Here is a 72,089-nt window from a genome sequence, read left to right on the forward strand (position 1 = left end):
TGGATAAAAAAGTTGTGGTATTTCTATACAATGGAGTATTATTCAGCTATAAAGAAGGATCACATTGAGATATTTATCAATAAATGGGCACAGCTTGAGACCATACTCATAAGTGAAATAAATCAATCTCGCATGTGTGAATACCGAATAGTTTCCCTAATGTAAGTAATGATTCAAATATATAAAAATATGTGGTAATCATGATTCCCCATTAGGTGGCCTTGAAGCCTTATAAAGTTTTCACTCATTAATTAGAAAGGCTTTATTCTGGGCTTCTTGATATGAAAATATTTGAAGCTAGAGTATATGAAGTTTTACCCAAATATTTCAAGGAAAAAGACACTATGGTAACTACTATTAAGTCAGGTTATAAGGTGGTGAAGTACTAGGTTATTGAAACAGTCATGCTGTGACCTCTATTGTTATATTGTTATGTCCTGTTTTATCTCAATCTCCCCCTTATTGTTCCAAAAAAAAATTATTTAGTCATTTCTTATGTTTGTCTTAATTAAAGAAAAAATTCAAAAAAATTAGGATATATAAATAGTAACTCTTTTCGATTTCCTATTAACTTGTTTTGAAGTCCTGTAGTACTCCCACGATCTTGTTTTGACTGATTAGACTCTGTTCCATTCTATATGATAGTATCAAGTTTGAAGACATAGGCAACTACTTTGAAGACAATAAGATTCACTAAGATACCCATTCTGGTTTGACTATTGTCTTCTTTGGAAGTCCTGTAATGTTTACAACGCCTAAGTTTTATTGGTCTTGTTCTCTACTGTTTTGTCCAACTTTATAATATCTAATAAGATAGACAATTCTTTTTAAGGAAACAAGGGACAACGTTGATAACCATTGTTGATAAACTTGTACTCTGTTCTACACCATGTGCTACGTCTATCCTTGATATTGACTGACAGCTTTGTTTTGCCATATTTGACTGTATTCTTCCCCCCCCCCCAAAGAAAGTAATAAGCACTAAGGAGTAATAAAATCCAAGATGTGTAAATTTTGTTGTAAAAAAGAGAGGGAAAAAAAAAAAAGAAAAGGAGCTCTAACGGATATAACAGCAAGTGTGTTTGGGGGTGTTAAATAGCTGACTTTATCAATGTTTTTGGAACATTGAACACAGCTGTTTGCAGTCTCCCTGTTCGAATGTCCACCTTGTGTTCTTTGATACTGTGATTTGAGGAACTATTTTCAAGAAAATAGTGTGTAATCTACTAGCAGGTAATTTCTTACTGTTATGGTTTTTTGTTTTGTTTTGTTTTGTTTTGTTTTGTAGTTCTGTATTGCGTGTACCCTTACGCCGCTTTGGTTTGTTTTGTGTTTTTCTCTTTTTCCTCTTAAATTAAAAAAAAAAAAAAAAAAAAAGACCTGTCTAGCTACATAATGAGTTCAAGGACAGCTTGAACTCCACAGCGAGACCCTCTTTCAACCCTCCAAAGCATTAAATCAATCAATAAATAAGTATCATAAAACTTAGAAGAGATGTCTGCATGATTCGAGCGTTGTGGTAATTTTGTTTCTGAATATGATGACTCAGTGGTATGCTGGGAAGCTGGTGGTGAGGAAACTTAGGTTTTTAACTTACAGACTTCCGTGAGTAAATTCTCCTCAACTGCTTACTTTCAAGATTTCCCTGAGAATCACTAAAGCAGCAGGGAGGAAATGTGCACCTGAGGCTCTCACAGGACCAGGGAAGTATTTGTGTCACATCAGCCACATGTGAGAGTGCACAAATGGCACTTGTGTGTGATCTGAGAACCTTGTCTACACTTACACGCAGTTCATGCAAAAGTCATTTTGTGATATGTAAACATAAAGTATTTGCATACACTGCGTAATATAAAACTAATACATATCATGGTATAAATATGTATGTATAACATTGAGAGAATAAAGAAACACGCTAAAACAGCATACAACATACAAGCACACTTTCCTATGTCTTTTCAACATTTCTGCATGTTTGAATTACTTCGAAACAATGCTAAAAATAGATAACACAAGAGAGTAGTTAAACTATATATGATGGAAGAGTTCACTATTTTATATAACAAAGAAGTTAAAACAACACAATTCTGTGCACTAGTTGTAATATAAAAAAACTTTCAACAAATACCTCCCTTAGCATTATAACTTCTGAGCAATATAAAAGCAAGTAAGTTATTTGATACTTCATGCTAACAGCTGGAGGAGATACTCCTAGTTTGAAATCTTTTACTACTGCTGTATTCTTGAAAGCATCAAAACAATAAAAATGAGTAATCAGTCATCAAGATATTTCTAAATTATGTACTAAATGCACAAATTTAAGTCAGATATTTGGTAATACCAGAAACAGTGTTGGATAAAATGACTATTTTGTGCATGAGAAAGGGAGTGTTTGATTTATTGACACTCTGTGGATTCATTTGAGCCCACAATGAGCAGTAAATGTGAAAGAATTCCCTGAAGAGAAGTTTAAAAATTGATTCTCCTTATAATACTTTGGTGGAACTTCAGAAGAATATAGAAAAATGAGATTAATAGTTTTCCAAATTTTCTTAAGTAATAACATTTTTAAATGATCTAAAAAACAAATATTCCATGCTGCATATTAAAATTTCATTATTATAATTTTATATCTACATAAGTAAAGGAAAATGTTAAAATGAATTTTTTAATGTGGTAGATTTTTACAATTTTTATTAAGACTTCAGTATTAAGTTCACCATCTCCTGAAAAACTTGGTCCACGTTAACCCATATCACTATTTTGTGAGTCTTTGGAGGCTAAGCAGTTCATGAAAGAAGCAGATGAGGGAGATACAGAACTTCAGTGGAAAATACTTTTTGTATTCAAATGTCAAGATTTCACATTACTTTCTCCAATGAATGAATAAGAAAGACTTTTAAACCTTGCTTTATATTTTTCTCTGTTTGCTATGCAGAAATTTATTACTCTTCCTAGTTTTTCCTTCTATTATAACAAGGTGATACTGTCAAGATGCCCCCCTATATCACCTAGAAAATTATCCAGCTTTCATTTATAGTAAGATTCAACACCATCATTCATTATTCATTTTTTCTTTTTTGTAATATCTTTTGTTTAAAAAGTTGCCATTTTAAGAAAATACAAGTACAGTTCCCTAAACGAAAGCATATAAGAATCATTAATTAACCATTTTTCCTATGTTTAGTTTTAGTGGTAGGAGTTCAGACATGAGACCCACATGCAAATACATTCCTAGGTTTTGCCCTGTACTTAGGAGAGATCCAAAGTTTCATTCCTTCCTATAAAATACTTCCCAGAGTTCATTGAAATGCAGAACGATGACTCTGAGACTGGGCAGGTCCCTTAATCATCAAGAAAAGATTTAATTAAGATAAGTACAGTACATTTTCTGCAAAATATAATCCAATTTCCTGACTAACAACTATTTTTAAAGTTTTATTGACAATTCTAAATAAACCAGAGCACCCATTTATAATATAGCTTACTTTGCCATAAAATGTAACAATAGCAGGGTGCTCTTTGCATTCAGTTGATAAAAGAAATGAATCAACTTAAAGACTAAGTTTTAACTCTAAAAACTTCAGATTTTTAGCATTACAGTAACAACAGCAGATGAAAATTTTCAAAGAAACACATAACAAGTGAAATATTAATTGTTAAGCTCTTTAGTAGATAAAAACATGAATATAAAAAAGAAGTAATCAAAGAAAAGTGATGTAGGTTATAAATTACATTTGTTTTCTAATTACAGGTGCTGTGATTTTTACATTAGCAGTGCTACAAAAACACTAAAATGAAAATTAGTGGATTTTTATGACAAAATAAAATCCTCCTTTATCAGAGTATTTCATTCCTTGGCTAACCTTTCTAATTGTATTAGTATAATTGTGTTATTGACCAAAGTTTGAAAAGCATTTTGCAAAAGGCACAATTGACAAGACGAAATGTGTAAGGCAGTCTTTAATCCTTGGGCATTTTGGTTGAAAAGAGATTTCTAGGGTAATTCTAAAATGCTATCACTTTAAGTCTTTATAGGGATATGCTAAGACAATTCTTTAGGAAACAGTATCTTTGTGACTTTTAAAGGTATTTGCTAAGGATATATTTTCCAAAATACATTGCTAACGGTGTTTAGACAATAAATATGTTTGGAAATTACTGAATATCAGATTCTCTTTTAGGAAATTATACATGTCAGGTTCTGAGATAGTTGAAGTATGAAAACATTCTTATCTAAAGACTATTTTGATAATACTTAGCATTTTCTTGAATATTGCTTACAAATTCGAAGCAAAAGTAGATTAAAGAGGTTGAGAATTAGAAACCCGGGTAGCTTGTACAAATGTGCAAAGAGTGACGAGAAATACCTCATTTTTCTGATAAATTTGAATTGAGTAGAATAACATATGGGTAGTCACATACTGATGATCTGATGTGTAATCTCTAAATATTTGCTTAGTTTTAAAGATTTTTCAGTGCTACTTCTAACTCCACACCGTGAAGGATCATATAATGTATTTTCTATTATAATTAACAAGGAGATGAGAAAAAACGATGCAATGTTTTAAGAAGGAAAGGAATTCGGTAGAAAATGCAAACTTAAGATGACTCAGTCAAAATTTTTGAAATAAATGAAAGTAGTACTGAACTTTCACCCCAGACAAAGTAATCAAGACCCCATTCATACACCTGTCTGAAAAGTCAAAAAGAAGTAACAGGAGCAAAATAAGACACAATACATGAACAATGTTTCACAACCTTTATCAGAACGCAGTGAAGAGCCCTGGTGATTGCTGCGCTCTCCAGCTGACTGTCTGGACAGAGTTTCCAGGCAACATGTGAGCAGGGAGCACTGCAGAGGGCAGATCTTGATGGTCTCCCAGAGTTAAGGCAGCTGAGATGCGCACTCCGACCAGACCCACTCTCCTGAGCTGAGGAAGAAAAGAAAAAGGCTTAGGGACAGCTCTGGACATCCTATCCTCACCTAAGTACACAGCCAGAAGTCAGCACCAGAGAAGGAACCTGGACACATTAGGAGAAGTGAGCCCTGAAGGTCACAGCTGTGCCCTGACTGTTTAAGGACTCTCCCCACAGACCAGGGTGGGATGGCTTCATAATTCAGGAAGAGTGGAACAGTACTTAGAATTGAGCCTTTCAGGGGGAGGTGCTGAATTCTTGAGTAGGGCCTGCTTCTGACCTGCCAAACAAGTAGTCCAGCATTAAAGTCTATGGTATTTAGGATCTAATTTAAAATTACCGGATTTTCAGAAGAGAGCAGAAAAAACTCACTATCAAAATTAACACAGTAGAAAGTTAATGACAAAAAATCAAATCAAATCGTATCAGAAATGATATACGTGCATGTTACATTTATTACAAAATTACATTAAAACAATTATAATGTGCTCAAATATTCCACATATTCAAGAAGATGTAAGATTTTTGAATGATTTAAAGAGACATGGAAGATACTAAATTCTAAATTGTACCTCTAGAGATAAAAAAAACTACAAAACTTCAAATGAAAAACACACACTAAATATAATAATCCTCTCTGACCAAAAATACTATAACTAGATGTTATTGCTGATGACACAGAATGAAAACCATCAAAAGTGAAGCAGAGAGAGAAAAGAGAAAAAAAATTAAAGATAAAAAAAGACAAATGGAATAGAGTACCAGTTTATTGGTAAGTATCTTTCAGAGGCCCAAGTTATGTATAACTGAAATATTAGAAGTTAAAAAACAAAAGGGACACAAAAAATGTATAAAGAATTAATGGCTGGAATTTTCAAAATTTGAGAAAAGTAGGATATGTACAAATCTGAGATACTCCTCAAAGTTTGAACCCCCCCCTTAAAGAAAACTCTTTGCAAGTGAATCACAATCAAATTATGTAACTAGTAATAGAGACAGGGAAAAAGGAGACGTAAGATATACAGAGGAGTAAACACAATAGATATCTTTGCCAATTTCAAAACTAAAATTTAAGTTCTAAGGCAGTATTTATAAAGCATGAAAAATAATAATCATAATGATTCCATCAAACTAAATTCTTTATCCAAGCAATATGTTCACTTTCTGTTTCAAAACAGATGATGAATGACTTTAAAAGGGGTTGGAAAAGTCAGGTGTGGTGGTGCATGCCTATAATCCCAGCACTATCGAAGCTGGGGCAGGAGGATCACTGTGAGTCTGAGGCCAACTTTAAGTACAGAGTGACACTCTGTCTCAATAAGTAAATAAATATATAAATAAATAACAGAGAAGGAAAGATTTTTTAAGTCATGTGAAAAATTTAACATTATCATTATAGACCTAAAACTAAGCAATATCTAAAGAAAATCTTCAAAGTGAAGGAAAATAATAAAATAGGAATATAAATTTCAAAAAAGGAATAAAGTGAAAATAGATTATGTGTATAAATCCCATCAAAAGATAACCAAATGTTTAAACAAAAACAATAAAGAACTTGAGTTTGGTAACATTTGAAAAATATGTGGCAACAATAACATAAAGCCCAGAAAAAATAAACTATTGCAACTATTACAGCTTGTAAACTATTACAAGATTCTTCAGTCATGCACAAATGGTTTACTATTACTTTAAAATAAGCAGCAGTAAATTGAAAGATATTAAAACAAATTTAGTAAAACAATGTGATATCTAATGAGTCAGCAAGAACAAAAAAGAAATCATAAAATACTATCCAGTAAATAAAAAACAGCAAAAGAAGGGACAAATAAAAGATAGAAGAAAGGAAAACAACAGTTATGTGGTAATCTAAAACTCAAACACCCCCAAAACACCTTAAGTATGAATGTTTAAACATTCCAATAAAAAGACAAGGTTTTCAGACTGGTTAAGTTAACAATATGTAATAAACAATATGCATCTAAGAAATCTACGTTAGCCATGCATCGTGGCTGAGGCAGGAGGATTGCAAGTTTGAGGCCAGGCGGAGCAATGGAGGATAGACAATGGAAAGCAGGAAGAACATATTCAGATGGGAAGAGGAATAAGCAAGAGAAGGAGACGGAAAAGAAGGAAAGTGGGAAAAAAAAGAGAGAATGAGAGGGAAAACTGGAAACAAAGTTCTCGTAAATGGGAAGGGAAAGAATGATTGAAAGAAAGGGAGAAGAGTGGAAAAAGGAGAAGTATTGAGACATATTATATACAGGTACAAATTCCCTAGGGTGAATGTGATCAACATGTATGACAAACATGTAATAATAAAAAATAAAGTTAAAAGTAGAATAAAATAGCCTGGGGATGTAGCCAAGTGACAGTGCATTAGTGCCTTTTGTTACTGGGACCCAGTACCCAACACTCACAGTTTAAAGAAGATGGTGTTGCTTCTGGCTCACAGTTTACAGAGCTTTTCTAGAGTCAACTCTCTCTGGCTGGCAGGGCAGCATGGCAGAGAAGCACGGCACAGGAGGCTTGCTACTGCATAATGGGCAGAGAGAAATCGAGGGAGCAGGACACACATCTTATTCCAGGCCACGTCCACAGTGACCCACCTCCTCTCACCAGACTTTGCCTCTAACATCAATCCAGGGGTGAACCCATCAGTGGACTAATCAGTATCACACACCTGTGGCCCAGTATCCCTCACTCATGGTCCAGCCACTCCCCAAATACTCACCATGAGCACATGAGGTTTGGGGGAACATCTCAATACAAACTATGCAGCCTTGAGTTCAACCTCAACTACCACTTAAAAAAAAAAAAAAAGAAAAAAGGCAAAAGAAACTTTGAATATAACAACTCAACAACTTTAGAATAAAAATATAGACTAAAACACAAGCTGATTTACACTAACCAAAAGGAAGCTGGTATGTCTAGACTGAAATTAAAAAAATAGGTTCTAGAAAAAAGAACTTTACCTGGGATAAAAATGATAATTTTAAATGATAAAGAGATCAGTTTATCAAGAAAAAACTCTAACTTTACACGTTTACTTATGTCTCTACTAAAAGTGTTTCATGTTGATGAAGCAACAACTGAGAGATTATTAATAGAAGATAAATCCACAGTTGTATACTTGAATATTTCAAAATACCTACTGTACTAATTGGTAGAACAAGTACAAAAAATATGAAATAATCACTATACTTTTCTAAATACAGAGTTGAAATTTAAGAATGCAATAAAAATATATAAAAATGTTTTTCTTACAGAAGCAAAGATGTTTCACGGCACAAAGCCTGAGTAGAGGAGGGGAAATAATATTATTTTTTCATAGAAATACAACTGTAACTTTGGTGCTATACATATTAATGCAGTTTGTTTATAATCTGTAGCATAACATACCAGCAGTCTGTTTATAATCTATAGCATAACATAGTTTACCATTAGAGAGATTCAATAATATCTTTGATAAGATGCTTCCATAAAATTATATTTATATGCCTGACATAAAGAAATTAAAATATAATGAGTATTATATATCTTATATATAGAAAATAGGCATAATAAAGTAATTTCATGCAGTTTTATGATTATAATCATAAATGAGGTATGGTCTAATGGAATAATTACTTATTAACAGATACTAACATGTTTTATTGCAAATTTACTTCCATAGGAGTACTACGCTTTCTAGTACTCATAATTTCCCCCAAATATATTTTTAATTAGAAAATGCATGATTACTCATTAGTTTCATGTAAAATTTCAGTTAATCACTAATAATTTGTTTACAGTATAAATTCAGAGTATAAATTCAGATTTTAATTAGATCCTTTTGCATACAGAAATAAGGCATAAAAACAAATACGAGCTGGCCTGCTGGTTCACACCTGTAATTCCACTTCTTGGGAGGTGAAGGCAGGAGAATTTCAAGAAGAAGGCCAGCGTAGACTGCATAGTAAGATTTTGTCTCAAAAAACAAAAACAATAAATATGAAAAAACTCTTCTTGTGGACCCATTGTTAATTCTTTATGAGAATTTGAACTTTTTCTTAGCAATTTCAAAGGGAAAAACTATGAATGTAAATTTGCAGTAAAACGTGTTAGTATCTGATAATAAGTAATTATTCCATTAGACCATATCTCATTTATGCTTGCAATCGTAAAATTGCATAAAATTACTTTATTATTTTTATTTCAGAAAACCCACTCACTTTGTACATCTATACGCTTTCAAGGTACTGAAGATGAGCAAATTCTAATTGAAACAGAACAGTAAAGAGGGTATGTTTGTGTTTCATAGTTCATAACTCCCTGAATATGAGACCCAATATGCATATCATTATTCTGGAGTAATTTGGAGGCAATGTGCTTATGACTTACTTCCTACACAACTTCTATACTTTGCAATTTTATTAAACTGTGAGAAATAGTTATTATGTATTAGTTTATCTAAAGCTAAAGTTATTTAGCTTCTTAGTGTTCATTTGAACCCACTCTCTCTGGAAATCTGAAGGCTGCCAGTGTTTCCTAAGAGTACTTTGGAAAAGCTGTTATGGTCTGGACATGGTTTGGCGACCGCAGAGGGTCATGTGCTGGAAGGTAGGTCTAGTGAGTATTTAACAAGCAGGCCTGGTAGAAGTTGATTGATTAGGTCCCGAGGTTCCATTTGCATGAGCGGATGGAATGAGTTGGGTCTGGAAAAAGTGGAATAGCTCCCCAAAGAACAACTTGCTGTAGAGAGTGAGTCTGAGCCTTCCTGGACCTCTCACTTCCCTAGCTTGATGTATGCTGGTTCTTCATATTTTTCTGTCATGACGCAACCAGAGTTCTCATCAGGATGCTCCTGCCATGCTATTTAAACTCTCCCACCACCAGAAGGAGAAGTCAAATACACCTTTTATTCTATACATTGCTCAGCTACAGGTATTCTGTTATTAAAACACAAATGGACTAAGACAAAAGGGAAACTGGGCATGTGGTTGGAGGTTTATATGGAACAACGCATCCAGCCTCCGTACCATACAGCAGCAGTCCCTAGACATTTTAGCAATGGGGATTGACTTTGTGGAAGAAGACTTTTCCATGAAGGGGGTGGTGGTATGAGTGGGAATTCAGGGTGATTTAACCCTCACTTGTGCAGTTCTCAGTAGGGTTTATGTTCCCATGAGAACCTCACAGGAAACAGAACTCAGGCAATAATGGGAGCTAAGGGAGTGACAGGAAAGACAGAGGGACCCCTGCTTGCTCATCTGCTACTCCCCCCTGCTGTGTGACCTAGCACCACCAAAACACAACTGTGAGAGCTTGAAGACTAAGGACCCACGATAGGGTGTAGGAGCTTGGCATAACTGATGCCATCTTGTGCCCTGTATTTGACTAGTGCCCTGTATTTGACCCAGAAGAGTGAAAAATTACCTAGAGTACAATCCCATGAGCAAAGCAAAATGAGCTGCACCCACAAGAGAAAAATTAACCTGCTCAACAAAGAAGAGGGATACAGGTGTCAACCTAAATTAATGTAACAGTCTAACTAAATTGTTTCCAACAAGATATCTTGTTTTGTGGTTTTCTATTTTAAAAGATGTATAACTTTCCAGTTCAGAGTCACTCAGTGGAACTCTGAAACAGGGGTCTACATGTGAGTGGTCCTGAACTCAGCTAATAAAATTATAAATTTATCAATTTGGCTACTTGGGTTCCTATACTATCCACTTCATAGGACATAAACTATCTGCTTATTACACAAATGGTTCAATGCCATAAAATGAAATAGTACAGCAATTATAAATGAAATAATAAAATTAGTTTCACGCTTTTATGTTAAGAAAATGGCTGAGTAAATGCAGAATGACTCTAATATATAATAGGACACATATCAAGAGGTGTTACATGCAGTAATTGATGTTTTAAGGTAATTTAAAATGTGTATTTATATAGAATTTTAAAGCTCATATAAACTATAATTATCATGTTGGGAAATCAGAAGGCCCATAAAGTTGAGAGAAAGCTCTTTTCTACACTAGGGCAACAATACAGAAACTGTACTGAAAAATCCAGTTAAAAGGTGCTACTACATTACTGTACAAAACAAGATAGCTGCAATCAAAACTTAAAAGCTAGAAAGAAAGTACAGCATTCTGAATAGGAAAGAAGTTGTAGAATGCCTGTACACTAGCCTGGAAGAAGTGGGGAGAGGGTGTCAGGGAATTGTATTCTTTGGAATGCACCAAACTCAAAATGATGAAGAGCCAAGTGTTGCTCTTAGAAACAAATGTTAAAGTTTCTTTTAGTGATACAATACTTAAGCCATAATCAGCAAATCACCATAGGAAACTTCAGGAAATTCTGTCCATAATGTACACTAAGGAGTCTCAGGGAAAATCATTGCATGGTGAGATTTAAAAGAAACCTGAAATTTTAAAACTACTGAAAGGAAAAATTAAGAAGAGAAGGATGATAAGTCTAGCACAACGTAAACATAACAACCAAATAACCCTCCTTCAAAGTCAAGTTGCCAGTGCACAACAAAAATTCTAGAGCAATGAAAACATTTAATGCCAGTGTGTTACTAAAGCTTATAAGTCAACCACAAATTTATTACACATATAGTTAATTAGATAAAAATGGTTTGGAAATAATTTTAGAATGCATATGTTTATGTTGCTCACATATGTATATCTACATGTTTTGAATTTATAACATTACTCTTAAAACATATGATGGTTCATTTTAACTATTAAATAAATAAAAAATAGTGGCAATCTCATGATGATAGTACATACATATATACATGTATTTGTGACCATCAATTGTGATATGTTGAACGGACTTCAGTAAAATCATCTGGCAAGAAAAGCATTAATGACCTTGATTCAGCAATATGGAATACAGAAATTACAACTCAGAAATAAAATTACCCCCAAAAAAGCATCTAAAGAAAAGGAAGAGGAAAAAAAAGGAAAGAAGGGAAAAAATGGGGTGGGTTGAGAGGGAGAGGAACAAGAATAAGAAAAAGATGAATAGGAATAAAAAAATAAGAATAATGAAATGAACAAAGAGAAAAAAAGATAGAGACAGAACGGGAGGACAGAACTCAACAGCAAGCAGCACAATATTAAAATTCTATGACAAGAAAGAGAAAGAACAAGGCAAGAATGAATATTTCAACAAATTGTGGTGGAGTTTTTGAAAATGATGATATTACAAAATTATAGATCAAAGATATTCATTGAAATCTCAGTGGAATAGACACATCAAACCACATTAGGCACATTAGGTTGTTACAATTTAAAGATTAGATAGATAAATAGATAGATAGATAGATAGATAGATAGATATAAATAAGTATGTACATGTTATATTGTATATAAACTGAAGGAGACCAGAAACTTAGCTGCTGTACTGGCATGTTGTTAGTTCTAGGGAAAAGTCAACACAGCTGTCATTTACCTGGGCATGAACTACAGATAAAAGCAGGCAAAGGAATCTTGTGCTATTCTAATTGCTTTCTCTTGTGACTAAGTGAATAAAAACAAGGTGAACCCAATGCTTAGGGCTCATTGCCCACTGTTGGAAAGATTTCCCAGCCCCTGCATTCTAAACTAACTCTGTGTCTTTGTGTCTTTCATCCTCATTTGCTGAGGAACTGAATCAGCTGCTGAGAACTTCTTTAGTCAGGGACTGTGTGTGGAAAACTTCCTCAGTCACAAGGACCTTGATCTGTGCAGTTTTTGTCCATCAACTGTGGGGAAAAAAATCTCACGCCTTGGGTACCTTTGAGAGAAGATAAAAATGAGGGTGAAGAGCCCTAGTTCCCTTCTCTTCCTCTCCTCTTCCTTGCTTCCCACCTGTGGTTAATATAGAAGCATCTCTTTATCAAAGATTAGTTGGACAGACTGTGCTTAATGAAGAGCCCTTTAGGACCTGTGCATCTCCAGTTACTATTCGTCCCAACCTAATGATCCACAATGAAATGCTCACGAGCATAGTCCTTTGGAGTAGAAGTTTCTTAAAGAATTAAAACCCAGTGTTAGGAACAATAAGTCTCAAGGACCTTGCATGTTGGGCTTGTTGGAATCTGTCTGAGGAGCTCTGCACTTGGCTCATTTAGACAATAAGCACTTGGATAGGTCCTACCCTCTGCAGGGAAATATTTAAATTTATGTGTTAATCTTTAAGAGTTAGAAACTAAGCAATCATGATAGAATCAACTGGCAGAACATTCTGAGATTACAGAAGAAATGCTGTTGAGAGCAGGTCTGTACTCAGATGTTATTCCACAGTTAACCTATCTGGACCAGTCTTATCAGCAAATAGCTCTCATGATAAAATAAAAAAAAAAAAACCCTGGGAAATCATTTCTGATTCAGTCCTTTTTACGCTTTCCTCAGGGCTTGTGGGAGCCTTGTGCCAATTCATAGGTCAGTTACAAGAAGCTTTCCAATGTCAGATACTGCATGCCCAGGCAGCAGAGATTATTGTGTTGCAATTTGCTTTAAGAAAGCTAGTCAGGACTGTCAACAAGTGTTAGGGGGGCATCTGAGCAACTAAAAATCTTGGCAACTACTTGGAAATATGTTAAGATGTGGTTACTATAAGTCCAAGTCCTTTATGTTTGCTCAAGCCATGTTTGGTTTAATTAGACCTAATCAAGCTTCTTCAAAAATGTCTTTGAATTGTGGCAAAACAAGACATATCCATAAATGATGCACTCCTCTCCTGGCAAGAAAGTGTGCAACTGTCCATCTTCTGGAGGGGAAATCACTGAGCCCTTGTCCTAGATGTCAAAAAGAAAATTATTGGGCTAACTGATGCTGCTCTAAGTATTGTACAGATTGTACCCCTGGCAGGAAACAGGATGCAGTTCCAGCCACAGTGAGTCTCTGGGGACAGTGGAGTCTTGTCATCAGAACTCAAGGAAGCATAGGATTGGACCTTCCTGTGGCAAAACTGGTGACTTTCACTGCCAGAAATAAACCTATTACAATCCTCATGGGAATTTGGGGACCTTTTCCCTTATGTCTTATAGGTCTAGCTTTAGGGAAAAGTAGATTAATCCTACTGGGTGTTGAAGTATTCCCTGGGATTACTAATTCAAACTATTAGGGGAAACTCATTGTGGTTTAGTCACATGATGCTTGGCTTTTGAACCAGGAGATTACATTGCTCAGCTAATTATTTTGCCAGCTGTCAGAACCACAGCTAATATCTAAAGGATTAACAATACATCCCATTAGGAGGTATTCTTCACTCAAGATATCACAGGCCACCAGCCCATGTTTACTCTTATGACAAAAGGAAAATACTTTTGAGGTATTATGGGCACAGGTGCAGATGTTTCAGTGATAGCTTTGTTTGGCCACTAGCTGCCCCACTGGAGCAGCAGCCTCTTCCTCAGTGAGGTTTGTGTCACCCAGACAGCATATTACATCTCTGCTCTTTATAGAATCTGATATATTTGGGAAGTCTTTCAGCCATTTATTGCAGGGATCCAAGTCAATTTATGGAATGTGGATCTGCTGAAAGAAGGGTGGATTTAGATGACTAATAAGGCAATCTCACCTATTGATAGTAAAATGAAAATACACTGCTATGTTGCAGGAAAAGGACTGGGAAAAATTCAGCAAGGCAACCCCAAACCCATAGAAGTCTATCTCTGTAGCCGCTTCCAAGAAGAAACTCATTTACTTACAGGTGGTAATAGAAAAGCAATTGAATTCTAGACATATTGCACCTTCTGCCAGTCCCTTGGAACTCTCTTGCTTAGTTATAACAACAAAAAAAAATCAGGAAAATGGAAGCTGCTTCAGAATTTAAGCACTATTAATGAGGACAGGAGCTTGCTTGTGTCATGCAGGAAATCAGCAGAACGAGTGGGTGGCCTCGAGTTTGTGACCATGAAGAAGTCCTCCTCATGACATGCCCATGGAGGAACTGGACTCCATTCTCCCTACCAGTGAAAATCTTCTCCAAGATGAAAACTAAAGAAAACTACACAGGAGGTAGAAAAACTTTTTTATCATTGAGGCGACCTGGAGTCTATTGAGGGCCTTTAGATAACCCCTCTGGCTGCTGATCACAACTACAGCTCTCTTCAGTCCAAAGCAGCCAGAACAGTCTTTGCTCCTTGCCTCATCACACAAGTTGGGGTATTTCAGAGGAGGAACTGTTAAGTTAGAAATAGGATAGGCATCCAGAGAGGGCTAGGCCCTCCAAAGGAGCCTTTACAGGTACGTTACAACTGTGGGTGGAGGCACAGTCAGTAAAGGGTCGACCTCAAGATAAATGATAGAATGGTCACACCTACATATTTCTTCCCCTAGGGATGAACACCAGTTATTCAGCTGCTGTTATTACAGAAACAAAAAAGGAGAGCTGTGGGAGCCCACATGATGACCCGGCATGCTGGTACATCACAAGTTCCAGGGAAAAGGTAAACACAGTGGAGACTCTGCTGTTTACCCAGCATACATTATGATAATAGGAATAAAATGAATCTTGTGTTACTCTAGTTGCTTGCTGACGTGCCTAAGTGAATAAAAGTGAGGTGAGCCAGATGCTCACGGCTCCTTGTTCAGTAGAGGCAAGAGCCCCCTGTCCTTGCATTCTAAACTAAGTCTGTCTCTTTTTGTTTTTCATCGTCAGTTGCTGTCCTGTTAGTACAAATTCACAAGCTTTTTTCCTGAGATAAAAATTAAAATTACAAAATTGGAATGCATACCTAGTAAGCCAATAGTTAACATAATACAGAATTAACAAAATTGTCAAATAGAAAGAAGATAGGGCTAAAAGGAACAAAGAAGAATTAGAGTAAAATATATGCAAAAATTGGGTAGATTTAAACTCTAAATATAATTAAAAATTCTAATCATGGGAAATGATTTAAATAGCAGGCAAAAATTATCAAAGTAAAAAGAAGTATGCTACAAAATTTTATGTTGGCAGCAATAAAATATAAGAGATGCAAGATATGATTTTAAATATAAAAAGATGAAATAAGAGTAAAATTTAGGTCAAAGATACATTATACTTTGTTTTAGTGATCATAATAATAAAGTGAGTATATTAATATCATACAAAATAGATTTCAAGACAAAGAATGGCATTAAGTATAAAGAAAAGTATCAATCAACATTAACGTAATAATACTGTGTTTAATTTCAATAACCAATCTTCAAATACAAAACAAAAAGTTTTTAGAACTTAAAAAAAATAGACAATAACATTTCTGTGCCATTAAAGGACAGAAGAATATTTAAAATGAAAGACTAATACAAAGCTTCAATCAAATTTACCCTTATAATTAAGGTAAATTTATCAAAATTAATTGTATTTATCAATAGTCAAACAGAAAATAAATTCTTTTAAAGTGGTATTTATAATATAATCTGGGAATATGAAATACTTCAAGTGTGGGCAAGATCCTAAAAAATTGCAAATTATAGCTGAGAGAAAACAATGACAACTTCAATTAATGACAACATATATCAGGTTCCAGGCTATTTGGTGAAACTCAATATTAAGGTAACAATGCATGTTTACATATCCAGTACAATGTTATTAACATGTAGCAATTGACAATTCTAAAATTAATAGGAAAATCCAATGGAGTTATAGTAGATAAAATAATTTAAAAGGGAAAAATGAAGTTAGCTTACTGATACTTGATTTCTAGAATTTCAAAAAGACTAGAAGTAGGCCTTCATACATTTAAAATGGAGACATGGAGAAAGACTTGTCCTTTTAAACATATGAAGGTAATATATACCCACTCAGGAAAATGTTGATTGTTATAACATGAAGAAAAAATTCAAAATAATCAATAAGTAAAGATGACAGCTAAAATTTTACACTTTTTAGAAAATACAAGTAAAAATGTATAATTTAAAAAATGATTAGGTAAGTAATTTGTGTTATATCTGTATAATGAAACACAACTCAGCAGAAGAAAGATACTTTCTGATACATGTATTACAATATATGAATTTTAATTTGCCAGAATGAATCTCACCATTCTGTGTTATAATGATGCACAAAGAAATGGTCAAAGAATACTCCAAGTTGATGACCCCAATTTTATTTTCATAACTTTGATATGCAGTAGAATAAAGGATACCAGAGCAGAAAAATACAGCACTATGCTATAGAGTACAATCAGCAAAGATTACAGTACCATGTAATGGTGTGCTGGTCCGAAAACAGACACTGAGGCTATATAAACAAGATGTACAACACTGTACAGATAACACGACAGTTCATAAGTCCAGCAGCCTTTAAACAGGTAGACCATTAAACAAGGAATATCTGCATTGAGTACGAAGATCACCCTGAAACAGGAACTATGTAAGAGGAAAACATAATAAATGTGTATACATTTAAACACTTCCATTGAGTGACAATATAATCCAAAATAAAAGCTAATCCACACATTTTATATACCTAGTTAAAATGTTCAAGCAACCAAAAAATAATATCTAGCTATCATAAAGGCTTGTTATATACCAATATATTAAAAAGTAAATTATTGAATAAAAATGACATTGGTTATATACAGACAATGTCTGTAAGCTAAATGAAAATTAACATAAATATATTATTCTAACACACAACCAGCAAAATTAAAATATCATTGAAATTGTTCTCTTTCTCAAGACAGGAAATCTCTAAAAAGTCATACAGTATCAGCTATTGGTGATATAAAGGTAAAATAAAACACTCACACACTTCTTGGGTGAATGTAAATTAGTACATTTTGGAAAGCATTTGCAATGCATCAGTTTAAAGCTGTTCACAATACATGCTATGTCATTTGTGTCCTCAGAAGGTGACAGAACCCTAACCTGTAGGAGATTTCACTCTATGCCCAAAAACATACCTCTAAGAAATGTTATCGTGATATAAGCTGTAATTGTGAAGGCTAAGATAGAGGTGGTATGTACTAGCAAAATTATTTTTAATGATAAATGGGTTAGTGATCTGTCTTAGCTGGAGTGTTTGCTACACTCATTTTTATTACTAAGGGATCCAAATGTCAAGTCTCAGATACAGAAGATAAAATGGCATGCACAGCACTTTTCCCCCCCTACTGTATTCAGGCAATGTACTGGCTAAATACATCAGTGTTAGATTCCTTGGTTACAATCAAATATGCTACATTCTGTGGTATCTGTTCCATTTTGTCAACTGAAACGTTCATCTAGCAAACAATTCCTGTTAATGTGTTTCTCCTCAAGGCTGCGTAGTACACCTAACCTTCACAGCAGCACTGATGTGGGACGCCTAGCCATCATATCAGGCAAAGTGCAGTAGGCGTAGAGGGAAAGGGAGATAATTTGACTGAAGAAGCCTTCAGAAGGACACATTCAGAAGCTGGGATGTACATCATGCTTGCCTGTAGCAAATAGTTGGTGTGGGAGTCTTTCCTTCTTTCTAACGGGAAACAGGAACTCAGTAATAAGACTATGGTGTCCAAATATTCCACACATTGTTCTTGACCTAGCTGGTGTCAGATTATATAGCTTGTACTTCTTAATTCATTTTATGTATTTTCTCTTCAGGAGTATCTATACTCAAATTGTTGATTTATTCATTTAAAATTAATAACAATTCTTTACACTTTCCCACTGTGTGTGAGTTTCAAAGCATATTTGAAGTCAAGACAAGATTAAGACCTGATCCATCTTAATTTATTTTCCAATGAAAAAAGAAAAAAATTCTATCTCCTTGACATTCTGTGAGTGGCTACTTATGTTAAAATATCAAGCCTAAAAGTAATTTTTTTTTCTTTGCTTAATGTTTCATTTGTAAGAGATAACTTTATGGATAGCAGCCCCCAGTGTTATGATACAATTTTAATTTAGAAACATATGATCATTATTTCACTGTAAGGCATTTTTCTGATTTATGGAGTCATAAACCTGATGGCATTTTAGGGACATTCACAATGCAGAGCAATATGGAACAGCAGGATAATTGTAACAAATAGAACTGTTATCTTGCCAGGCAATTGTTTTATGTTTTAACCATTTTAAGCGTTTCTTTTCCTCTTAGTGAATTCACTGAAAGGCAAAGTTAAAAGGAATATTTTTGCATCTAAATACTAAATAGCCCTTAATGATAAGATGAATTCAAAAATTTTGAATCAAGTAATTTTCAAACTAAAATAGCCATTTCATCCTACTCTTGGAGAACTCTTAAAGTCCTACGTTGGGTTAGTTAATTTTATTTGACTAGAAAGGAGAACTAGGGATACTTTTCAGGTTCAAACACCTTTCCTCTCTTTCCTGCTTAAATATTGAACCCTAAATTCAATAAGTAATCTCTCATCTGCCATTGATTATTGTGGATAAATTTTGTATATGCATCCAAACCTAGATGAAAAAGATCTTAAGACTGATGAGTCAGTGACATAACTTCTTTGAAAGGCAAAAGACTACTGTCATTTCTGTTTTATCACTCTTACTATAACTTGAAACTAAAAAATATTTTCACTCTGACCAAAATTTTCGTATTTGAATCCTGTGGATTTTTTGATGCGCATTGGTCTTTCTTCATTTGAAAAGTAATCAGCTTTCCATTTTTCATGTGAATGGAAAAGAAGAATCATATAGATAATTCAACAGCAAATCAATAAAATTTCTTCTTCATTAGAATTGCATTATATAATAATGTATAGGTTTTATTTTGTAACTCTTCTGATTAAGCTGAAATGAATAGACTATATTACTCCACAGAGACACACATGCATACCACATTCAAAAAATTTTTAAAAAGTAAGAAAAGCAATGCTGTGAAGGAGTGCTAGACAGTGATACTGAAATGCTGCTTAGAAGTTGTACCTTCAATACAACAGAGAAGTGGTGCGGCCCAGCTTGTATTCTGATGGTCATTCTAATAGATAATCACTTTCAAAAAATATTTATTGAGCAATTTTATAAATAACTTTATGTTGGTTCTTTGCAACACAGAAAGAGAAAAGGGTCTCTTAATGGAGAATGGCTTAAATAAGGAGCTAAGATATAGTCTTCTGTCTTACAGTCCTGCTACTGTGGCTCTATTACCAGCATTCAGGTAAATTCCTATGCTGCAGATTCGCCTGTTCACCTGTGTCTTCTGTGTCAGTCCACACTGTACCACATCTGTCTTGGGCTTTGGGGTTTATTTCTCTGTCCCATTCCCATTAGACACACTGGAGAGGTTTAGTCACTTAGATACTCTGAGAAGCGTCCAGTAAAAACGTTTATTTACACTGGTCATTCCTGCCTTGGCTGAATCCAGGCCAAAATCCTTTTATTCTCATCGACCCTAAATATTGGTTACATTCTCCTCTGGTCCTTTTCTGAATTTATTTCCTTAAACTCATCATTTGCTGTGGCCCCAATAAACCAATCTATGCCAGTGGTTACTGAATCTCCAGTGAGGTTTTTCTCTCTGACACACATTTATCCAGACATCTACAGGAACAACTCCTTTTAACATTTCCTAATCACCCAAGAACTCAACATACCTAAAATTGAACTCCCTGGTTTCCACCATCCCTCCTTCGTTTTGTTCTTTGAGTAGTTTATGTTGTGGGTTCTCCTGTAAGAGAAGTTGTAAGATATTTGACTCTGCATGTCTGACTTATTATACTTAACATTATGATCTCAACTCCATTCATTTTCTGCCAATGGCTCGATTTCATTCATCTCTATGGTGGAATAACATCTCATTATATATATACTCTATTTTCTTGATCAGTTTTCCTGTCATTGGACTTCTAGGCTGTTTCCAGGGTTTAGTTATTGGAAACACTAGGCCAAGTTTTTGGAGATGGGGAAAAAAGAAGGGAAACAGGAAGAGAGAGCACGGTGGAGAGGAGGAGGTTTACCACACATAGAAATGACTGCAAGATCTATATACCTATACTAATGGTTGAACTTAGGGGCACTCATGCTCCAGGGCCTGTGTGTTATCCTCAAATATAATATCCAAGAGCAAATTATTTTCCTAATCAGTATGTGACCTTAGGAAAGTCACATAATGACTTAAATTTCTCATATCAAATGAACAGCAAAAAAAGTTCTTTAAGAATAACAGTTCTATGACTTGTTAAAAACTCTAAAAATCATGAAATGTATTATGAAATTCATTTAAATGTAATTATAAAATTTAAGGTAATATTTATAAAACATTTATTTTCTGTGTCTTTCTTTTATTAAAAGTACACAATGAATGCATTTTAGCTATCAATTCCTAACAGAAATTACACCTGATTTGTTTTTTTTAAACTGTACTTTTATGCTTACCCTTATTCTTTTTTGCCAGTGCTATAGAGATATGACAGTCAGTTTAATAATTTGAATGCATTTCTTACTATTAAACAATAGTGAAGGACTTCCAAATATATACTTGTTTATGCACAAAATGGCAAGAAAGTATATCAGAAATGCAAAATCTTAAAAATAAAAATAATGACAAGTTTTCTGCCCTTCATATTATTTTCATCACAAAAGGCCCTCATGTATTAATAATTCCTTCCTGCATTACCATTTACTCTGTCATCTTATATACCCATATCTGATTATCTAAATGTATAGGATGAACATAAGTAAATACTCAGGGAAAAATGCAATGTCTAGTGGGCTTTATGATTTTAGAAACAAGATAAAAGCCTTATGACTCAAGGAAAGCAATCAAATGCCTTTTACAGCCACAAGCATCATATTTACTTAAAGGATTGCAACTATAAAAGCAAATCTCTCTTACTGGAAGCTGGGACAAAAGCTGTCAGAGAACAGGGTAGTAAATAGCTTCAAAATTGTTTTCTCTGCTTCATTTCTAAAGCTTAGGGCTAGCAATGTTTGACCTTTTACAAATGGAATAGTTTTTTGTAGGTCTCAGTGTTGTGCTGAATGCTGATGGTGGCCTGGCTTGATGTGGTCATGAAGAGTGGTGCATTCTTCTGCACAAAGGACATTTTTCATTCAGTGACATTTTCTGCTGTCCTGTAAGAAAAGGTAGAATGATTTCATTTTCTCCCAAACATTTTCCCTCTAGTCTCTCTTGATCAAGCAGAGCAAGGAAAATTGTGTAACTGTCCAAAATGACTCCATATAGCTGAATGGCCAAAGGAACAAGAAAGCACTTTACAGAGAACATCTGGAGTCAAGCCACTATCATTTTTGCTACTTTGTAATGGAGAACATAAAGATATGTCTAAGGTTTTTGTGACTCAGTGTGTTTCTTAGACTGGGTAGATTGTTTATTGACAGTAGCCAGGCTCTGGATAGGATATTATCCATGTAATTTCAAATATATGTTAAAATATTAATTTAGGATGAACTGTGGACAGTTTTTAATGTTAAGGATCCATGTACTATAATCTTTTTAGATATTAAAGTGTAAGACCGGTGTCACGAAGGAGACCTCAAGGGCTCAGCTCTCATGTAAGAACAAAGGGGTTTTATTTTCCATGCGCACAGGGTCCTCCAAACAGGTGGAAATGGAGAACTCCAAATTGGGGCAAGGCTTGTGCTTTTAAGGGGGAAAAAGCTGCAAAGCAAGCATTTGATACAGAAGCCAATCATAGCAGTTAACAAGGGATAGTCGGCGGTCTGTCTATTTGTGATTGGTTAGTTCATAAGAGGTGACCGGCGGGTCAGAGTTGATTAACTGTCTTGTTTTGCATAGCTTATCTTATCCTGGTCCTTGTATGGTTTGGGTTTGACATATTTTATAACCCTGATTAGCGTAATCGGCAGGCTTTATCTCTGAGTTCCCTGGCATAGCGCAGCCCGAGCATATCACAGTTACAGATGTTTTCTTTTTGATCCTCCCTCGGGGCTGAGTTTGGACTAAGTCATGAGGCCCAGTGCTGTTTCTAGCTGAGAAACAGCATCTTGTTTTTAATCTTTAAATTTTTGGTCCTTCAAAAGGATACTGAAAATAACAAAATAAAGCTCTACCTTTCATCACCTCATGCTTTGTAAAGTATAAGGCTATTCATGTAGAAACTGCAATATTAGGGGCTGGGGATTTAGCTCAGCGGCATAAGCACCTGCCTTGCAAGCAGGCGGTCGTGAGTTCGATCCCTGGTACCGATAAAAATGAAAAAGACAAAAAAAAAAAAAAAAAAAAAAGAAACTGCAATATTATAATAAGGACTGAGAAAATGCTATGGGTGTATTGTCTTCTACAGATTGTGATAGTATTTCTTTCTGGTTCTCAGTGATTTAAATGTGGCCACACCTTCTGTACTTTGTCACAGAAAATGGGTTTTCCAGGTGACTATTTTGGTGAGCCTCAAAATAAGAACTTACAGTATATTTCTGTTGATTTACATTAAATTAAATTAAATCAATATTGTAAAAAATCCCACAAAAATGTAGGCAATATTTAATTTATACGATATTAATAATATTGCTAATTCCTGGGTGTCTCTTTTGTCTTTGATACACATCTCTGAGCTAGTTATCAGTAACTTATTTATAGACCTGAAAGACTTTGGCTCATATAAAATAATTCATTATCCAAAGCACAAGAAATAGTAAAGAAACTAGGGAGCATATAGGAGTCCAGATCTCTTTAAATCCAAATTTCAGGCCAGTTATGTTTACAGTATTAAAAACTATGTAGGCAAGAACATCCTAAAAATAAAGAGATATTCTTAAATTTTCCTTTTACTTGTTTTGAATTAAAAGATTAATTAGAAGCAAATTGTCTTCACCAGTTAAGATTTTTCTGCTCAGTGTTGGGAAGATATCTTCCTATTAACAAGTACTAACAATGTGTGAAGCAGCATGCTAAATGCTTTGCATCCATTATTTCATGCAACCTTCACAATGACTATAAAAGGAAGTGAAAAGTAGAAACTCAATTGGTAAAAGAGAAATTAAAGATTGGGAAATACCTTTTATCTCTATTTCCTTCTTGCTCATTTCTCGTCTCTTTCCTGCCTGGGGTAGCATTCTGAGAGCGTGGCCTCTAAGGACGTCTTTTCCAGTTGAGTTGGGCTGGTTGTAAAAACAGAGCAGATGGACTATGTGGGAAAAGAGAACAGGGTATTCATTTACCTTGTTATGGCTCTATAGAGACACCTTCCGGTGTGAGGACAGCTCAAACCAATAGTTCCACCTCTGTGTCTCCAGTCACTTTTGATGTGTTAGCAACTCTCTTCCATCTTCCTAGTAAGGTCAGAGGTAAAAATAGCTTCATGGCATTTCCAGGTCTGGCTCTTCATTACCTCTATTATTCCCTTAATCCTGTATACTACGCGATGATCACTTCAATTTTATTTCTTAAAGAATACCAATTGTTGACTTTACAGTCCTTGATTGACATGAAAGTGTTAATTGAACTAATTTAGGTCAATTTTTGATTAGCAGATTAAACTCATGCCAAAAGCTATAATCTTTATGAAAGCCATATGACTTTTCCACAATGTCTAATATTTTTCACCCAATTCAAACTTCAAACCTCAATTCTCCACCTCAGCTAGGGATCACATGCAGTGATCAGGTGTGTATCAGACAAGAGACTGGACAACAGTCCTTTTTGATTTCTGAAGAAAGGAGATATGAACAATTGGTGATTTAACAACATCATCTGCTATTTCATTTGTATTTTTGTTCTTCTTCTAAGTTTTTATTTGGAACACTGTCTCCCTAAACTACTGAATTGTCCAGGCTGGGCTCAAACATGTGATCATTCTGCTTCAGGAAACAAGAATATGGGAATTGCAGGTGTGCACCAAGATCCTGGCCATTTTATTGGCCTTCTTACCTCTGTACATAACCCAGTGCCTGGCATATAGTCAATATTCACCACGTTCTCATTCTACTTTTATAGGAAGTTGACCAAAAAATGCACAACTATTACTAATTTTTCTGTGCTGCTACCTCGCCTAAGATTCCTACTATTGCTACTACTTTATGTAATTTTATAAGGTATTTTCTCTAAAAGAAGTACTTTTAAGCAATTTGTAAGTATTATTTCATTTATGTCTTACATAACTTCTGCCACTATTTTACCAAATTTGTTGCAGACATATAGGCATGCAGCTCTAGTAGGATTGTCATTCCAGATAACTGTTCTACATGTTTTTATTCTTATTACTTTTTGCAATAAACAAATAATTTTGCAGAATAAAATGATTTTAAACAAATATTTATTAAAATTTATCACACAATACTTTGCTTTCACCCTTTAAATAAAGGTCCTTGTTCAGGTCTCCCCAGTGCCTACTTTGTTGTTTAACAGGATACCCAGTTGAGCTGCTGTCTCACTCACATCCTTTCTTTGTCATTATTGTAAACCCAAATATTGAGTTCAATCATCCAAGTATTGTAATCCTCTTTCTAGTTTTCTTCACAATCCAAAAAGTTATATTTGTATTCCCATTGAGAAGTTATTGGAGTCCTAACAAGTTAATTTCAATCTATCACCACCAATCCAACCCACAGTAATATGTCTTGGTAAAGACATATTCCAAGTTAAGGGCAGCCAAGGGGTTCCTAAATCCAATCCTCATGAGGACATGTGGACAAAAGGCCTCAATCCTAGGCCTCTCCCAGCATTTGTTGTCTTGTGAAGAAAGGGGAGTGGCTCAGGGATGAGTGATACTGAGTAACTTGAGCTGGGTGGCCAGGTGCCAGAATGGCATCTCTGTAATTTACAGAGATAAAGATATGCAGAAAGATCAATTTGCATAACCCAGTTAAGGTAGCAGTGGAATTGTTTTGGGGAGCTATTGCTTCAGTTTCTGATATGCAAACTTTTGTGCCCTGGGGAGTCATAGCCTCTATTCTTGAGACTCCTACTCAGTTGACATTCCTAGAGCTATTTGCTCTAACATCTCAGTGCTCAATCCTATATTGTGGAGAACATTATGCGAGGAAACAGGACTGTCTGATGGCTATAGACTTTGCACATTAGCACCTAGGCTAGCCTTATTTGCAATGCTCAGAGCCAATTGAAGAGACAAGGAAACAACCTAGCCAGCCTTTTACATATCTGTGTAAGGAAATGAGTCTCCAAGTAATTGAAGTCACAGCAATTGTTTTGGATTCAAAGGGAGTCACTGGAGTTGTCTCCCACAGTCATCCTTTCCCAATCTGATCATCCAGATTAATCTGACATGGATCTATGTCCTTCTCCCAGGAATTGAAACTTAGAAACTGATAAATACTGAAAATCCCTGAGTAGAGTCAAAAGTAGTGTTTTATAAAGAAAAGTCCCTAATTCATGATGCTTAGTTCCCTGCAGACTCATTGTAACTTGACATACAAAATTTTATGACTCTTATTTTAGAGGAGGAAATTTGAGTTGATATCCTTCTAAAACATGTCTTACCGTCTGGAAGCAATCAGTGTTTTCTGGTGCTTGTTACCACAGAATGAGGAACTATAGCTGCCTGCCATTCTGATGTCGATCCAAGATTGTTAATTACTTATTTTTTTCAAATATTCTTCTTGTACAATTACTGAAACATATATTTTATTCAGAAATGAGAAAACCACAGAGTATTTTAAATGCCTAGCAAGAAAAATATTACTTGGTTTAGTATAAGGTTACTTTTGACATAAAAACTACATATATATGTAGCACATATGTATATATTATATTACATATTTTCTCTATATATAATATTAATTTTCACATTTCTATTATGAAATATGGATGCCTATTGATAAAAGAAGGCTTTAGTTTAGGAACCTGAAGCAGACATTTCTGAATCGTCCTTGCCATTGCTCTTTGTTGTATTTATGAAATTTCAGCTCAGTGTGCTCTTCCGGGCTTTATGCCAATTCACACCCACCCATTTGCTCCTGGGATCTGAATAGATAGATCCACTGCCAAGAAATGCACTTAGCTTTGTTGTCTGTAATTACCATAAGTTAAGCATTTGAAGTCATCTTGGAGTCATGTATTAAGTTATCATTTTTATTGTTCCAACAATTTGTGTTCGTATTGTCAATATAAAAATAAGTAGAAATTTGAAAAATCAAAAGTTTTATATGTAAGTATTTAATGTTCACCTTTAAAATCATCTATGCCTGTAACATATTTAAAGCATTTTCTCACTGTGATGGCTCCAATGGATATAGAATTGCCCACTTTCAGCGAGGCAGTCAATAGCTGCTGCTTTAAAATGTTTACCTACATTTGTTTACTTTGCCAGAAATGACCAAATACTCAAGGTAACAACAGTCTTACATCACATAATCCAATTTTGTCTTCCTCATCTGTTTTTCAAAATTCTGCCTATAATGTTTTATTACTAGCCTTATATATGGTTATGGCTTATACTATTAAATAAATAAATACATTTGCAAGTGAGTATTGAAGGTAACTAACTGTGCTTCATGGAAAGCTCTTCCATTCATCCAAGCTTTGGATAGTCTTAGAACAGAAAAGGGCCCTGGGTTTCCCTTTCTATCTTCCCTGTATGTACTCTCTGGAGCTGAGGCCATGAGAAGATGAAAGAGGAGGCTTCTCCTGTTACACATTCTTCGGCAAGGCCCCTAATGGCTTCTCCCCCTTGTCGCTGTTACTCCTTGTGTACAACTTTGCGAGCATGCAAAAATTATGCAGGACCTGATGATAAGAAGCCCCAACCAAGAACCCTAGACATTCACAATTCTTTGGAAAACTGTTGCATTTCTCCATGTCCTTACTGGGCAAGTGCTAATTTCCTCTCATGTGAACATCTTGTCTCCTGGTCCAACATAAAGCCTCCGGTCTCACTTGATCTATGCAGACTAAAGGCTTGAGGACTGTGCAAATAAGCAAGTCCACCTCTGTGTTGCTCCAGACCTGGAACCCCCAGAGAATTATCCTACCCTCTTCACTACTTACTGTATTCTTAAGCATCTCTGCTCTAGGGTGCCTGCTTCCTCTCTTGCCCTAGAGGTGTGAAGGTGGTCAGTAAGCTCAGTTACACAGATTCCTTGTCAGGATGTTAGCCTCTCCATTGTGCATACACTCTCTTTGTTTTCTTTAAAGGACCTGATCAAGTAGCATTTACTTATTCCTGAAACAACCATGCTTCCTTTTTATCTTCTACTCATATTCTTTAATCTCTTTGATGAAAGTGAAAAAATAGTGAAGGTTCTTTTACTACTACTATTGGTAATTTTAGGCCAAGAATAGCTCCATCTTTGAAACTCTTCCTGGAGAATAAGACTTTTGTCACCAAGATCTCATCCTATAGTTTGTTGTTCATTTAGGGCTAGAAATGATCCTTATAGGGCAAAGGGAATATGAGGGTGCTGTGAGACACTGGAGCTGGAAGAGCATCACTTAATACAGTTGGCAGTGTGGATGGTGAAGTGGGTTCGTAAACAATATAGGAATCCAAGAAATCAAATAGGTAAATTTGGAATTTAATTAGCTGAGCTTAGGTACCACTTGTGTGGACCCATTTCAGTCTCACCCAATGGCCCTGAACTGGAACATTACAAAGCTTTTAAACAGAGAACCACAAAAAGTCATCCTGTTAGAAACAATTTAGCTAGAATCTTACATTAATTTTTGCTTGACATCTGTATCTCCTGTTTCTTTTGTTGAGCAGGTTAATTTTTCTCCTGTGTCATTCTGCCTTTCTCATGGGACTTATACCCTGAGTAATTTTCCATTTTCCTGCGTCAAATGCAGGACACTAGTTAAATGCAGGGCTCAAGATGGCATCAGTTATGCCAAGCTACAACAGATGGCACAAGGAGATAGTCCCCAGGCAGAAGGGAGAGAGTGACTCCTGAGCAGTGCCTCCCAGGAGGAACACGCATTGCAGGGCAAGAAGGGAACAGTGAGCTGTCAGAGTGAGCAGAGCTAAGAGGGGAAGCAGCATGGCTGGGCAGGGAGGTCCGAGCACTTCGTTGTCAGTGACAGATCATCAGGGTTTGCCACACCTCTGGGCCTGACCCATGCTGGAAGGACCATCTCTGAATCTTAAGACAAAAAACAATAAAAATGGTCATCAAATGTATGAGAAAGATCATTGTAACTTAATACAACTTCCAGCAAGAGATGTGATAGAAAATGAGCATAAATATTTAATTTTAATAATTGATTAGAATAAGATGCGTTGTCACTAATCTCTCTCCAAAATTTCCCCTCAGTGTGACTGCATCTACCCTGTAGCTCCTGTCACTTTCTGAAGCAAATTTGCAGTCTTCTTTTTTGAGTGTCTGTGTTATACTGTCAGGGATGTCTTGCTGTCATGAATCCATTCAAACATTTACTTTTCATGGTTGTTTCTGCTTTGGGGAAGAGACAAAAGTTTTATGGGGCCAAATGGGTGAGGACGTGGCGATGTGCTGTTAGGAGCCTGACTTTCATTAACTGGCATATGGTAGCAGCGCTCACCAGTTTTCTTTTCCTTGCTTCTTTCCTATCATATATCATTAAAAAACTCAGAAGAACTCCAGAAATTCCAGGCTTCAAAAAGTGGCAAGAAAGGTGAGATAAGAGTGTTCAAAGTGGGCAGGAGCATTATAAGGCGGTTTAATGGCAATGACTACTTTGTTGTAGTAATTTTTTAAAGTAAACATTAACCATATATTTAGGTCTATCTTCCTGTACCTTGCCTGGATGTTTATCTTGAGGAGATCAGCACTCCTTAGGATCAGCACTCCTTTCTTTCAGATGGAGGATGCAAATTTGACTTGACCAAAGCTTTCTTCTTAAATGATTATGTTATATACTTAAAGATTGTTACTCCATATTGATAATCTTTAGACTCCCCAAAAATTGCTAACATTCTCAAATTTCTCACAATTTTTTGTAGGTTCATTGTTATAGTTAGCAAACATAAGTTTCTCTTAACCATAAACTAAATTTTTGATGCAGAAAAATTAATTTCCCATAGAGATACCTTGGGAGATTCTCAAGGTGTAAACTGAGAATACCAACATTGATAAGCTTCAAATCCAAAATTTATGAAACAATTTAAACTGGGAAGAAAAAGGAAAGTTACTTACTGAAATCACACAAGGCATCCTTGATGCTGTAAGTTAAAAAAAATTAACTTCTGAGTGCACTGAAAAACTCCTGTAATGTTTATTCTAGACTTAAAATGCTATTAAATTGTTCTGCTTTTAGTTTCTTCTTGTATTAAAACCAACATCAGAAAATTCTGTGCCAGGTTAATTAAAAGGAAGAAAAGAAAGACAAAAGCATACAAAAGCATAATTATTCTAGAAGAGCTTCACAACTTCTGAAAGCAATAAAATTAGAAATAGCCACAATATTCACTGAAACAAAATTGAAGCACCCTGTAATTTCCTTCATTATTAGTTTTAAACATAAGATCAGTATTGGTCTGGAAATAAGCCATAGCACAGATTGTAAAACCCAAACAAAGTTGCTCCCAGTTGAAAGGCGGGGAGCCACTTTAAGTGTGAATGTCTCTTCTGCAATGAGTTCAAGGCCTGAAAAGAACAGAACATTTTCCCACTCATTTAATGCTGGGAAACTCCTAATGCCTGACCACAAGAGTTAGGTTGTCATTTTGAATGCCTTTTTTTTTTTTTTTTTTTTTTTTGTCTTTTTCCTTTTTATCAGTACCAGGGATTAAACTCACAACTACCTGCTTGCAAGGCAGGCGCTTATGCCGCTGAGCTAAATCCCCAGCTCCTTGAATGCTTTTGTATTCAAACTGAAATACCAAGTTTTCCTGTCTTGAGATTGCAGCTTTGGACTGGAAATGAACTTTATTGTCAGGTCTTGGCTCTCATGTCTATGAACTGAGGTGGAACAGAACCACCGTTTCTCCTGATTCTGCAGCTGACTTCAAGATTTGAGATGCTTAGTCTCCATAAACCTATGAGCCAGTTCCTTATACAAATCTCTCTCTCTTTCTCAAGTCTCTGGATAATCCTAAGTAATAGGAACTACAAATATTTTTATTCATGTGCAAAGTGTACTTAAATTCACTTTCTCCCTCTCTAGACCAAATGCTGGGGTAAAATGAGAAAAAATAATACTTTCTAAAGCTATTATTAAATCAAATGGATAATACATATTTTTAATTTAAGATATGTAGCAACTTGTCAGAAATAGGTAAGATGTATATTCTTATATTAGCACTTGAAACATATATATATGTATATGTATATATATATATATATATATATATATATATATACACACTAAGTTAAAAATTGGGAGTGTGATTATTTAAACAGCTATTAGAAGTCTGAAATTTGCCATAACTCTGTGATACATTGTTCTCAGAGGGAATTCAACAGTACACGAGTTATTATTGGAAAGCTAAAGGACAAGTAAGATATATTACTCTCAGTAGTTAAAATTTATGACAAAAAAATTCTTGACAGGTGAAGATAAACAACCATATATTATATGTCAAATCAGTCAAGAAAATAGTACAGAAGGGTTTTGCAGCTATATACACTGACAGAATGGTTTAGCATATCAATTAATCAGGTTACATTTGACACTGTCCACACTAAAATATTGTATAGTTTGACATTGAGGGAACATAATTAATCTTAAAAAGAATATAGATTTTATTTTAATTGTATCTTTAAAACACTCTTCTATTTTGATTTTGCCCAAGCATTATATTCAGAGTATTTAAAATTTAGAAGCTAATAAGTCATGGGGCAAAAAGTGAAAAATGTCCTTCCTAATCATCTGAGAGACTAAGGGAAGAGAGAGAGGACTGTGATGTGTTCCAGAGGAAGGGAAGGCAGCCCTGTGAGGGCCCCACATACTGCTTGCCTGGGTGGATGGCAGCCATGTCTCCTGCAGCACAGAAAGCTTGCTGGCTTTCACCAGGCACCTGGCCAGCGCCTCCGCCCTTCATTCTCTTCAGTGGTGGCTACACTGCACTGTGGGGAAGATAGCTAACATTAGTACCTCAGAGTTCTGATGTGCCACTCTGCATTCAGTGTTTAGGTATGGGAATTACTTTACGACAAAAATGACTCAGCTTTTCTACAAAGTGGGGGTTTACATCCCCAAATATCACAGTAGCTAACGAAGCCAAAATTCTATCTTATTAATTTTAGGGTTAGGCAATGTATTGTTTTGTAACATATTATTTTTAAACTTAATTTGTCCTATTTATCACTTTTGTGTTGTTTTATCATGTTTACATTAGCAAAGCCACTTCTTATTACAGTATGGCAATTTTTATTTCATAACATTACACATATTTGTGTAGAAACACAACATAGATATGCTTCACAAATTTTATATTTTGTCCCAACATCATACAAACTTATGTCTTACATTATCAATAGTCTTAATGTTTCTCCTCATAATGGTTTGAAGCAATTAAATGTTAAATGTCTTGCAAACATTCCATCAAATATTGCACAATTCATAAAATCAACTTTCTTACTAAAGAATAACATTGTTCTTTGCAACAAGTCCCTGAAGATCTTTATGTATGTAGATTTATGCATATTTAATATATTTTTAACTTTTGTTGAAAAATTTTTAAAAATAGATTTCCAAAAGAAATTATCTGGGGTATACAAATACATTCAATATTTTTCTTTGAACCAGATTGTTGCCATTAAAAGATTGTAGCAATGAATATTGTCATCCATTGATCAATTCATCCTTCCATTAATATACATCCAAAATGTGGGTTAATTTTTAATAAAATCAAATTTGTAAACTGTCACTGCTTTGATTTTTGTTAATCTGACAGATATAGAATGATACTTTATTAGCAGAAACAACTTTAATTGACTTGACAATTGAAAAAAGTACATAATTTACTAAAATTATTTTGCATGAAATTTTGTATATCAGTGTTTTCCTATTTTAATTTAAAAAGAAATGCATAACATAATGTATCACTCAAGGTTTACTAGAGAAACAGGTTTAACAAAGATATACAAATGTATAAGAAATTACAAGATTAGTTTACAACAATTAGCCACTAAGCTGGATGAGGAAGAGTGCAGAGTTTGTCTGCACACTGGAGATTGGAGAGTCCAGCCCAAAGGCTGGAGCTTACTGCAGTGTCCCACGCAGGTCTACACCAGGAGGTGTGACGGAACAGTGAAGACTCTGTGGTGGAAAGCGGAAGAGTCTATGATGAAGGCTCAGGAGTCGCAAGCAGAAGCCAAATAGTCAGTGCCAGAAGCCAGGAGATGACATCCAAGCTGAAGGCAAAGACCAAAGTTCCTCCGAAGAACCAGCAGTCAGTCTCTCACCAATGCAGGCTGCTCCCCTCCAGTGGTGTAGCACTCACACCATCTGCATGCCCTCCTCTCCAACAGGCTGAGAATGTTACAAACTAGGGGCCCTAATCCTTACTGAATCATTTACTTAAACGTCTCACCTTCTCAAACTGACCCAATGAGCAATATCCTAGAATGGCAGCTGCTTGTCCTCTGCACCCCAGGATGTAGAGCTGCTGAGTCACTTAGTTAAGTGTCTAGACTTCCCCACTTGACACAATGCATAGTATATTCATATTTGCCATTATATATTTCACTGTGCTTTTAATAAATATTATCCAAATTGCTTAATTTTATCTCTGATATTTTCTCATATTCCATACTTTTTTATACTTATATTGATAATGTTTAATATTTTCTTTAAGACCTGATAACTTACATACTCATATTTTTTCTACAGAATATATATTCTAGCTTTAGTTTATCCAAAGATATTGTTCAACATTAAATTCTATATTCTTAATCATTTTATCCATGTAATATACTGGCAATAAGCACAGTAATATTAAGAGCAACTTATAGTCAAAAAATTTGAACATTTGAATGGGAGCACATTTTACTAAAGCCAGCAAAATACACATAGAAAGTGGTGTACAGCCTGTAGCAGGGTGCATTTCTGGTACTTATTTCTAGGCTACTTATTTATGTATTTTGCAGAACTTGGGATTGAACCTATGACCTTGTACTTAACCATCTGATCCACTCTTTTAAATTAGTTTATTTAATTTGGAGACAATTTCTCATAAAACTGCTAAGTTTCCTGGGCAGAGCTTGCCCCTGATTTTTTTGCTTCAGTCTCCCAGAGGGCTTAAATTATAGGTATAAGCCATGAAGCTCAGCCTTTTTCTTTTTTAATTTTAACACAAATTTTCAAACTTAAAACCTCTCGTTCCACAGCCTTTGAGTAGCTGGGATTACTACAGGTGTATTCCATTACATATAGGGCTGTACGAACATTTAACTGAAATTGTAGAAGTTTAAAAACCACTCTAGTTCTCATTTTTCAACTGTCTAGAGTATTAATTTTAAGAACAGACTGAAGGATCAAAAAAATGCTGAAATTAAGGTTGCAATACAAAACTGACATATTTGTTTCTTTCTACATTTATTCTGCCCCAAGAATCTACCAGCACAATTGGGAGATTTCAACAACACTAACCCGGAGATTGGGAAGGAAATCCCCTGCAACTCGGGTGTTAACTGTGTGTGAGGTTTCGTATCAACTTGTTTCAGTCCTCACTCACAAAATTATGACAGCCTTGGTTAAAGAAAGCACAAGGAAAATTTGAATTATTCCTTGTCTTCTACCAGTTCACAGAACCTAAATTCAGGATAAACACTGGCAACCGCCTCTTTACTTTCTGATGGGGTTCAGGTCAACAGTGCAGGAGAAAACTCCTTCAAATTCAAAAACACTGTCAGGTCTTTTGCAGAGGACCCACAGAGAGGGCGCGAGGATAATCCTTTTGAAGTGGCCAGCAAGGTTGACTGTGTGTCAAAAAAAAGTGAAATGTTAACTATTTCTGGACAAAATCTGTCCTACGCCATGCTGCAGGCCTATAATCTAGCTACTTAGGAGGCTGAGGTAGCAGGACGTGAAGATCCACTCAGGCAATATGGTGACAGTCCATCATAAAAATGACAGTGTTCTTTAGAACACAGGTGGAAATGAGAAGTGCAAAATGTGCCACTAGATTAAAAGGAGCAACATAAAGGACGCACAATGTTTTATTGTTGTAAATGTAATTGCAAAGACTGGTAGGCTTTGATCTTTCCACAGTGACCATGGGAGAAATGGAAACTATTGATACTCTGCTTCTGATTTTACAGAGAAAATATTGTAAGCCTTCAAACATTTTAGCCCTTTGAGTTAACAATTTCTACATTGTCAATAGGCAAATACTCAAATAAGTCTGACTTTTTTTAAAGTTTGTATAAAGAAGTTTTGAAAACCTGAGAGATTTTTAAGCCACAATTCCTCTTCATTTAAAGTATATTATCACCTTTCCTCTGTGCACCCAGCATTGGCTGAGGGCTGAGAGAACCAAGAGATCTGCCTCTGCCTGCTGAGCGCCACCACCGGAAGGCCCCTTCCGGTGCAAGTCGAGGGAGACAGACAGATCCACCTCTGCCAGCTGTGTGCCACAACCAAAAGGCCACATCCTGCAGGTGGCCAGTGTGGGCAGAAAGAACCAGCAGATCAGCTTTCACCTTCAGGGAGCTGCCACCAGAAGGCCCCTTCCTGCAGGCAGCCAGCAGGAGCACAGACACACAGCCAAGAAAACCCTGTGTATCTGTAGGCCATTTGAGACCCTTGCTTCTCTCAGCCATCACCCACTAGAAGAATCAGAGAAACACAGTCCTATGTGTCTGCCACCATCTTGGAAGTCCCAATGTAGACATACAGACTGAGAGAAGCAGTTCCACCTACATGTAACCCTGATCATTTGCAAAGCCCCAGTGCAGCTGCACAGGTCTAGAGAAGCCTGCTCCATGCCTTGCTATCTCCCTGTAAATCTGGAATTAGAAGAACCCAGGTGCCTGTCTCATCCCCCTACACTGCATAGGGGCAGCCAACATGGGAAGTGGTTGGGGCCCCACAACCAGCTTGTTGGGAGGAATCCAGGAGAATGTCAAGACGAAGGAACAAAAGGCAAACTGAGATCTCCAGCCCACACAGAACAAGTCTGGGAGATACAGTCATGGAAGAAAACGGAAGTAAATCTCTGAGAGGATAGCAACAGAAGTAAGGAAACAACTCCATGAGACTGTAAAAGCAGTCAAATCAGAAATAATGTCTCAGGTAAAAGAAGAAATCACAAACATACTGAAAGAACTGTTCAGCAGGTCCATAAAAGAAAGAGACAATAAAGAAGAGCATAGGAAAATGATGGAATGAATGTAGAAAGGCATTACAATGCATGAAACAGATTCAAAGAGAGATGCAAGAAATTAAAAATTCAATCAAAAGATGGCAAAATCACTTAAAACAGACTGATGATAGATTTCCAAATCTTGAAAAAAGGATTGCAGCTAATGATTGAGAAAGAAAAGATCTCTTAAAAATTAACATGGAATCAGGAAATAACAACCCAATGGCTGCAAGATGATGCAAGGAAGCATTAAGAGTAATAGGTGTAGGTGAAGAAGCGGGGGTCAACACAAATGAAGTAAAAAGGGTATTCACACAAGTAATAAAAGAAAATTTTCCATACATGGGAAATGGATCTGGCATGCAAATAAGTGAGGCATATAGGACTCCAACTAGCTATAACTAAAGTAAATCTACACCCAGACATATAATAATCAAGATCCCAGAAATTCAGCACAAGCTGTTAGAGAAAAGAGACAGATCACCTATAAAGGAAAAACCAGTCAGAATCACAGCAGACTTATCAACACAAACAATCAAGTCAAGAAGAGTTTGGAGTGAAGTGTTTCAAGCCCTGAAAGAAAACAACTTTCAACCCAGATTGGTCTAACCTGCAAAACTATATTTCAAAATTGATGGCAAAAGAAGATATTTCCATGATAAAGAACAACTGAAGCAATGCATGTCTACCAGACGAACACTACAAAGAGTACTAAAGGATATTCTAGAGAGGGATAAATCTGACCATGTTTCCAGAAACAACAACAGAGGAGGATCAACAACAAAACAGGCAATTGAATAAAGGGGAAAAGTGGAGGGCCAACAACAGGAGGATAGCAGGGCAGAGACAAACCAATGTATGCTGGATGTAACCATTAATGTAGATGACTTCAGGTCAGCAATAAAAAGAAATACAGGGAGAGAGGATCAAGAAATAAGATCCACCAATTCACAGTACACAAGAAACACATTTAACTGTAAAGGAAATTCATGAATTTGAAAATCCAAGGGGAGAAAACGATTGTTTCATGTGACAGGAGACCCAAAAAATACATAAAAGAAAATAAAAGCAAGAGTAAGTTGCCCATCAACTGCAAAATGGATAAGAAAGATATGGTATTTTTATGCTGTGGAAAGCTACCCAGCTATAAAGTAGAATAATCTCAAGGTTCCTGTAGGTAGATGGACACAACTGGAGATCAGGTTCATGGCTGAAAAAAGTTTGAATTCATACATGTGAACCCTAGCATAAGAAACAGAAGGAGTTAATGGGGTCCAAAAGCAAAACAGTTGATATAAGACCAAAGGGAAGGAAACACCAGGAGGGAAAGATAGACATTACTGTTAATTTCTGATTGTCTTATCTTGAACTCTTGCGCTGTTTACACAGTTTTATTAGATTTGGCTTTATTCTGTCTTGTTTTGTTAGATTCTATGCTGTCAGATGGTAGGGAGAGCTATTTTGAATATAACAGGATATATTATGATAATCATAGTTTCCTATTATATTGCTTTGAAATCTTATAATGCTTTCATTCATTTGATTGGTTTTATTCTGTTTTGTTTGATTCTATTATGTGTAATGGTATGACTAGATATTTTGAAGAAAACAAGGCATTATGGTAGCCATTGCTGATTTACTATCATTTTGCTTTGAAGTCCTACCATGCTTTTGTTCTTCTATTTTGATTAGTTCTATCTTTTATGATTTACTTGATTTTATTATATGTGATGGTATAGACAAATTTTTGAGGAAAATGAGAAATTATAGTAGCCACTGTTAATTTCTTGTTATTTGGTTTTGAAGCCCTGTAATGCTTTCATTCTTTTGAATGGTTATACTATATTGTTATGTTTGATATTAATGAGTGTGAAGGTATGCTCAATTATTTCAAAGAAAAGAGACATGGTAGCTACTGCTGATTCTAGTTGTCTGGTTGTGAAGTACTGTTGCTTGGATTATTCTGTTCTGATTTGCCTTGTTTTGTTCTCTTTTGTTTTATTCTGTTTAAAGTAAAAAATTAAAAAAAGAAAAAGATAATAAAGTATGCTATCATGAAGACATACATTTAACAGAGAGCAGAAAAAACAGTTTGAATATTCATGCATGCAAAAGTGTGCTGGTCAGGTAATACACCACTGGAACTAAAAAACTGATGCACACAATTTAAAGAAGAGGTTTAATTGGTTCTTATTTGTTGGAGACACAGTACATGGTCAACTGGGTTCAAGGCAGGGACATCATGGCAGAACATTCATGCTTAGTTTTTGACAATCAAGAAGCAGAGCATAGGAACAGACCCAGAAAGGAAGAGGGAAGGGACATTTATAGTAAGTACCCCAGGTCATGCCTCTATGACCCACCAGACACACCCAGAAGTGTGCTGGCTCCCAAATCAATCACACTGACAATTAAGCTTAATCACTGCAGTATATTTTACATAAAATAATGAAATGATTATTTTTGAAAGGTTCTCATTTTAACAATTTAAGCAATAATTTAAATAAGTTTCATAACGCAAAAATAGTACTTCTTTCGGTAAACATTTGGAAGAGAATATGTATCCTTCATGTATTTCTTAGAATAATTTTATTATTTATAAATTCTTAAATTTTTAAGGTCAGGGCCAGGCATTTCATTATTTCGCATTATAAGGAAAGATGTTTCTATGCAGTTCAGTTTTACTGAAAAAATAGAAAAACAGCTAAATAGAATTTTACAGATTTTTTTTTACTTAATAAAGACCCTGTAGAATTTTCTTTCATAAGATTCAATTAAAATATTCAAAGATTTGGTAAACAAAGTGCTTTAAAAAAAGGAGAGTGCTGTATAAACTGTATTAACAGTATTTTACAACAAAGCTGAAAGAGGCATTGTTGTATAACAAACATGCTTTCAAAGAGGAACAACTGAAGGTCAGAAAGAGTTATTGAAAATGTAAAATATGATTACTGAATTAAGTACTTCAATACTATAGTAAGCAGTGAACTGGATATGACAAAAAGCCAGATTTCTAAATTAAAGGACAACAAGAATTATCCCAGGGAATAATTCTTTTTAAAACACTGAAAAGATTTACTAGATATGGATATACATATGGCGAGCAAACTGAAACTACTCAAACTTTACAGAGTCACACTCTCAAAAAGAAAAGAAAAAGCAGAGAGAAATTACCAAAGAAATACTGATATATATTTGAAAGCAGAGAAAACCCAGCTTTAGATTTCCGGTAGGTAATTGCTTAGTTTTCTACTGTTAGTAACACCTGCATTACAACTTGACTGCATAAAATCCAAGACATTTTATGATCCGAGTTTTGTGGGAATTCAAGTGGTATCAGTTTACCTTTGCCTGTGATGCTGGGTCCTCAGCAATGGCAACCTGCATAGAGGCCATTTTGCAGGCTTCCCTGGGACCATATTCCTGAGGCCTTCACTCTGGATATTTCAGGCTCCCGCTTATTGCTAGGACTATTACCTGCAAGCTAACTTCTTTCTCAGTCCTCTTGGGCAGGGGCAGATGAAAATGGTGGGTTGGGGGTGGGTGGAGGAGGATGTCCAGCATCTGTCTGTACTGCATCTACATTGCACCATCTTTCTGTTGTTAGGTACCTAACAGCATCGTGGTCTGTTGGGAGTTAGCCTCTCACATGGCAGCTTTATCTCCAGCTCCATGTACTGTATCTTATACAAGGCTTGGCTGGACCAAAGGAGTTTCTTAGACCCTACCTTGGAATCTCCTTTATCACTTTTGCATATTCTAAGAACCTGAATTCTCTCATAGCAGTACAATCCATTTTTTTAAGATAAAAGACTAAACTTAAAAGATGAAATGATAATTTTATAAGTGTTGATAGAGAAACAAGAAATTAAACATTCAAGTAAAAGAAAGTCTTTCAGGTTTATTCTCTACAATACGATGGAACATAATTAAGCATGAACTGAATTTTGAATAAATAGTAGTAGAAGCTAATTTTTTGTACATAACCTATTTTTTCAAATGTAAAATCAAGACAGTGACTTTTTTTAATATTTAAAGAATTATGAAAACCTTTACTGTCCCCTAGTCAGTTTGGGCTGCTGTAACAAAAATGCTAAAGACTAGGTGGCTTAAACAGAAAATCTGTCAGCTGGTGTCTGGTGAGGGTGTATTTCATGCTTGCAAAAGATGGCTCAGCATTCTCACACGATGGATAGTATTGTACAGAGGACGAGAACTCTTAACCATGAATATAGGTGTGCTTAAAAGGGTCCTGCACTATGATCTAATTATGTTCTAAAAATTCTACCTTTTCACACCTTTGGGGCTGGGGGGTCAATGTTAAATTTAACTATTAAGGTGGGTGTGACAAATAACATCAGTATCAAGAAGGCAGAGTTTTAAAATTCATGTCAAAAATTAGAGTAATAACGGTATGAACTGAAAGAGTTTTGGGCCAGACAGGACACTGTAGCCGGTAAAGTCAAGGAGCTCCTATCTCTCCCACCCCTAGGAATTTATCTATGGTGCCAAACAAAGACCAACGGGCTACCTGTGCATCCCTAATGCCCCCTTAGGTTCCACTCCAGGCCAAGGCTACTTATGTGCCTCACTCCATGTGTTTCACAGAGAGATCGCCAACCCCGCAGGGAGATACCATGCCCCAGGGGATCAGGGGTGTCTCTCCCCACATTCTCAAAATAAAGGTTATTTATATTTCATATTTCTTATCTTTTCAGCCACCACTGGTTCCCCACAGTTCTATCATATGGTTCCCTGACCGGAACGGCAGGTGAGAGACTCCTGGGGCTTTCCAGTTTGAGTTCCCTGCTGTTCAGGACCAGGACCGGACTGCATCGTGCATTAATTCCTCACTTCTACACTCAGGAGCTGTAAACTTGTCGCTGCTGGTTTGCAAACAACACCGACCCAATTTACCACAGGTGAGCAGCCCTCTGGTGATTGCCACTGGGCCAGGCTCCAGGCCCCAGGCCCCAGGCGAGTTTTCTCCCCCTTTCTGTGGGTTTGCATAAAGCTCTCACATCCTTAGATAGCCCAAGGCAGGGTCTTTCTGGGCAACCTGTGTCCACACTTGGAGACTCTCACGTCCTTTGGGTTTGGATAGCCCAAGGGAGAGTTTTCCTGGGCCAGCCCATACTGGGAGACTCTCACGTCCTTCAGAGCTTTTTAGGTTCTCACGGGCAGAGTTGTTACTGAACCTGCGTGAAATCCACTCGTATATATTGGTGATGGCCAATTCTTACAAAGTTTTGGAACCATGTAATATACCAATCAGTCTATAAGTAAAAAGTGACTACTTGCACTTAGTAGACCTCGGTCTGTTGCCTCATCTGGGTCTAACTCCGTGGGCTTAGACCCAACACCAGATTTTACCTTGGGGACCACTTCCTGTCCCCCCCAAAAAACCCTACCTATCTATGGCTTATCACACTGATGACAAGTTTACAAAACTCTATCTTTAAGCCATTGTTTTGGGAATGTGTCCTTTCCGCCAGTATCCTCATCCCTTTTGTTTCCTCCCTGCCTCCTCCCCCCCCCAACACTGTGTACGCTGACCCATTCCCCGCCGAGATGGGAAATGAGCCCAGTGTTGAGAGATATGTGTGGCTACTTTGGGCTCTCGAGTGCTCCAGCCCAAACAGTGTTGAAAGACATGCATGGGCTACTTTGAGCTCTCATGCATGCTCCAGCCCAGACAGTATTGAGAGATACTGCCGCTTTTAGGCTCTCACACTGTGCCCCAACTCGGCACGATATCTCAGCTCTCATGCCATGCTCCAGGTCCACACATGGTTTGGCTCTAACAATGTGCCCTAATCCAAATGCCCCTCAAGCAGTTCGGGCTCCACATGGTGGCTCAGCTCTGCATCAGTCCGGCTGCCCGCTGCACGCCCCACAAGCAGTTCCAGCTTCGCGTGGTGCCCGGTGGACAGGGTCCCAGCATATAAGGTGCCAGCTTCACGCTGTGTCCCAATTCTGCCTCCCAGCGCCGCCGCCGCTGCTGCCCTGCCGCCACACCACTGCGCCCGCTCCCCCATGTGCCATCCCAGCCCTATCCCACCCCCCATGCACCATTGTCACTGCCGCCTTGCACATTTCCCAAGGCAGTCCCAGCCTGCCCCATGTACTACATCCCGATGCTCACCCTGCCTTTACTCTGCATGCGCCACCCCCACCCTGGTGCCCCGCCTGCCCTAAGCACCCTGCCCACTCTGCATGTTCCACCTATGTGCTGCATGCCAGAGAGGTCCCAGCTCCTGCCCCCAAGCATGGGTACAGCTCTCTCTGCAGGTGCACTCTGTCTGCCGGCACAGACAGGCGCAACAGATAACTCATATTGCTGATCTGATGCTGTTCGTGTTTTCAGATATAAAGTTCAGATTGTTTCTGCTGCCTTTTTTTGTGTGTTCCAGCCATGACAAATGTTTTCTTTTAGATCCAGATATATGCTTAGAGATGTTTAACAACTAAAATTAAAAATAATTATACATTTCTTTTGCTGGGAACCACTAGCTCTGCTCCAAGATAATGGTTTTGTTGAAAGTTTTAATGTTGTCTGAAAAGCGAGAGGAAAGGTAATTGACTGGTAATAAGTAAAACAAAGAGGGACAAAGAAAGTGGTTTTGTCTTCAAGTAAAAATGTCTGGCTGTGCCAGAATGTGAAAGAAGTTAGGAACAGCTCAACTTGAGGGTGTATAGTAAGTTGTAGAAAGCTCAAGAGGATGTGAATTTTATTTGTCTTGGTTTATAGTACTGCAAATAACAGGTTTGAAAAGAAGTAAATGTGTTCAGAATTTGACAGTATTAGATCAGTTTTGGTAGATTTGTTCATAAGATTGGTGAACATTTACTGCAAAATGTTTCCATTAAAATGAGATTATACTCCAAAAGGGAGAGGGCAAACTAAAGCCTTTTTTGTTAAGTATGTAATTTCAGTAAAACGATGGCCTGCCATGTGGCACCCTGGAAAAAAAGCGATGTGCCATCCAGATGAAGCCTGCTCTCTGATCTGAAATGCCAAAATCATGTTTACATCACAGGCCTCTGAAAGAGGGTAGCAGGGCCAGCACTGCAGCAGAAGCCAAACTTAAACCCTTTCCCAGCCTATCTGCATTGATAAACTCATAAATACCCTGTTGATTATATTTAACTCCTGCATACTTATGTAATTCTACAGATACCTTCGACTGTAGTCCAGATCCCACAACAAAAAGGCAAAACTTGACCTTCAAACCTCATAGAGACCTTCATATGGTTTTTCAAGTTTTCAACAACAGAGATAACAGTAACACTTGGAGTTCTGAGACAGGTAAACTGACACAAGGTGGAGCTACCTGGCCCCCTCAACAAGGACCATGCTCAAATGCAGCAGAAGACATTGGGCAAGAGAGTGCCCCATCCTGGTGTTCCTTTGAGACCTTACCCCAGGGCTACTGGACTGTCCTAGCCATCAGAGAGTGAGTAATTTCTAGCCCTCACAGGAAATGTCAACGCTGCCAGATTCATCACTGAAACTTGCTGCCAAAGAATGACGGGGCTCAGGGCCAAAGACAGCCCCCTGAAAGGTGTCTGTCTCAGAGTCCAAGTCCCACTAAAAGTCTCAGATAAGACACCCTCTATATTTGTGGACATAGAGGCCATATGTACAGAGTTCTTCCTGAGTTTTCAGGCCAATATATTAAATCCTCAGCCTCTAGGAGGTATTAAAGGTCAACCTATGCCATTTATAAACAGAGCCTATTTTGTACAGGTCCCAGTCCTAAATCTTAAAATGCCTTTTATTCTCTTGTGTTTATACAGGGTGACCCAGACACTGAGGTCTCAACAGCTTACACCTGTTATCACTAGTAAACCTCTCCTCAGTGATATAAGACCACCTCCTTTCTTTCTTATTCACCAATTTCTCAGGCAGCCCTGGTCAAGACTGGCAGATACATTTTGTCTTCTCACTTTGTTTATACTTTTTTCAGGATACATAAAAGCCTTTCACATAACCAGGGAGACTGCTAATATACTTGCTAAAGTTCTGTTATAGCAAATCATTCCAAGGACTACAACCAGGTTACAGTGACAGGTACCTGATATTCTTGAGAACCTCAACAGTAATCAGAGTTGCTAGACTGCCATTCTGGTTTCGTATCACTCAGGCCCTAGATCTAACCATCCTGTTGCCTACTCATCTCTGCCTTAGCAAGGCCTCATAGCCACGACCTCAGGCTGTCATGTTTTGTTATCCAATTTGGTTTCTAATTTCTTATTCTTTTTACAGTAGGACTCTTAACAGTATTTCCTAAAGACTCCAACGTCATGCATACCAGAGACAAGCCTTACCTACCTACCCTTTTAACTTTTACCCTTTCAGATGAGGGAGTAATCACCTCTCATAACTTCACTCCTCCTAACCCCACATTTATTTTTCAGAATTCTGCCTTACCATGCAAATGTTTCTACCTCAACATGGTCCTGTTGAGGTGTAATGATGTGTCTAAATCAAAGGCACCTTTCCTTTTACCTCCCCTGGGTCCTTAAATATGACAGTGCCATGTCTCCTCATAATATTTTGTCTCTTTGTTTTTCCAGTCTAACATACATGCATTCACCAGTGAAGTTGTCCTGGCTAAAACACCTGGCACCAGCTTCTACCTGGGCATCAACCATCATCCCATCGACTCCCCTAGACCCCAGTACAGCACCCTCTTCCAGCAGAAAGAAGTTAAAGAGAGAAATCTTCACCCTTTTTCATAATAATAATCATAAGACAGGATATGAAAGAGTTTTGGCCCAGACAGGACACTGTAGTCGGTAAAGCCAAGGAGCTCCTTTATCCCCCACCCCTAAGAATTTACCTATGGCACTAAACAAAGACCAATGGGCTACCTGTGCATCCCTAATGCCCCCTTAGGTTCCACCCCAAGCCGAGGGTACTTATGTGCCTCACTCCATGTGTTCCACAGAGAGATTGCCGACCCAGGGGGGAGATGTTGCACCCCAGGGAATTGGGGGTGTCTCTCCCCGCATTCTCAAAATAAAGGTCATTTATATTTCATACTTCTTATCTTTTCAGCTGCCACTGATCCCCCACAGTTCTATCATGAACTATTTAAGTTGTTTCAATATAGTTTGGTAAGTGATGAAAAAGGACATTAAAAGATAATTACAAAATTAATGAGACTTCATGGCTCATTTCATAGTACTTGTTTACCGTACATGTACTTGATGCAGCATTTTAAACCTTTTTATGTCCCTTCACCTATCTTTGCTCCCTTACCTTTCACAAAAGATCTACCTCACTGATTTCTTTTATCAATCTATTTTGCTTATCATTCTTGTAGGGGTAACTCAAATGCATCTGAGAAATCCTCTATATTACTCTGGTTTTAATTTCAGCAATTCAATAAAATGACATTCGCAGATTAACATTGTGAAGGTTTAAGAAGCTATCACAGATAAATAAGTCAATAATTAGGGATCTAAACTCAAAGTTACCCCAATTATGACCACTAGTTGTGCAGGGATAAAACTCAACAGAAATATTGCAGCTGCATATTCTGTCTCTGTCTCTCTACCTGTGGCCTGCCACTGGATGGAAAACCTGTGCTGACACCCACAAAGATGGTATATAACAGAGACGTTGACCCACAAGTCGAATGTTGGCAAACTGGGAGCTCATAGGAGCCAGTGGACAGATACTTCTGTCTTCAGACTCTCAGAAAGGCAATTCAAGCAGGTGGTTCCTGGAAGGAATGATTGCTCAAAGTATTGGACGACCTTCACACAAAACCCATTTCTTTTCATGTTACAAACACTCCAGTGACCTAGTCCTTGCCTTTCAGTGTTTCTATGCACTTCAGTGTCTTCTGAAATTTGCTATTTAAGAGGAATTTTATATTTTTGCAATGTTTAGAACATTTTATGAAAAAAATGATTGTTGGATTGCAGCCTAATGGACATAGTGAGTATTTGCAAAAATACTTTTATAATCTTATGAGCTACACACATGTAACAACACATAAAGATCTTAAAAAGTTTACAAGCTGAAATTACAGAGACTTTTGCAGGTGGACCTGACAACTCACTGCTGAACATTAATGTAGTATATAGAATATTTGACCAAATGATCTATCCCATGCACCAAACACAAAAAATAACAGAAAAAAAAATGTACCAGTGACATACTATGGCAGGTGTGACCAGTGTATGACCATGGCTGTGCAGAGGGTGAGAAGGATTGCTCAGAGACAGCACTTTTGTTTTTTCCTCACCAAAAGCCCCAGAGGGATGGCTTCCTCAACACAGGAGAGCTTCAGGGAAACTGTGCGAGCTCAGACTGCTACAAATGTTTATCTGTGACTCAAGGACATGAGAACAATGATGAAAAGGACATGAGAACAATGAAGAAAAGCATTTGCAACACTTTTATAGGAGTTCTGGTCAGGGGACAGAGAAGAGTGGGATGGTTTGCTATGTGGTGCGTGGGGATCTAGTCTAAGTAATCTTATTGGGACAGAAGGACCCAATGGCTAACACAAACATCTCAGAACAAACTGCTCTCAATTCTGCTGACTTCTGTCTCACAGATTCTGCTCTAAATTCCAACTATGCATCCCAGGAGTGCTGAACTATTGTCCCTGAATTTACTTCTGTTTTCACATTCACTTCAAGCCCTTCTTTGGCCAGAGTCTCTCCCGTGGTTTATAATTAAAGCAAATTTTTAGTTAGTTACAGATAAGGATTTCAAGTAAAAGCTTCACAAATTATTATTTTTAGAAGCTTTTCTCAAAATAATTTAAAATGTTACACTTCATTCAGCTCTTTAGCTTTTAAAAAAATTTTTTTCTAATGTAGCATAAATTAAGAGACTTGGTAGTCTGAGTCTTTGACCTTGAACTTTTTCTTCATATCCTGATACAGTTCCTGTGCACAGCCATCATGGTATGGTATATTATTCTTTCAGGTAAAACCATGGTCAATGTATGTTGTACTACCTTCTCAATCTGTGTTTCTACAGTGAGGCAGATATATACATTATTAAAGTTTAAAGGATATTCGTTATAAGATACACAATTGACTTAATTAGTAAGAGGCGGTTTTCAAATCTTGTGATACACACCTATCCAACTGGACATTTTTAATATTATTCAATGCCAATAATAATATATGAATTGACATTAATTATATCTTGAGTAATAGGCACTCATCTGACATATTTGCTCCCTAACAGCATAGGATCAAACTTGTATCTAGTGAATGTTGGTTTGGTTTCCATAGTTTCAATCTGTACACTTTTGTCCATCTGTACTTCTATCTATATTATAAGCAACATTCTTACATTACCCTTTAGTCACTGTGTAAATAACACCATGCCCAATGCCTAACTGTTCCTATATTTATATATAATTCTATAGTTCATAACTATACTTGTAGTTGATAAACAGTTATAGCACGACACAAGTAAGGGACTGTGGCAATTTTTTTGTTATATCTTATTATGGCAGAATTTAATTTCAAGCTGTCTGATTCTAAAAGCTTCCCTAGTTATAATTTTATAGTTTCCATTAAATCTCACTTTGGGTTGCAAATCTATCCTGTTTGCCTCAGAATTTCATAATTCTACAATTGTGTTACAGAACTAGTCTGTTAATATTTCTGCATCAAAACTTTAAATTTAGATACAGGTTCTAATTTCTGATATAATATTTAGTAAGACATATCATATTGACCTGTCTTGTGCATAGAGAAAAATCTTAATTATATTGATTGATTTGCACTGACATTGTCAATGTTATTTGAGAGTAATCTGTTGCAGGTTTTCCTGGTACAACAAAAAAATTAGATAACTGGTTAGAAGGTTTGTTCTAGAAAATGGCAAATTGTGAGAGTATTCTGATGAAATGAGGTAGAGTAACACAATTTATGCCCAGTTTCAAATCAGCACCACCTGTGAGTGTGTTAATATGCCTCTTCTACTTTAAGCACCCATGATAATCAGCTAGTCAGCAGTCTTCAGAGCCTAAGAGATCTGAGTATCTGTAAAGAATCGAGGTCACTCAGTAATTTTAGTAAATGGACATGTATGGAGAATATACAAGAGGAAGTGAAGAGTAAAATGTGTATGTTTTTATAACACATATATTTTATGTAAATATATGTATAATTCTAAGCAAATAGTATCTTCAAAAGAAAAAATATAAAACCTTTGAGGTTTAAAATATATTAAAAATAAAATACACAAAAATTGTGGTAAGCTTTGATGACGTAAATGTACTGATTGTTTTTTAAAGTCTTATAGTCTGAAATACAGTAACTATCTTATTCTTTAGTAAGCCAGGAATATATGGTTCAATTATTAAGCTAATGACTTAAAGAATAACAGAGGCAAGTAACACCAGTAAATCAGCAGAAAATGAGAACTATAAAATAATGCCATAAAATAAAAACCACAAAGAGCAAAAAAAAAAAAAAACCACACAACACCATGAAAGTAATTAAAGATATTGTAAGATAGTAGATTTAAGTCAAATATATGAATATTAAATTACATGCAGATTGGATAAATATCCAACTGAAAGGCCAGTGTTTTGAAGTTTTTTAAATAAATACCTGTTTTTTAAAATTAAAAAAAGTTTTTTAAGAATAAAAACCTGATGTTTACAGAGGAGGGGGATACTTCAAATATAAAAACATAAAAATATGAAAAGTAAAAAGACTAAAAAGAATGTGGTATGCAAATTGAATCAGTTTGGCATTTATTATTAACAAAGTTATTTGTAAGATAAGAAAGAATTAATAAAATAAGAAATACCCATCAAGATGAAATATTCAATACACTAAGAAATATTGCCATCTTAAATTTATTTTTTAATATGCCAGCATGACCTCAAAATATTTGAAGTGAGAAATAACAGCTATAAAAAGTGGGACAGATTCACTCATATTTTAATGTTTATCATACACATGTCAGTAACTGACAAATGAAGCAATATGTCTTAATGCACACTTGAAAAATTATGAATAAAATTCACTTAATTGTCGTATATAAATCACTGTAAATAAACATGGCAAAATGCATTTTTCATATACACATGGAACACTAGCATAAATTTATGTGAAGTCAAGAAATCCCACATCTTAAAATACTGAACTCCTACAAAGGATCTCATCATGATAGAAATCAACAATCAAAATATATAGTCATCAGATATTCAGAAATTAAGCACTATCCTTCTAAAGTATTATGGAGTAAGAAATAAATCACAGCCTCTAGTAAACATAATGTGATTTCTGGTTCTGTAGTTTTGTTTTCTTTTAAAACATATGCCAGATGTGTGAATTGAAGTAGCTTTGTAGCTTTTAGTTTTTAAACTAATTCTTGGGAGATCAATGCATGTATAATTATTTTAATTCCATTGGTATTCTTGTATGTTAATGTTTGACAATTTGTTGTCTAATACACCATTTATAGACATCTGGGTTATTTCTAGATTCTGACTATTATTAATAAGGCATGATATATCCCTATTTCTATATTAAGCAAATACCTAGAACTGTCATTTCTGGGTTATATGGTAATTATGTGTTCAATATTGAAAGAAAGTAATAAACTATTTACAAAGTGACTGTACACATTTATATTTCTGTCACAAACATATGAAATATCTAGTAGCTCTACCTCCTTGGAAACATTTCACATTTTTAGTCTCTTTAATTTTGAGCATTTTTATTTTTTCCAAAGAGAATTTTTATATCATAATCTAGTGTATGCTTTGTCAATGTATTCTGCTTTTGAATATTTAAAAATGTTTATTTGACCCTGATTTTATTTTTTACAGTTTTTTCCACATTATAATTTTTAAATAATATACAAAAAAAGTTTCATTCCTTTTTGAGAACATTTTTACTAGGCATAAGAATTTATAGAAAGATCATTTAAATTTTCATTTTTTCTTTAAAAATGACTCTCGGTTCCCTCTTGCCGGCATAGTTTTTAAATGTAAATTTCTTATTAATCTTAACTGTTTTTTTCTACATACATATTTTTTCCTCTAGCAGCATTCAAAGTGTCTCTTCATTTGGATTCTGTACATTTGACTATGATATACATAGGTATGCTTTTGGGTGCTTACAAGCTTGAAGGATCTCTCAGATTTTTTATTTGCTTTTTTTTTTCTTTCTTTCTTTGGTTTTGGAAAATTATGACTGTTTTCTATTTAGATCTTCCTTTCCTATTTTCCTTTTGTCTACTTCTATAAGGCACATATATGAGACCATCTGACATTGCCTCAATGATCTTGTATGTTTTATATTGTTTTTCACTATTAAAAAACAACTTGGTATTTTGTTTTGGATGATTTCTATTGTGTTAGCTTCAGATTTTTGATTCTTTGCTCAGTGGAGTCAAGTATGCTGAAAAATTCCATAGCTGATTTTATCACAATAGTTTTGCAGTATAATTATTTCTCATGTGCTATTTTTTTTATTTGGAATATTCATTTAACTGGGGTTTTTCCTATTTCTACCTAACTCCCATTTGTCCATGCATTTTGCCTACATTTCAAAATAGATCCTTTAATATATTAATGATAATTACTTGTATACTTCTAATAGTTCTGATAGCAGGATAATCTTTTGATTACTGATGATCTCATTGCTGTTCTTGCTGTTTTGTAAACTCATAATCACCCATTTTTCTGGTAGACCATTAGTATAAATGATTGAGCCGATCTAGGCAGTATTTGGAATTAAGGTTGGTGTATTCTTGTTATACTCTTCACTGGAAAACAGAGTTCAAAGTTCTCCAGAAATGGATCAAAGCTATGCAATGCCTCCATGTAAGGTGTTTGGTGCCAGAGGATTTTTCTGGACCATCCTAATCTTTCATCACTGTTTTTTTATTTTGTCCAGTGCAAGCCAATGGCATTTCTACTTTTTCCCAAGCTTGGCATCTAAAGGCAGCCAAGGGTTTTCTCTGTGTGGGTGCTCCTCTCTGACCTGGAAGCCAGACCTTGCTTTCCATAGTGAGAAGAGGAAGAGAGGGTGGTGTTTTGTGCGTAAGAGGCATTTTGCCCTTTTTTTGTAGTGACAATTTTTTTTCTTTGCATCAGTTCCCAACATGGTGCCTATGTGGTATGAGACTTTTACTGCTTTATTTGTAAGACTGCAGCTGCATTGTATGGCAAAAGGTTCACTATGAGGAGAAACTGATGCCTGCCTGAGGGGTAGTGCATCACCTCCTGCAGGCCTGCCTCTCAGCTCAGGCAACTCTTCTGACTTTGCTACAGGAGAGTTATTCCTAAATACCAAACTCACACAAAAATTGTCACAATGTCTTAACTCAAACGATTTACTGAATATCCCTCACTATTAAAAAATTTTGTTTCCCTTTGCTTGAGGGCAGAGAAGTTTCACAGGAATTTACAGTGCTTGGACAGCTAAGGAATGAGGAAGAACTTTGTTTCCCTTTGCTTGAGGGCAGAGAAGTTTCACAGTTGGTGGTCAGCTATTTCCTTCTTTACAAGAATTTACAGCCGTTTGCCTACTAATTTCAGGATCAACTATCTTTCACAAAAGGGGGACAAGGGTCGAGAAGAATATAGGTAACTCGAGGTCAGCTGACAATTGTCCTTCGCAAGGGGAACAAAGATTAACAGCAAACAGGTTACCAGGGTGACGGCACATACAGAACACTATAGTGCCACCTTATAGTTGCAGTATGACATTACTCAGCCCCTCGTGGCACACGAGTCTTTCCTTTGTCATTTCTCTCTTTTCCCTAACCATTTCTCTCTTCACAAAGACCTTCTTGTGGTGTCGGCTGAGAAAAAATGCCTCCTGATTCTATGGTACCTCCACATTAATTTCAGTGAAGAAAGAAACATTTCCGTGTCTGGAATTTTTCTAAACACTAACTCTTATAGTTGATATATTGTGTCAACTTAAGAAGGTCAGAAGTTTAACTAAGTGACTCAGCAGGGCCTCAGGGTCCTTACTTTGCAAGAGGAGATCAGGCAGACAGTGTGAGTTACATCCACCAGAGGGGTGTAGCCTGTACACAGTAAAAGGAAGGAAGAGAGGCATACTCCTGCCCTTTTGCTCTTTTGCTCTTGTCGCTTTTGGTATCTGCTTCAGGAGCCATATATTGCACCTGTACCACACCATCCTGCCTTAGAGCCAGCTGAGGGTAGATGAAAACCTCCACAAACTCTAAGCTAAATAAACTTTTCCTTCCTTTGTTCTGGGCATCAGGTAGTCTGACTCAGCAACAAGACAAAAGTAACCAACAGACTAATTCTCCAAGCATCTAATTTCTTAGTTGATTAATTTTTATTCTGTGCAGATTTACTTGTGTGAGCAAAATAAATTATGCACATTTTTCAATTATGTAATTTTTAACTGTTACGTCCCTTGTTTCAAATGCCAAGTTCAATTTCAAACTATTTGACTCAGGTCTTGAGTATTTTTCTTTTCTAAAAGTGTGTGTGCAAGTTTTTATTAATTTATTCAATACCAAATAATTGGAGACACTATGTTCTTAACATAGAAGATACTAAATGTCTATCCAAATCTTTTTTGACATAATTTGCTTTCAACTCTATTCATAAAATGTCTCAAGATATATTTTTCTCCAGCTACTAGTACCTTGGGAAGCATTAACATTGGAATAATTGAGAAGCACTGACTAAGCTGTTAATTTTAAATTACACATTAGTAACTGCCATTTAAATTGATAGAGCTATAATTGAGAATAATAGTAAAAAGTAGCTTCTTTATCATTCAGTATTTAGTGACCATTAAGTTACTTATCTAATACAAATTTGAGATCATAGTTGCTTATTATAAGAAAATAAAAGAATCTTATGAAGATAAATGATTTGAAATGTTTCTTTTTTTTTTACTTTTTATAGAGTAGAATTTCAACTTTTTGTATAAAATGTTTGTATTCAAATTTGGGAACTAGATGTCTTTCTTAGAACATCTTTAAGGCAATGTCACTTGTTCTGAAAATTAGAAGTAACATCATATGTGCTCGAAGTCTGAAGACGAAAGATTTTAAAATTGACCTTTTCTCACCTCTATGTCCGTTACATAGTGTCTATAGTTTTATGAAAAACTCTTGGAGGAATTAAAGTATTGTGGGGAAAGGAATACTTAACTTTCATTCACTCATTGCTCAGATATTGTCATTATTTTGCATACGATGATGTGTTTATGCTTGTATCTGTATGTGAAATGGTAACATTAAAGAGAAAGCACAAAATTAAAAGAAAAATTTAAATTAATGAAAAGCTACATTCTTATGAGAATAACAAAAAGTTTACTTTCAAAGGATAAAGCACTCATGTTCTTTGCAATTATAACCTAATGAAATATTTCTAATAATCAAATGAAAATTTTAAGCAAACAGTGAGTATCTCCATAGTATGAAACTTTTTTGTAGATCACACATTCAGAATATTCCTAAGGAAATCTTTCTGATGCAAAATAACTTAAGTCTCTGGCCACCTTTATATAATTAAAGTTGATTGTAAGTTGCTACTTCATTTTGCCCTCCGAAAAAAGATGTTTTTGGTGGAGACATCAGTAATGATTATATGACAATATCTATGATTTCAGTAGTTCAGTAGCTGTTATATGTCAACGACTGTTTAACTTATGAGTAATTAAGATTTTAATATTTATAAGACTATAATTCAATGCAAAATAAATTTCATAGTTGAGATATTTAATTTTAAATTTAAAATTAAAAATAAAATGTGTCCAAAATACAGAATCAAAATCATTTTTAGCTTGTCTTTTATTCTTCTGTACTGTATCCATATCAATGTTTATATTGTCATTTGCATGTAAATTTGTAGGATTATTGTCATAGTTTATAGAATTTCTGGAAGTACAATCTTTGCTCAGATTTCTTCTTTCAGAGCAAAGATTACTTTCTGTACAATGATGTATGAGAACAAACACACATACATTGTACTTACCCATTACCATTGTAAACACTCCAAAAACATGTTTGACTGTGATGTATATAGTTCAAGTCGATAGGGAACTGACATTTCTCTACTAAATATAAGGCCTTGTGTAGGCAATGTGGTAGAAACCCAGCTTATGACAGAGCTTCTGGTCTCATTTTTTTCCTTTTCCTTCCTTCTTTTTTTCTTCCTCCCTCTCTCCCTTTGTCCTTTGTCCTCCCTCCTCCTTAATCCTCTTCTCCTTCTCTTCCTTTTCCTCCTCCTCCTACATATTGTTCCTCTCTCTAAGTCTCTGTCTCACTCACTTCTTAAAAAGGACATAGTAATATTGATTGATTTTGTTTATGCTACAAAAGATAAACTTTTAAGCTGTTTGTTGTGAGCTCAGTCCAAGTGTGTTGGAGAAGTTGTTATTATTTTCACCTTTTAATAAAGCAAGGAAAAACTAAAAAAGAAAAAATAAATAACTCAGAAAATTCTCATACAGTAAAATTCTCATGCAGTACATTTTCATATAGTGATATTATTTTATCATTTTCCTTACCTTGTGATGAAAGAGCATATAAAGCTGAGTATACAATTAATGAGTTCCTAAAAACAAATAATAAAGTCCCAGAGTTCAAAGTCTTTCATAAACGTCTAAACAAATGTTCCAATATTCTCAAATTTTGAGAGGTTATAAATGGCCCAAACTATATGAAATACTCTGAATTGTGAGCATTTTTTTGTAAGAATGTGCCATTCTTCTTAATAAAGAAAATAAGCATTTGATTACAAAATATCAAATCTTTGATTACAAAAAGACCTTTTAAGATTAAAGAAAATCTAGCTATGAATAATAGAAATAACGAATTCATGCATTTAACATGAGTCTCTCATTTATCTCTGTTAAGTAGATAAACACTAAAAATTGTTCTCCTGTCCCAGCTGCTCAGACTCATTTGTCTAGGAGTAAGTATAATTCCTAGACTCCTTTGCATCCATACAATTAGTTTCCTCCAAGAAAAGATGTATAGAGTCATAGATTACTTCCCAGTTAAAATTAACAAGGGCATATGTACTGTTTCTCACTATCTGTTCGCCATGTATGGGCAGGAGGAGGTCATTGTCTCCTGGTTTGATTCCTGAATGATAATTTAGGACAGAAAAACACAGAAATTTCTAATAGCAGAACACTTTCTTTGTACTATTGTATGAGTGAGAAATACACAACACAAACACACATATATATGAATTAACATTTTAACATGTTTTAGTTGTGAATTATTATGAGTTCACATAATACAAGTGGCCTGTACTGCAAGCTTTATGGCTAATTTTGACTTTCAGTGTCTATTAAGTGACTTATTGTATTTTTGGCATTTAAACGTTTCTTATTTTGAGACAAGTTCCCACTCACTGTTAAACTGCCCAGGTTGTGCTCAAACTAGCAGTCTTTCTGCTCCAAATTCCTTGAATGCTAGAATCAAAGTTGTGTTTCACTTTTCCTCAATTGTATTTGTTCTTCTGTGTGAGATTATGAATAATTAAGAATTATTCTTTTTTTTTTTTTTTGTCTTTTTCGTTTTTATCGGTACCGGGGATCGAACTCACGACCGCCTGCTTGCAAGGCAGGTGCTTATGCCGCTGAGCTAAATCCCCAGCCCCTAAGAATTATTCAACATAAAAGAAGGAAAAAGTGTTGAAAAGTATCAAAAAAATTAAAAAAAGAAATTATCATAGGAAAATCAGGAATTTGTAGAGTAATTCCAGTGAGTGAGTCAGTGAGAAACACCTAAACTGATTCTAGCTGCAGTGGAAATAAAAGCTTTACCCTGATTAATGACTGTGCTATTTCTCTTAACCTGTATATCTTCACATATGCCATGTTTATAATTTTTATGAATTTAAAAGCATAATAAATCTTCTACTGAAACGAGAAACTGAAACATTCAGTATGCCCGAGCCTTGTGTCTCCTGACCCTAACGTAGCATGTGATCCTGCACACTGCATTGCCACGGGAGGTTGGAACCAGCTTGTCAGAAGCCACCTGGTTTAATGCTGTCTTCCATACCAGAGGGAAGTAAAGGCCGGGGGAGGGAGATGACTCATTCAAGGTCAAAAAATAAATCAGTGACAGAGCTTGAATAAATACTTCTGTTTCATTTTATTCAGATTATACAACTCTGAGTTTCATTGTTTGATAAATAGCTGCACTTAGATTTCCCGAAGCAATGGAGGGTTCTCAAAAATGTTATCCTTTTGGCCATTACTTTCAAATGTTATGCAAAGGTCTAAAATGATCACCACAGAAATTTATTTAAAATGCAGTTTTCCTAGTTATTTTGCCCAAATATCTGGAATCAGATGGTGAAATCCAAAGCATTCTTCCATTCAAGGACCTGAACTCTGTACAGCAGTGCATACTAAATAAGTAAGAAGATGTTGTACTGCCTTTTCTAGTCTTGGTTCAAGAAATATTAGGGCAATCAGGCTTAATACATCAGTAATAGACTGGTTAGCAATAAGCAGTACACATAAATGCATTGTTAATCTTAGCACTGAATGTTTTCATGATTTTGAGAATTTCTTATGCCATCAGCATCAGATTTCAGAGGTTATGTAGTTATAATTTTGAATCATCAATATCTCTATAACATACATAAATTTTATTGGTATTGTTATATTTATAAATTATGTAAATAATCTTGCCCTGTCCTTGGAATTTTAGCTCTGAAGGAAGTCTCTCCACTAATAAACAGTCATCCTTTGCATGAAAATAAATCTATCACTTAATTCTTCCAGTTTCAAATATTTTATAAAGTTACTCAGATTGATCATTTAAGCCTGTAAGCTTTTATCTTTTAGTGCCACACTCTATAAACACATTCTTGAAAGCAATTCAAAAGTTAAATATCAGTGTTGTTTTAATTTACATTTCTTGAATGATCAATGATATTGAACATTTCTTCATTTATTTATTTTCCATTTGTATTTCTTCATCTGAGAACTGCACATTCCTTTCAGATGCCCATTTTTGGGTTGGGTCCTTGAATTTGGGGGGGCAGATGTTTTTCAGTTCTTTATATGTTTTAGATATAAGTCCTTTGTCTAAGGGACAGCCGTCTAAAATTTTTCCCATTCTGTGGATTTTCTTTTCAGTCTGTTGGTGATTTCTTTTGAAGTACAAAAACTCTTTGAAGTATTTCACGTGTGGTTTATGTTTTGATTATGAGGTCTTCGCCTCATGTCATCAAGATTTCTACCTATCTTGTCTTCCAGTAGATTTAGTGTTTCTATTTTAATATTTAATCTTTGATCCATTTTAACTTTAGTTTAGTGTATGGTGATAGATATAGGTCTGGTTTCAGTCTTTGGCATGTGGAAAGCCAGTGTTTTCAGCACCATTTATTAAAGAGGCTATTTTTCTTCCAGTGAACATGTTTAGCTCCTTTGTCAACAATAAGGCCTCTGAGGGTATTGGCAGTTATGTCTGCATCTTTTAATGTGTCCCAATGATCTTTAGGTCTGTTTTTATTCCAGTACCATGCTGATTTTATCACTGTGTGTAGCTTTGTAGTATAATTTCAAGCCAGGGATTGTGATGCTTACTGCCTTGCCTTTGTTGCCCAAGATTGCCTTTGCCATTCTAGGTCTCTTCTATTTCCAACTGAATTTTAGTAATGTTTTATCTAGACTTGTAAGGTCTAAAAAATGTCTGCTATCAAGAAGTCAACTGATGACGAATGTTGGCAAGGCTATGGGGAAAAAGGAGCACTTTTCCACTGTTGGTGAGTATAGACTGGTATAACCACTGTGGAAATCAGTGCAGAGATTTCTCAGAAAACTAGGATTGGAAGTCTCATTCAATCCAGCTATTCTTCTTCTCGATATTTCCCCAGAAAAATTGAAAATATCATACCACAGCAATACATGTGCACCCATGTTTATAGTGTGAGAGTCGACCCCCCTGCTACAACCCCCTCCCCAGAGCGGGGAATAAAAGGGTTAACTCCCTAACTACCCAGAGCGGGGAATGAAAGGGTTAACTCCCTAACTCCCCAGAGCGGGGAATGAAAGGGTTAACTCCCTAACTCCCCAGAGCGGGGAATAAAAGAGTTGACTCCCTAACTTCCCAGAGCTATCAAAACAGAGCAGTAAAGAGTGCTTCACTCCCTAAACCTTTTCCCAGGAGATAGTCAGAGCGGGGCCAAAGGGAATGTCTCTGCTAGTCATTAGCCACTTGATGTTCTGTTCTTTGTAAAGATAGAGATAGGCAAAAGAATGTACTGTATAAACAGGACCAGGGAGCACCTGGCACTCTAAGGTCAACCCAAGACCCTCGGTCTCCATGGTTACTCAGCCCCAGACCCTCAAATCAGCATTAGCCAGGTCCTGCGCCGCTCAAAATTAACCAATGCGATTTGCTTCTGTAAACTTGCTTGCCTCCTGCGTGTACCTTTAAAAACCCTGCACAAATTCCCCTCGGGGCCCCCTCCGCACACGTTTGCCTGAGGGACCCCATGTGCATGGAAATAAACTTTCTTTTCCTCACCAAGAGCTGAGTCCTTGGGGTCTCTTTCCCTGCGGCGTTGGCCCTAACATCTTGGAGGCTCCAGCGAGATTAGCACGTCTCACGGGAGGTGACCCCAACGGCTCTACGGGTGAGTACGACTGGTCGCTTTTCATACCACCGGTGTTTACGCCCCAAGCCATACGGCTCCGATCTAGGGGCAATTTTTGTTATCTGTTTCGTACTCTGTTCCCTGGTGACTGGGGGACGCCCCACACGGTTTCCGTGGTTCACCGTCTGCGATAGGGTCTCCCTATCGATCTGGGGGATTTCGATTCCCAATCTGTGGTCCGTCTGGGCCAATCTGGAGACACCCTTTGAGGTGACTCATCTGGGGGATTTCGATTCCCAGTCTGTGGTCCGCCCGGGCCAATCTGGAGACACCCTGTAAGGTGTCTCATTTGGAGTGAAACTGATGCGTATGCATGTGAATGAAGTGGCCGGCCTGATTGTTTTGTGTGTCGTGGGTGCTGTGTTAGGTTATTTGTTGTACCGCGCTTGCGTTAACCGCCCTGTGACAATAGAACGTCATGGGACAGTCGACCTCATCCCCATTGTCCCTCACCCTCGACCATTGGTCGGAGGTGCGGAAGAGGGCTCACGATCTCTCCTTGCAGGTCAAGAAGAGTAAGTGGCAGGATTTCTGCTCGACTGAGTGGCCTGCTTTCTCTGTGGGGTGGCCACCAGAGGGGACTTTTCATCTGCCCCTCATTCTAGCAGTTAAGGACGTCATCTTCTGCCCCGGACGAAGGGGGCACCCTGATCAAGTCGCTTACATCCTGGTATGGCAGGACCTCAGGGAGGAACCCCCATTATGGGTAAAATCCTTTCTTCCCCCTTCTGACTCATCTGTACCAAAGCTTTTAGCTCTGAAAGGACCTCCCACTTCGGCTCCGGTCCTGCCCGAGTCTCAGCCTGATCTACCCTTACTCGACTATGACCAGCCTCCTCCTTCTCAGCCGACTCAACCTCCCCCGTACCCACTCTCTCCTCCAGCCTCCTCGTCCGAATCGAGTGCTGCTTCTCCGTCAGCCCCCTCTTCACCTGAGCTAAATTCCTCTTCTCCTCCGGTACCCACGTCCCCTCTATATCCCCCACTCCCTGCGATGGCTTGCCCCGAGCCCACACCTCCGGGGCCCACGGGCCCAGCCCAGAACACTCGGAGCAAGCTACGGCCTGAGGATCCAGTCATTGCCCTCCCTCTCCGTCCCTATGGGCCCATGATAGACGATGGGACAGATGGAGGGCAGATGCCCGCTTTACAGTACTGGCCTTTTTCTACCTCAGATCTCTATAACTGGAAAAACAATAACCCTCCTTTTTCTGATGATCCTTCTAAGCTAACAGGTCTAATGGATTCTGTTATGTTCTCCCACCAACCCACATGGGACGACTGTCAACAGCTCCTAGGGGTCCTGTTCACCACCGAGGAAAGAGACCGCATCCTCCTGGAAGCCCGGAAAGCTGTTCCCGGAGAGGATGGCAGACCCACCCAGAGACCAGACCGGATCGATGACTTCTTCCCCTTAAAGCGCCCCAACTGGGACCCCAACTCACCTGCTGGTAGGCAGCATCTTTCTATCTATCGCCAGACTCTAATGGCAGGTCTCCGGGCGGCCGCAAGGCGCCCCACTAATCTGGCCAAGGTAAGAGAAGTTACCCAAGCACCTACTGAGACTCCCTCAGTTTTTCTAGAACGCCTGATGGAAGCTTACCGGCGATGTACGCCTTTTAACCCTGAGGAGGAAGGCCGAAAAGGCTCGATAGCTATGGCCTTTATAGGACAATCGGCCCCTGATATAAGACGTAAGCTCCAAAGGCTAGATGGTCTCCAAGACCTGACTCTGAGGGATCTTGTTAAGGAAGCTGAAAAGGTCTACTATAAGCAGGAGACAGAGGAAGAGAAAGAGTTAGCTAGGGACAAAAGACGAAACAAGGAATTAACTAAGATGTTGGCCACAGTTATTCAGGGAAAACCTGAGCCAGGAAAGGGAAAGCCCACTCGCCCTCCATTAGACCCTGATCAATGTGCATATTGTAAGGAAAAAGGACACCTGATCAAAGACTGTGAAAAGTTAAAAAAGAAACGGGCCAAAGAAGAACGAGAAAGACAGTCCTCACAGCGATCCCAAGCCCCCATGCTCGCCCTAGATGAAGAAGACTAGGGACTTCGGGGCTCGGATCCCCTCCCCGAGCTCAGGGTAATGTTTAAAGTGGAGGGGACTCCCGTGGAATTCGAGGTCGATACGGGAGCTGTTTATTCGGCCTTACAAGCCCCCTTAGGGGCCCTTTCAACTAAGAAATCATTAGTTCAAGGGGCTAACGGGAGCAAATATCGCTCATGGACCACTGAGCGCACAGTTGACTTAGGCAAGGGAAAAGTAAAACACTCCTTTCTGGTTATTCCCGAATGTCCTGCTCCCCTCCTGGGACGGGACTTATTAACCAAACTGGGGGCAAAGATTTCCTTTGAGCCCCAAGGACCTCAAGTAACATTCCGTAACCCAAAGGTTGGGCAACCTATGGTTACGGTGTTATCTCTAAAACTGGAAGATGAATATAGGCTCTACGACCACCAGGATCCCCAGCCTATCGCCCCAGCCTGGCTAACTGATTTTAAAGAATCCTGGGCCGAGACGGCTGGACTTGGGCTGGCAAGCCAGCAACCGCCTGTAGTGGTTACTTTAAAAACCACTGCCTCCCCTATTCGGGTCAAGCAATATCCCATTAATAGAGAAGCTCACCTAGGGATTAAGGTGCACATACAGAGACTTTTAGACCAAGGGGTATTAACTCCTTGTCGGTCTGCATGGAATACTCCGTTACTCCCGGTCAAAAAGCCCGGGACGAATGACTACAGACCGGTACAGGACCTAAGGGAGGTCAATAGCAGGGTAGAAGACATTCACCCCACCGTACCCAATCCCTATAATCTCCTCAGCGGGTTAAATCCGTCAAGGACTTGGTATACTGTTCTGGATTTAAAGGATGCCTTTTTCTGTTTGCCTTTACACAAAGATAGCCAGCCCTTATTTGCATTTGAATGGACGGACCCTGAGACTGGGTCCGCCGGACAACTAACCTGGACGCGCCTCCCACAGGGCTTCAAAAACAGCCCAACCATCTTTGATGAAGCCCTACATAAGGATTTAGCCCCCTTTCGGGCTCAACACCCAAGCCTCACCCTTCTTCAATATGTAGATGACTTGCTGCTGGCTGCGGACTCTGAGGGTGACTGCACAAGCGGAACTCAGGACCTTTTACGTGAGTTGGCTATCCTGGGGTATAGGGCATCAGCAAAAAAGGCTCAAATTTGTAAGCGAGAGGTAATTTTTCTGGGCTACTCCTTAAAAGGGGGACAAAGGTGGCTCACTGAGGCCAGAAAACAGACTGTGGTCCAGATTCCCCCTCCAAAGAGTCAAAAACAATTACGAGAGTTCCTGGGCACTGCGGGGTTCTGCCGGTTATGGATCCCCAGATTCGCAACTTTGGCAGCTCCCCTATATCCGTTACTGAAGGGGGGATCTCCCTTTATCTGGAAAAAAGATCACCAGCAGGCCTTTGATGCCATCAAGCGGGCTCTCCTGTCCGCTCCGGCCCTGGCTCTTCCTAATGTGGATAAGCCCTTTACTCTCTTCATGGAAGAAAAAAAAGGAATAGCGAGAGGAGTGCTGACCCAGGCCTTTGGGCCATGGAGGCGTCCGGTGGCTTACCTCTCAAAAAGACTGGACACTGTGGCAAGCGGGTGGCCACCCTGCCTAAAGGCCATCGCAGCAGCTGCCTTGCTCATTAAAGACGCTGACAAATTGACTTTGGGACAGAAAATAACAATCATTGCCCCGCACACGCTAGAAAGCATCATCCGCCAGCCTCCAGACAGGTGGCTCTCAAATGCCAGAGTTACTCATTATCAGAGCCTCTTGCTCAACAAGGACAAGATAACTTTTGGACCCCCGGTGACTCTCAACCCGGCGACCCTGCTGCCGGAAGAAGCTTCGGAACCCGTCCTCCATACCTGCCAGGACGTCTTGGCGGAAGAGGCCAGAGTACGACCGGACTTATTGGATTGCCCCCTACCCAATGCAGAGGTGACCTACTTCACTGACGGGAGTAGCTTTTTGATTCAAGGTAAGCGGTATGCGGGGGCGGCTGTGACTGATTATTCCAATGTTATATGGACAGCCAGACTAGAGGACGGGTCCTCGGCCCAAAAGGCCGAACTGATTGCTTTGACTAAGGCTCTAGAGCTCGCTAAAGGAAAGCGAGCGAACATTTACACGGATAGCCGATATGCTTTTGCAACGGCCCACATCCACGGGGCCATATACCGTCAGCGGGGGCTTCTGACCTCCGCAGGAAAAGAAATAAAACACAAACAGGAAATCCTCCAGTTGCTCGCTGCAGTTATGTTGCCCCAGAAGGTGGCGATAATACACTGTAACAGCCACCAGAAAGGGACTGATCCCGTCACAAGGGGAAACAACCTGGCCGATCAGGCAGCAAAATCTGCAGCCATGGGAGACTCACAGATGTTGGTGACTGATGTCAAAGATTCTCCTCAAAAGGAGAAAGCTCAGATTAACCAAACCCCTAAAACACCTGATTTGACTGCTTACATACAACAGGCCCACCGGCTCACTCATTTGGGAGCTAAAAAGCTAAGCCTACTGGCCCAACGCCAAGACTTCCCAGGGGCATCCCCCACTGCCATACGTCAGGTCGCCAATCGGGTGGTGGCTAATTGTGAGGCATGTCAATTGACCAATGCCTACCCTGCCAAGCTGGCCCCCGGCAAAAGGCTACGCGGCACCAGACCTGGACAATACTGGGAAGTGGACTTTACAGAAGTTAAGCCTGCCCGATGCGGACTAAAATATCTGCTAGTTTTTGTAGACACCTTTTCTGGATGGACTGAGGCTTTTCCTACCAAAAAGGAAACCGCTGCCGTGGTAACAAAAAAATTGATGGAAGAAATATTTCCCCGGTTCGGATTGCCAAAGGTAATAGGGTCTGATAATGGACCGGCGTTTGTGGCTAAGGTAAGTCAGGGACTGGCCAACATATTGGGGATTGATTGGAAATTACATTGTGCTTATAGACCCCAAAGTTCAGGACAGGTAGAGAGAATGAATAGAACTATTAAAGAGACCCTCACTAAATTGGCTCATGAGACTGGCTTAAAAGATTGGACGATGCTCCTGCCGTATGCCCTTTTTCACGCGCGAAACACCCCGTCCACCAAACCCCCTAACCTTACTCCCTTCGAAGTCCTTTTTGGCACTCCACCCCCCATTCGAGATCTCACTCCCTTAACTGAGCATGCTGCCTTGTTGCCAACCTCCCTGTCTGACAGGCTCATCGCCCTTGACAACCTGCAGAGGGACGTGTGGACGCAGCTAGCCTCGGCCTATGCTCCCAGTGAGTTCCCCGCGCCACATCCGTACCAGGTGGGAGACTTTGTGTTCGTCCGGCGCCACCAACAAGAGACTCTACAGCCTCGCTGGAAAGGACCGTATCAGGTCCTATTGACTACTCCTACAGCGGTAAAGGTTGACGGAGTCGCCTCTTGGATCCACGCGTCACACCTAAAGCCTGCCTCGGCACCAGTGGACGGCTCCTGGGAACTCAAACGGTCTGATAACCCCCTGAAGCTAAAGTTGCGCCGAAGGACCCCCTGAGATTATTCAGAGTACTACCCTTATGTGTCCCTCTAAGATGACCCGTATGGGACCCCAGACTTTAACCCTCCGGGCTCTAATGGGATTACTTATATTAATAATCCCCACTGTAGCTAGCCCCCATCGCCCCTGGAAATGGTCGTTAATACGATGGGGGGACTCACGTGTGGGTAGCACCTGGGAAGGATCAGGAAGTCCATGGTTTGCGCCCACACCCTGTTGGTTCTTTCCAGGGCTCCAATGTCCCAAACAAAGTCATTTTTATCTTTGTCCCGCACCAACCGGGAGTAGATCATATTGTAATTCCCCAGGAGAATATTTTTGTGCTTATTGGGGCTGTGAAACCGCTGCAACAGGGTGGCAACCCGCCTTCCCCGATAAACACCTTAAAATGACATGGGGGCCGCCGGGATGCAGCCTAGATAACTACCCACCGGCTGGTCAGAGATCCTGTCAGGTTCTAAATATCACTGTCACCACTCCTGAGGACCCAGGTTGGCTGACAGGACGCACCTGGGGACTTCGAGTCTATGAGCCAGGTAAAGACAGGGGAAGCCTTATTCTCATAAAAAAGGTTCCCCTGCAGGCCCCATTTGTGCCCATAGGCCCAAACTTTACTCTAAAGCCAAAATATAATCAGCCTACTATAGATCCTGTTACTACTGTTCAAACAACCATAGTAAGTCCCTCAGCCATAACAGTTTCTCAAGCTCCGCTACTCCAGACAGATCACGTACCTGTCCCTCAATATTCACATTCTAACCTACTCAGTTTGATTAAAGGAGCATACATGGCTTTAAATCATACCCGACCTGATCTCCCCCAATCCTGTTGGCTATGTCTAAGTCCTAATCCCCCGTATTATGAGGGAACCACTCTAAATGACTCTTATACACTAACCCCCAACCCCGGCCAATGCGATTGGAATCAAGTATACCACACTCTCCCCCTTCCTGGCCTCGCTGGTCAAGGAACTTGTATAGGAGCAGTTGATAACTGGCCAACAAGCTTGCAACATCTTTGCCTCACACACACTAATTCCTTTCCCAAAGATCAGTACCTCGTCCCTCCTACTGGAGCCTTTTGGCTATGTACCAATGGGCTCACTCCTTGTGTCTCCACTAACGTCCTCCTTGCAGACAGCAGCTCCTGCATCCTTATAGACCTTATGCCACGCATTAAATATCTCCCCCCTAACACACTCCCCCTCATGGGAGGTCGATATAAACGAGAACCTGTCTCCCTGACCCTAGCAGTCCTATTGGGGATAGGTGTGGCGGGGGGGATAGGAACTGGCACAGCAGCCCTCATTACTGGGCATCAGTCTCGCTAACAGCTTCTTGCAGTAGTAAACCAAGATTTACAGGCCTTAGAAACTTCTATAACTGCGTTACAACAATCTCTCTCGTCTCTATCTGAAGTAGTGTTACAGAACAGAAGAGGCTTAGATCTTCTATTTTTAAAAGAAGGCGGTCTCTGCGCTGCACTTAGAGAAGAATGTTGTTTCTACACTGATCATACTGGGATTGTAAAAGACGCAATGGAAAAGCTGAGAGAGAGAATCAAATCTCGAGAGCCCCCTTCAAGTGAAGCCAAAATGTTTTCCTTCTGGGAATCAATCCTGCCCTATGTTCTCCCTTTACTGGGACCCCTGGCCGGATTCATTATAGTCATGGCTATAGCCCCTTGCCTCATTAACCGAGTAACCCAATTTGTGAGGGCTCAGATCTCTCAGGTAAAAGTTATGGTGCTACGCCAACAATATGACCCCTTACCTATACAGGACCTTTAGGATTAAAAGTCATTGGAAAAATAAAAGGGGGGAGTGTGAGAGTCGACCCCCCTGCTACAACCCCCTCCCCAGAGCGGGGAATGAAAGGGTTAACTCCCTAACTCCCCAGAGCGGGGAATGAAAGGGTTAACTCCCTAACTCCCCAGAGCGGGGAATAAAAGAGTTGACTCCCTAACTTCCCAGAGCTATCAAAACAGAGCAGTAAAGAGTGCTTCACTCCCTAAACCTTTTCCCAGGAGATAGTCAGAGCGGGGCCAAAGGGAATGTCTCTGCTAGTCATTAGCCACTTGATGTTCTGTTCTTTGTAAAGATAGAGATAGGCAAAAGAATGTACTGTATAAACAGGACCAGGGAGCACCTGGCACTCTAAGGTCAACCCAAGACCCTCGGTCTCCATGGTTACTCAGCCCCAGACCCTCAAATCAGCATTAGCCAGGTCCTGCGCCGCTCAAAATTAACCAATGCGATTTGCTTCTGTAAACTTGCTTGCCTCCTGCGTGTACCTTTAAAAACCCTGCACAAATTCCCCTCGGGGCCCCCTCCGCACACGTTTGCCTGAGGGACCCCATGTGCATGGAAATAAACTTTCTTTTCCTCACCAAGAGCTGAGTCCTTGGGGTCTCTTTCCCTGCGGCGTTGGCCCTAACAATAGCAGCACAATTTGCGATAGGTAAACCTTGGAAACAAATCCAAGTGCCCATTGACTACAGAATGGATAAAAACAATGTGGTATTTTTATACAATGGAATATTACTCAGCTATAAAAAGGATATCTTGAGGCTTTTATAGGTAAATGGAGGCAACCTGAGTGAAATAAATCAAATTCACCTTTATTAATATCATATTGTTTCCCTAGTGTAAAAAACGAATTAAAATAAAAACCTGAAGGAGTAAGATGATCCAAAATGTACAATAAGTATTATAATAATGTAAAACAAAGAAATTCTCAACAGGAAAGAACAACTGGGATAAGGGAAAGAAGAAAGGAAAGAAGGGAAAAGATTATATGGACGTAGGTATACATATATAACTGTATGTATATATATATGTGCAAGACAGATAACTGTACTACCAACCTGCATTAGTTCATCAAAAAGAACAGCTTGTGCTGTCATGTTTTGATTGTTTAATCATATTTTATGCCTAGATCTTGTAACCTGAAAACTGTTTCTAAGATAACAATAATAATATATTAACTAGCGTTAACTTCCTACTGCTTTGAAATTTTACATCATTTCTATCCTTTTTTCTGTTTTGCTTTTTAAAATAAAATAAAGATTAAATATCAATGCAAGGATTCATAAGTTTCTCATATAAAAATCATAATTCTTCATTAAAATTTGGATTCACAAACATATCTGAAATTGCAAATGGTATTATCTAGTTGTGATTTTGTGTTGACTATTAAGCCTTTTTAGACCTAATTTTCTAGGTCACAAAGGCAGAGATAACTTACTATGGGCATGCTATTCTAAATCATTAAAATCCAACAATTTTCATAGAACAAAGGCATAAATTTTCTGCATGGGGAGTGAAAAAATAATTTGGTTGTATTTTATATGACTTAAAAGGTGTTTTAAAATCTACTTTTTAATTTAACTTTCATCTCCAGTAAAATAATAACCCATTCTTACTTTAGATTAATAAAAATCATTTCTGTTAAACTAAGAACTAAAATATCATAATGGAGAAAAATGACTGAAAAATACTACAATTAGTATATGAGGAAATCAAATATTCTTATTGGAAATTTTCTCTTTGTTCAGGTTTACATATTCAGAAGGATAAATTTATGAATACTTGATAATAAATTGTTCAGGGAATAACATCATACATATTTTTTGGCACTGATGCTAAATTTCACAAGAAGTTTGCAGTATTTTAGACAATATTTTTACTTTATATCATTAATTTTATCTTATAATGAAGTAATTCTGTTAATTAGTGGTCAGTATTTTACATTAAAGACAATGTGGCTTTGCAATCAAATGAAGAAACTATATTTAAAATTTTGGTTTGTCTTATTTTGGGCCAAATATTAGACTTACATTACTCTCCTACAGTTCACACTGTATTTTATAACCTTAGTATTGAAACATAATGGATGTATTACATGTTGATCTAAATATATACACAAATCATATTGGTTTTTTATTATTTGTAAGAAGTTCTCTGAGAATGAGTCTTTTTCATGTTTTTATATTTTCTACAAGTTACTTTTAAAGTTTTTCCCTTTTTCTGGAAACTTAAAAATCTATTTTCTTTAAAAGTTGAAAACATGTTTGGCAACCTTTTTCAACAATAATCAGCTCCTGGTTAATTCTATTTTAAAGCATTCTTAAATATCATTATCACATCTAAAATTTTTAAATGATTCCTTAATAACATGAACTATTCAACCAGTGTGTAAATGTCCTCAACTGTTATGCATATTTTGATAACAGCTTCATTAAGATGTAATTCATGTGCAGTAAAATTCACTTTATTCAAAATGTACAATTCAGTCACTTTTACTGCATATATATGTGAAGTTCTACAACTAATTTTAAGATGTTTTTATCACGACAAACACAAATTTTGTATCTATCCCAGTCCGAGTAATTTTTTTTTTTGCCTCCTCTGTATATTTTATGGTACCCTAAAACAAATTTAATCTAATCAAGTTTCATTCTTTTCTGTGATTTTAAAAAAAAAAAACCCGCTATCTTACGGAAATAACACTCTATTTTATCCTTTCACATGTTGGTCATTTCAGTTATTTTCACCTTTTCACTGTTGGAAACAATGACACTAAGAATATTCATGTACAAGTTTTGAGTGTGCACATAGTAACTCACTTGGGATTAATCATGCACTAGACTTTCTAGGTCATGTGACACTGTATACTATTTTTGCAAACTTCCAAACTAGTTTTCATAGTGCAATGTCTGCATCATCTTACAACTCCACTTGTAACATGAAGGTACCAATTTGTGACAATCCTATTGGCACATGTTATTGTTGGTTTTTTTTTATTCCAATTAGATAAGTAGGTATAAAGTGGTTCCAATTTGTATTTTCTGAATAACTAATGTTGTTGAGTAATTTTTTCATGTGCTTTTTGGTCATTTGCATTTTTTCATTGAAGAAATATATACTTGCAAAGTTTTTTTTAAAAAACTTCTGTATGTTTAAATTACATTGTCTTTCTGTTATTCAATTTTGAAAGATTTTTTTATACATATTGGCTTTAAGTATCACATTACATATGAGAATATTATCTCTGGAGGTTTCTTCCAACTTTCTTGATGGTGTATTTTGAAGTTAAATACTTTTTCATTTTGATAACGTCCAATTTATCTTATTTTTCCTTTTGTTGCTTTTGATTTTGGTCATAAGGAATCATTGTATAATTCAGTTATAAAATTTTAAAATTTTCTTGTATAATCACCAGTTTCCCATCTTAATTCTTATTTTTAGGAACATGATACATTATCAGTAAATTTTTATGTTTACCCTGAGGTTACTTTAACCTCATTTGTTTGAGTGTGGTTAACCACCTGTTCTAGTACCACTTCTTGAAAACATTATTCATGTTCATTGTCTTAGTGCCCTGGTCAATCAGTGAAACATAAACACAAAGGTTTATTTCTATATTCTCAATTCCATTTCGTTAATCTATGCCAGCATTATGATGTTTCGATTACTGAATTTTGTAGTAACTTTTGAAACAGAAAATGTGAATCTTATAATTTTGATTTTAAAAAATCATTTTAGTTTTTCTGGTTCTCTTGTATTTCCCAGGGAAACTTGTAGACACCTTCTCAGCATTTTCCCCTACAAAAGTCTCACTTGGGATATTCACAGGGATTGACTGGAATCTACAGGCAAAATTTGGACAGAATTTTGTTACTGTGCTCTAGAAATGAACAAACAAAATTAAATTAAGGAAACAATTCCATTTATAATAGCATCAAAAAAGAACAAATTATCTTAGGATTTTTTTATTTTAAAGAGAAGAAAAATAGAAATGAAATAAAACAGAGTTTCAAATCAGGCTAATAGAGTAACAATAATTAATACATTCCATATTGTTATCATCATAGCAGTTATAGTACAAGATACAGGAATGAAATAATGTCCAGATGATATTAGTGTAAGTCTTTCTTTTCAAAAAACTAAAAAAAAAAAAAAAAAAACTAACTATAACTTGTCTTTGCTACCTTCTCTGTGTGTATTTATTTCTTGTTTTCCTTCTTTTCCCCTTTCCCCTATCTGTTTCTCTTTTTCTTTTGAACTGTTTCTTTCCAGTTCACAATATCTATTCTACCATTTCAGTCTTATTTACTCATTTGGATTTTCACATCACAATGCAGTGTTTACATATGTGGGTCTGAGTTATTTCACTTGTGAGTATGGTGTCACACACACCCATTTATCTATAAAAATCTCATATTTATCCTCTTTATGGCAAGTAGTACTCCATTATATTTTAAAAAACCATCCTTTTCATACATTTCTCAGTTGATGGACATTTGAGTTGTTTCTAAAATTTAGCTATTACAAATTGTGCTGTTATAAACATATATGCACATGTACTGCTATGGTATAATGTTTTTAATTCTTTTGGGAAGATACTCAGAGGGGAATAGCTGAGTTCAATGGACTCTCTAATTCTAGCTTTTTAAGGAATCTCCACACTGATTTCCACAATAGTGGCACCAGACTACCTTCCCAGAACAGTGGAGAAGTGTTCTTTTTCCCATACTGCCCCTCCAGCATTTGTTATTAGTTGATTTCTTAATGGTAACTATTCATTCTGGGGTGAGATGGAATCTCAGTGTTGTTTTAATTTGCATCTTTTGTATGATCAGTGATGTTGAACACTTTTTTCATATATTTATTTGTCATTTGTGTTTCTTCATCTGAGAAATGTGTATTCATTTCAGATGCCCATTTATGGACTGAGTCTTTATATTTGGGCCTTTATATCTGATTTTACTCATTCCACATTTCAAAGTTTACAAATACATGTTAAATATATCACCGCTTACGCCGCTGAGCTAAATCCCCAGCTCCCATTTTGTCAATTAGAGTCTGAAAAACTCACACGTATTTTATATTCTAGTTAAACTAGTTCTAATATCTGAAGACTTGTAAAAATTTCACTTCCTTCCTTTACTGACAATTCCCACTCCAAGGGAAGCTGGCTTCCATGATTGGTGATCTTAGGCTTCGAGCTCTATCAGGGAGAGCTTAAAGGCTTACTTCACAATGATTATGCAACTGCCTTTGACAGAACCCTAGAGGTGGCATAAACTTTGGGCAACCTTCCCCTGGCCCAACTCTAGAATCCAAATTACAGAGTAGATATTGGCATTTGCTTTTGGATCAAGTTGTTTTAATCTCTCCTTAGTGCTCAATGCTTTTTAGTCTCACTTTATTTGCTTGTTTGGGCAAGACAGGTTTTTGGTGTTTCCCTTAATTCCATCACCACAGATGTGTTTTAAAGACATGTTTCATCCAAACCAGTTGCTTTTCATAGTAGACCTTTTCATGCTGTATTATTGCCTAGCTGACCAAATGTATCGTTCATATATTTTTTTAAATTTTATTTTGAAAATATACAACAGAACAAGTCAGAATAAAGCCAACTAAGATCGTACAGTGAAATTGGTACAGAAATACATTTTTAAATCTACCTACCTTTATATTTTAACGAATTTAAGAGGAATGCATTTAACATGGTGCCCAAATATTGTGAGAATTACCTTGACACATGAAGTGTATAAGTAAATGTCAATTTTCATTATTAATATCAATATTACTAGTAGTCATCTTTCGTTATATATGATACTCAAAATCCAGAGTTTGTCTAATTAAATCAGTGTTCCAGAGATTTCCTGTTCTTTTGATTGACTGAATACTACATAGATATCTTACTTGTATCTCAGTAATATATATGATAAAAAATGTTATTTTATGTGAAAACAAGAACTAAAAGAAGTTCACTGCTATAATGCTTTTATAAATTATTACTCCATTTTATAAAGGAGCTTATAAGATTCAAAGAGATGTTTACTTTGAATGTTTATTTTGGATAAGCTCAGAATAGCTTTGCCTAAAGTG

This window comes from Cavia porcellus, unplaced genomic scaffold, assembly GCF_034190915.1.
Source record: "Cavia porcellus strain 051 isolate PalLab524CR breed Dunkin Hartley unplaced genomic scaffold, mCavPor4.1 scaffold_10, whole genome shotgun sequence".
NCBI classification, from domain to species: domain Eukaryota; kingdom Metazoa; phylum Chordata; class Mammalia; order Rodentia; family Caviidae; genus Cavia; species Cavia porcellus.